This window comes from Lissotriton helveticus, chromosome 6 (assembly GCF_964261635.1).
Source record: "Lissotriton helveticus chromosome 6, aLisHel1.1, whole genome shotgun sequence".
NCBI lineage: Eukaryota > Metazoa > Chordata > Amphibia > Caudata > Salamandridae > Lissotriton > Lissotriton helveticus.
The window spans coordinates 72,341,830-72,413,918 of NC_136067.1; positions in this window are offsets into that span (position 1 = coordinate 72,341,830).

Below are 72,089 nucleotides of genomic sequence, written 5' to 3' on the forward strand. Positions count from 1 at the left end.
GTTGGAGGCGAGGCGCAGGCCCAGCTGGGGTCCCCATTGATCTAATGAAAAATATAGTTATCTTCTGGCCACTTCCTCTCACCAACGTCTTTAACAATCTCGTCAACTCTCATCTCCCCGACACATGGGGCACATCTATCATAGTGCCGATCTTTAAAAACGTAGACCGTTCACTGCCAGTTATCGTCGATACCACAGCAAAAATTCTGGGCAAAGTTATTTATAACAGTATCAAGGATTAGGTGTGAGAGGAGACAGTGTTACGTCAATGCCAACATGGGCTTAGGCATAAAGTAGGAACTAGCAAGCAGTGCCTCAACTTAAATTTGATCTTAGAAAAATACACAGTGACCAATCATTCCCCCTTTACTTAGCGTTCATGGACCTATCGTCAGCGTTTGACTGTGTGAATTGGGCTAAACTGTGGCCCCTGCTTATTGCTTGGGCATTGCTATATCGCTAGTCCATTTTCCTGCCTACCTACACAGTGGCATGAGGGCCCAGGTATTCTTTAGCTCACAGGGGGAGGTATCAGCAGACATAGGCATCTATCGGGGAGTGAGGGAGGGGTGGGTGTGTGCTGGCCCGCTTCTTATTTATTCTTTATATTAATGATCTTTATTCCTTCCTAGTATGCGGTACTCCCTACATATTCATTATTAAAAGAAAGCCACTCCCCACACTCCTCTTTGCGGATGACGCAGGGCTCATGGCATGCACACGCAGGGTACCACACCATCTAGTTTACGATTTTGTTGATTTTATGGCCTCTCTCGGTTTACAGACACATTTTGCTAAATCCCACATTTTGTCTTGTGGATCTCAGTACAGACCCCTTTCGAATATGACAACTGGTACCCATTGTCTGAGCAGTATCAACAATTTCTCACATCTCTGTGCCATTTTTTCAGCTCACAAGTCTTAGTCTCCTAATACTGTGCACCGTTCTACAACAATTTCCATGGCCAATGGATCACTAAGTAGTCTCTCACAACCGAAGGGGGTGGCTCTCCCGCAGCTCTATTACAAAGGTACAAATCTCAATGCTTGCCGATTGCCATGTATGTGGTGGCCTGGGGAAGACCAAACCATGTACTAAAATAGAGGGTTACGAACCCCGACTCAAGTCAAGACTGGACCCAGAAGATGTAGAAGTGCTGGGGACCCAAGGAATCACCCACGTTAAGTACCGAGGAACCACATGCAGGCCTTGTGCAGTATGGAAACAGGACCGCATGCTCAGTTCAAGTCAATAGGTTAGTTGCGGCTGCGGTTGTAAAGAAGAAGAATCCTTCCCAGTGGACCCTGTCGAAAACCCAGTGGAAGACAGAGGGTCAAGGATCCACCCCACCTGTGTATAACCCACGATACTGCAGATGACAGAGTACTCACAATTCCAACCGACCATGTCTGTGCGCGTCAGTTTAAAGCGTCGACAGGCTCGTAGTCAGTACCTTTTTGATGCATCCATTCCCATTGGTACGAGTCGGTCTGGGCAACCATTGCGGTTGCGTTATGAAATGAAACGATGCATTGACGTGGTACAAAGGAGTTCTGTTGGAGTGGCTCCAACAAGGGATACGGGCCTCAAACTTGGTGAGAGGACAGTTCAGGCCTTGAGGGAGTGGTAGAACCACCACCTGTGTTGCTGAGCCTTTCGGAGTCCAGAGGACCCCAGGATCGGCAGACCTGTCAGATACATTACAGTGCCTGCAGATGCAGGGGTGTGACTCTTTCACTTCAAGGAGATTCCTTCAGGTGTCTTTGATGTCCACAGGCCTTGTGATGAGTCTGTATGGAGCACAGGCCCAGACGATGCAGTCGACTAACAGGACGGTAAGAGCAGGAGCAGCCAGAATCTACCCAGTGGCAGTCTTGGGGCCCATAATGAAGTCCAGCGAGGTCCAGAGTACCCAGACGGTCGAAGTTGAAGTCATGTCTGATCTGAATCTTTTCCCACAACGATTCTAGGGACCCACCCACAGGTAAGCCCTTAAGTACCCTAAGGTGAGGGTTGGAACGATTCAGGGTACCCTCCCAGAAGAGGGGTCAGACAGTGGGGAGGATACACCCATGTCCTTTGTCCAGTTTTACGCCAGAGCGGGAGCCAATGGCTCCCTTAGCTGGTTTGAACTGTAGTATGCAAGGAGGGCACCAAATGTGCCCTTAAAGCAGTCTCAGTGGTGGTGCTGGCAAACGCCCCCACCCTGTCCCAATACATTAAACCCTGCCTTGGAGGTGGTCACACCTCCCTGTGACAGGATATCTAGTGTTCTGCCTACCCCTGCTTGAGCTTAGCTGAGAAGCAGGAGAGCAGAAACAGGTGTCTAGTCGGCAGCAGCACTAGCTTGCTTTCAGGTACTGGAAGACTGGTACCGGGAGCCCTGAGGGCCTCTCTGAGGAGCTTTACATTGCATGGAATCATACCCCCACACCGTTTACGGTGTGAGTGTATGATTCCAAAATGTCTGATATCAAACATGACAGAGTTCGTTACAGGCAGTTCAGAGATGGTCATTGCGTTAAGACGCATGGCCACTCTATGGATCAAAATGGCTGATGTACTTACAACCCTGGAGAATGGACTCCGAAGGTTTGTAGTGGTGCCCTGCTCATGCAGGGGCACCCTCACACTTAGAGCCGAGCACCCTGCCTTCAGGATTGAAAGGCCTGCCTTAGGTGTGACTTATAGGTTTTAAGTGCAGTGACCTCAGATAAAAGGAAATATGGCAGCTCCGTAGTCATAATTTGAGTGGTCTCTCATGGGCTGAATATTGCATGCTTCAGTCCATGGTAGACCCTTGGTGTGTCTATGCCCTGCGTACCTCAGTACCATATAGCAGGGACTTAGCAGAGTACACCAGTAGCCAATCTGGGGAGAAAACACAGAGGCTATGGTCCTGGTTAGCAGGATCCCAACCAGACTAACCAGAAAATGCTTAACACCAGGCAAAAAGTGGGGGTGACCGTAAAACCAGATTGTGCTTTCCTACACCCCCCTACTTTACTGACCTGACCAGGTTCTGGCCAGTTCTACTGTGGCTCTCAATTTGGAGAAACCCCGAGACTGCTCTAGCAAGAAACATTATAAGCGACTGTCTGTCTCTAGATCTGACTATTAATTCTATGGATACTGTATCTGAAGGCATAAAGTCAGAAAATCGGGATGCATTCCATTTTTTCAGACCCACTATCATGTGGTAATGTGAATAAGAAAACTGCAGTTGATGCATTTTTTAACAAGAAGGTAAGGAAGTTGGCAAGGAATCCCAATATGATTAGATACCTCAACCTGACTGAAACTGAGTGCACCAATGATCATATCTGGTGTGCTCGCAGGCGATGGGAACGCTCTCTGCCGTCTCGTCTGATACTGTGATATATCTGCTTTGCTTCTCACTGGGCTTTGTTCATAATCTTGAAGCCATGTCCTCTCCCTGCGATGATGTATCTGGCCAATGAATGCTTCATTTTATGTTTTTCTGTAAATTGTATGCTAGGTACACCAGACACTTTTTAACCCCATTTATTTAAAAAAAACTGTTCCTTTATTGGCCAATGTAGACCCACAGCATCCTCATTAGCTAATGAGGAAGCTGTTTTGCACATTGGGTCCTTCTAAAAATCTGCTGTACGTGCACGTAGGTCTATGCTGTCTTAAATCCTGTTACTATTTTATATTCTCACTCTGTTCTTATTGTATTTGTATGCATTTATTTTGTTCCTATGCTGTGAATTATATTTTCTATGCCTGTTTTGCATTGTTCGATGCTTTTATGGATGCTCAATGCCTCTGAATACAGTTAATTGAATTGAATTGGTAGCCACTTATCTTTGTTTTGTGCAGAATCACACAGCTCTTCTTTGCCTGCTGTCCGAAACTTCAGCGCAGGATTTCCCGCAGCTTGTAGCTGAGATGAATTATTTGCTGAGCAATGGCTGCTGTGTTTCCTGCTCTGTCTAAGGTCCCTTGAGTGGCAACTGGTAATCACAATTCCATGCAGCCAATGGGCCACTACGTGTTGGGCAGGGCATCGGGTTGCAGGGAATGGGGTTGGGAAAGTTAAACTACACTTAATGCTAAATCTCATACATTTGTTACATCTGTTTCAGCATCTTGACTTGGCTAGGAAACCATAGCAACATCCAATTTGCAAAATATATAATATCTGTAGATGGGAAGCACTTATGTTCCTTATTAAGACTGACAACAATGAAACATATGATATGGGAGAGAAGACCTCAATAATCTTCAAAAAAGCTGGTAATCACATGCAAAACTGTGCTATAATCAGGACCACTGGAATTATGGGATTTTCCATTTTCCGACCATCAATGGTTTTTTTTTGCATGTGTCGCCCTAAGTGGGAAGGGGATGCCCAGACGTGGCTCCCATGCTCACTACACCACTGGATTCAAGCTAGCTTGGCTGACGAAGGCTGATGCCCTGAAACCACTCCCAAGATGCTTGTTTCCAGTCCAGGGAGGACCTGGCTTGGCAGTGCGGGCTGGACTGTTCCCATTAGGAACAGGGTCAAGACTGATTTGCATATGGCTGGGTCCAAATTGGGGTGGTGTGGTGAGCAAAATAATAATGGATTAAACCCAGATCAATGTGACTGGGGGTGAATGTTTGCATTGTCCAGCATTCCGTCCATCAATTGTTTCTTTTGTATTACACAGTGCAGCACAATTTTCTTGCTAGCACTAGGCACATATTTCAAAAGGTGCACCCGGCGCTAACAAGGAGAGTGCGCCATATTCAATTGGATGCGCTGCCCCCAGGGCAGCGGCAGAACTTGTGCTGCGCATTGAATTAAGGAGTAGCTTTGAAGGAGCAGCTCCGTGTTTCACTGTGCAAGCAGCAAACTGCCTTCCCTTTTAGGAGGTGTGAGAGATGCCCTTGCATACGGGTGCAGTGAGGGACTGCACCCGCCTACAAGGGGATTTCTACGGGTTCCATAGAACCTCTTCATCCTCTCCAGAGGGCTGCCATCAGGGAGCACAATGACAGATTCTTTACCTTTCCAACCGTATCCATAACACGGCACAGAGGCAAAGAGATTCCCTCATTTGCATCGGGGTAACGCCCCCATGAAAATGAGGGAACACCCTCTGATATTAGTGCTGGCGCTATATGTCCAACGCTATCTGTATTACAGAAGAGGCTGCACAAGCATTTGCGGCCCCATCCCTAATGCCGTAGTGCCCTACAGGCATGCAAAGTTGGCACAAACGGCCATTGCACCCCTTGGGCACTTTGGTAAAGGGCGGGGCAGGATGGTAATTACAGCGCTATGCACCACTATGAGAGACTGTGGACCAAGCAGGTGAGACAAGTCCGTCTCACCTACGTCCTGGATGCCATGATGATACAGGTTCACAATCACAGGTGCTTCCTGTGGATGGAAAAACCCAGAATGATCAGGAGGGTGGCTAGTCAATGAGGTGGCTACCCACATGTAGTGTGTGATACTGACTAGTCCTGAGCAATTTCCTCCCTCCAAATTTTAGGTTATTAGATTTTGCGTATTTGAGTTAATATCTGATTTTTGCTTTTCTTTTTTTGTAATTTTACCTCACAGTAGACTTGGTTCAAGTAGAAAATTGCTTGCGGCAACTGAGAAACTGCTTGTGCAGTTTCCACTGCGTGACTTTATGTACGCAAGAGCATACCTCACAAGTTTCACACAGATGATTCACTGTACGTGATTTGCATACAACCCAAGAACTTCAATATATTTTCACATAATACGCATTGGAAAAAGTTTGACTAGACTTAATATTGATTGTACTCATGCGGCGCTCTTACTATCAAAAGAATGTGAGCAAGTGAACCACTACAAGAAACGTTTCCAAGGTGTGGGTGCTGATCAGTGCTTCAATGTCCATGCGAGGTGTAAATGCAGATCAGTGCTTCAATGTCCATGTGAGGTGTGGATGCCGATCATTGCTTCAATGTCCGTGCGAGGTGTGGCTGTCAATCAGTGCTTCGATGTCCGTGCAAGGTGTGGATGCCGATCATTGCTTCAATGTCCGTGCGAGGTGTGGCTGTCAATCAGTGCTTCGATGTCCGTGCAAGGTGTGGATGCCGATCAGTGCTCCAATGTCCGTGCAAGGTGTGGATGCCGATCAGTGCTTCAATGTCCATGCAAGCTGTGGATGCCGATCAGTGCTTCTATGTCCATGCAGGGTGTGTATGCCGATCAGTGCTTCATTGTCAATGCAGGGCATGGATGCTGACCAGTGCTTCAATTTCCATGCTAGGTGTGGAAGCCAATCAGTGCTTCTTTTTTTTATTTTTATTTGTTTTATTCAACAACTCTAATTGATACAAGTAGAAAAGATGAAGATATACATCAGTATCAAATATACAAAAAAGAAAGAATTTCATGATCAATACAAAATAGCTAGGATATACAGTGCCTTTCATTACATTCATTATATTCAAACACTACAATAATATACATATTATAATGGGAACATTTGATCTTATATGGTTCTTATAGTCGTACTCCAGGCTGCTATTGGGGACCAGATTTTACTACCACGTATTCTAGAGTGTCTTCCCCTAGTATCATAAATGGCTTTTTCCTGGTTATACACCCCCCAAGAAGCGAGTTAGCCACATTTGAAAGCTCGGTGGATCTACGTCTTTCCAGCGTGCTGCAAGTATTATTCTATACACTGCTGTACCAACAAAAAGACATGATTCCTCTTCTATGCTTAATTCAAGAGTGCTATCATAGCCAAGAATATGAAGGGTGGGCGATTCCGCCACTTTATGCCCAAACACCTCCTCCCAGAATTCTGATAGCATTTTCTTAAGTAGTGTTAATTTATCACATTCATTACACATATGTGTTAGGGTAGCTGGACCTATTCCACATCTAGGACATTCGTCATTTATCCTTTTACCCCATGCGTGCAGCTTAGCAGGGGTGTAGTACAAATTATAGATGGTTTTATATAGCTGGGCCTTTACGTTAGACGATAAGAGCAAGCGTGATGTTAGTAGCAGACTCATGTCAATATCAACATTGGGATTAGCCAGTTTACCAGACCATAATACTTCTGTATGTTCCAGGTCATCTTGCAGTTTTTCGAGAAGCATACCATATAGTATACCAATTCTGGTCGTATGTTTACTTATAGTCTCTAAAAATTGAATCTTTTCCAATGTAATACTAGGAGTTTTTAGACTCAAAATAGTATTAGCTTGAATAAATTTGAAATAATCATTATTAGAGACCTCAAAGTTTCTCTGTAAATTCAAAAATCTAGCGTTTAAATCATCTACCAGAAATTCCCATGCTGTAATAATCGCCATGCTTTCCCATTTTTTAGCAATGTCATCATTAGCCTGCACAGGCAATAGCGAGGAATTTATTTATTTATTTATTTAGTGTATTTTGTATAGCACACGGCTACCCCAACGGGGTGTCCCGGCGCTTCTGAGCGTGTAAATAAATCTAACTCCTGAGGGATCTAGCAAAAGAGGAATGTCACAAGGGAGTATATCTATTGAATTTAGGGAATAGCATGAATTTAGAAATTTTACACCATACTTTCTATGCACTACTGATGACTTTAAATTTAATTTTTTTTAAATAACTTGGCTCTAGTTGTCTCAGCAAGAGCCCTCGGGCTTTCTTTCCAATTGCTAGTTCATAACGATAAATATTTCAGTGACCGCCTGACTTTTCTATATTGCCATACAAAATTAGACATTTGTGATTGGAGAGATTTGATAATATTATCCTCAATAATTAAAGGGATGGCGTGAAACAAATATAATACCCTAGGAAGTACATTCATTTTTAGAAAGTTCCCCCTACCGATGATTGACAAGTGTAAGCCATTAACTCGAGCTAGATCTTTTCTTATGGTGTTCATTAGTGGTTCATAATTAAGTTTACAAATATTTTGGACATTTGCACTTATACATACCCCAAGATACACAGCTGTTTCTGCTCTTCTGGAATCGACATAGTCAATATTATCGGTGCATAATATGATTGTTTTGTCCTTATTGAGGGAGTATCCAGACTAGTGACCATATGCCTGTGTGATACCCTCTATTTCTGTAATTGCTTCAGACGGGTTTGGTGTTAATACTGCCACGTCGTCAGCGTAAGCTAATATTTTTGTTTCATATATACCAACAGTAATGGGTTTTATTACTTGGCTCTGTAGAAGTTTCAAAATCAAGGGATTAATGTACAAAGCAAACAATATCGGGGAGCAGGGGCAACCTTGCCTTGTTCCTCTCGATATCCTATTTGCGCCGGATTCAATACCCATTGCTTGGAGCTTAGCTGTTGGTTCTTGATACATTGCTCTAATTGACTTAACAAGGCTAGGCCCAAGATTGTTAAACTCCAATACGCCCCACAGGAACTCCCACGACACCCGGTCGAAGGCTTTCTCAGCATCTAAAAGGATCATCGACATGATGTCGAAGAGTGAAATAACTCTTCGAGTATGGTCCGTAGTACCCTTGCCGGTAATAAAGCCATGCTGCCAGGGGGAGACCAGATATTCGATGACCCTCCCGAGCCGATTAGCCAAGATCTTAGCATATAGCTTTGAATCAGAATTAATCAATCAGATTGGGCGGTATGATGATGGAAGATCAGTGGGTTTACCTTTTTTAGGAAATATAATTATATTAGTTTCTTTCCCCTATTCAGGCGGAATGCCACTCCATTGTATCCCAACAAACAAATCCAATAGGAAAGGCAGTATCAGTTCTCCTAGAATTGTGTATAGCTCTAAAGGTATTTTATCGGGGCCTGCTGCTTTCCCTGAAGCTAGGCCGGATAGAGCAATTTGTAGTTCTGTAATAGTAATTTCTTTCTCCAGATCTTTTCTCGTTATAGTATCTATGGCCCTACTCCATCCTGTATTAGTTGTAAATTCCCTTAATTTTTTTTTTTATTTCATCCACACCAGCTATACTATCCCTTTGATAAAGTTTTTGGTAATAAAGTTGAAACACTTCAACTATATCCTCTGGTTTTGTATGTTCGTGGCCTTCTGTTTTAATAGATGTAATCACATTGTAAGAAACTTTCTGTCGAGTACGCAGAGCAAGTTGTTTTCCAACCCTCTCTCCATTCTCATAAATATTACTTTGGTGTACTCAATAGGTTTCTGAAGCTTTCTGGGTCAGCCCACTGTTTAGATCTGTCTTTAATAGTAGCATTCGGCGCATTGTATGTTTCCCGTCCTCCCCTGAGCTATTAATGCAACATGTTCTTCCTCTGCTCTGGCTAGCTCTAGCATCCGTAGGCGGTTTTCACTGTCATGTTGCTTTTTTATTCTGGCCACATAACTAATTGTCTCCCCCTAAGGGTAGCTTTAAAACAGTCCCATACCACCCCCCTAGAAGCACTGAATCGATTTATGTCGAAATATCCTTGAGCCCACGTAGTTATGAAGTTTATATAATCTTTATTAACCAAGAGTTTCCTATCGAATGTCCAGTTCGAACGTTGTCTGGTAAAACTAATTTAATCAATTGTGAGAATTAAGGCATTGTGATCAGAAATGATTTTCGGACATTTTAAAACTTTTGCTTGATTAGACAGGTCCCTTGTTTCTAATATATAATCAATTCTAATGTATTTATTGTGGGGATGTTAAAAATATGTGTACCCCGGGTCGGGTTGATTTTTAACATCCTAAATGTCCACAAGGTCATAGCTATCTCTAAGCTGACTGATAGCACTAAATACTCTTGGTTTGCGGCCTGAATACCTTTGTTGGCTCTGTTTTCTGAACGCGGACCCCAATGAAATATTAAGGTCGCCGCAAAATACAAGCAATCCTGACCAGGAGGCAAGTTCCAGTTCTAGATTTTCAAAAATAAGAGGGTCATCCTGGTTTGAACCGTAACCTGAGCAAATAGTTATGCCCAGAGCCAGCTCTATAATAACCCACCTCCCTTGAGTGTCCGCTGCCTTACGTGTGGCTTGTCCTAAGGAGATTTTGGCTAAGATCGCTACGCCACGGATATTCAACTTTTGGGTGGTGCAGGCCAACAGATTATAACCACTAATTTTTGGTAGATCTTTCTTATCCCAGGGCAAGTGAGTCTCTTGGAGACAGATTGTTTAGTTATTTTGCTCAGACGGGCGCGCTTATTCCTATCATTAAGCCCTGCCACATTCCACGAACATATCGTTATCTTCCCCATTATAATTTGTTAATTAATTTCTTGAGAGCCTGTATTCCCAGCATTCTGACAGTTTTTTCCGAACATCTTGATATTTTGGTGTATTTTTATTAATATTGCACAATTAATTATATCACTAATTATTTCCGTTTTCAAACTGAAGTTGTTTTTTATGTGCTTTTACCCCTGCCCTCCTGCCACCATTCCCCCACCCTTCCCCCCCTCCCACCCCACACCCATTGTGAGGCGTACAGACTCTATGAGAGTCTGGTTGTGATGAGCATGCAACACATGATCAGAGCCCGATCTAAAAATTTCACTTATATACATACAAATACTGAATTATTCATCTATACTACTATTATAAAGAGAGAACACAAACCTTTGAGCCAGGTAAACTCGGGAACCACAGCGCCAATCCACACACCCGATACATCGTTGTAATCCTCAGGGTGTGCAGATGGACATAGGCTATATAAAGTAAAAATAAATACGTTAGTAAAAAATATAAGTTAAAAAAAAGTAGTCCCTTCTGAAGTAGCGCCGACCGCGACGTGCGTGCTGACATCAGGAGCGGCTTACACGCGAGGAGCGGCGTACAGGAGCGGTGGAGATCAGCGCGGGGAGGAGCGGCGGAGATCAGCGCGGGGAGGAGCAGTGACGAGGAGCGGCGGAGTTCAGGGGAGCAGCGGACTTGACCAACGGACAGGCGGAGAGGATCGGCGGGCAGACAGTGAGGAGCGGCGGCGGGGAGGAGCGGTCAGCGGCGGATGAAGTAGGGCGCCAAGTTACCAGTCAGCAACGTGAGGGAGGAGCGGTGAGCGAGCCACAGGTAAAGGAGGAAAAACAAACGTGTGCAGGAAAAAGTAACGTGGGCAGGTTAGCAGGAGGAAAAAGAAACGCGAGGAGCGGTGAGCGAGCCACAGGTACCGGAGGAAAAACAAACGCGTGCAGGAAAAAGTAACGTGGGCAGGTTAACAGGAGGAAAAATAAACATGTGCAGGTGACAAAAGCGTACAAAGTGGAGCGGGGAGCAAACGGGCCATTACAGGACGAAAAAGTGAAACGAGGCATTACAGGAGGAAAAAGTGACGTGGGCAGTGACGTGGGCAGGTTAACAGGAGGAAAAACAAACGTGTGCAGGGTACAAAAGCATACAAAGTGGAGCGGGTAGCAAACGGGGCATAACAGGATGAAAAAGTGACGTGGCAAGTGACGTGGGCAGGTACCAAACGGGGCATTACAGCAGGAAAAAGTGACGTGACCAGTGAGGTGGGCAGGTTACACAACGTCAGGGCGGGCGGGGGCCCTGAGCCATAATTGCTCCCGGACAACGTCGGGACGGGCTGCTAGTATCATATATACTAATACCGGGCTACAATATTTTTCTGTACGAACACAAACACCATAATATTTTAAGTACTATTCATTTAATTCTTATTCTCTTCATATTGCGCATATTTCAGCAAAGCTAGCTTAATTCAGCCCATCGAGGTACTCTTTAGCTTTTATTTCAGGAAAAATGTAGTTTGGCCCCCGTAAATTACTTTAAGCCATGCAGGATTGTTAAGATAGGCCTGTGCCTTTTTGTCTTGAAATGGCTTAATTATTGGCGTAGCCTCCACCCTCTTTCGACGGTATAATGGCAAAAACCGGGGCGCACAAAATAGGAGACCCGTTTCTAGTGCGCTTCGCCTCAGGCCTGGTCTTCTCAAAAATCGTCTGGCGGAGCAGAAAATTGCCAAAAAATACAAGGATAGCACGGGGTAGGCCCCTGGTATCGTCGCCAATTTCAAAGTAAATGGCATACGGTGGGCATGCTGAACCTCTACATCCCAATTCCAACCCGAAAGCTCTGGCAGAGAGTCACGAAGAAGATTAACCACAAATAAGCGTATATCTTCCCCCTCCACTGCCTCAGGGACCCCTAAGATGCGTAAGTTATTTCTACGCTGGCGGTTTTCGAACTCCTCAGTTTCCATCTGACATCTGCCAGCTCAGCTTCATGGGATTCAACCCGTTCTTAGTGGGCTCTGATTTATTAGATACCATCCTAGATTCCAACTCAGTCAATTGGTCCCCAAAAGTACTGCAAGTTTTAGTTAGCTTTCGCACCACACCTTGTACCTTACGTAGGGCTGCCTGTGCCTTATGCCCATCCTGCGAAGTCTCTTCGCGATGTGATGCAATAGCTTAAAGAACAGTGTCAAGGGTTGGAGCCAGTGGATCTAAGAGTGCTGGCTGATATGATTGTTGTGTCAGATTTGCTAGGCAAGAGGGACTAGTGAGCTGATTAGTCAGGGTATAGTCCCAGGCTAGATCTGTCCTCCCGTGCCATTTCTTTTTTCGCTTCAAAGCCGTTTTGGGTCCGACACTAAGAGCTTCTACATTCTCACCGCTAACACTCTCATCCGTCAAACATGACGTGGTATCGTCATACCACTCTGCTTCATTGGAAAAAGAGAAGAAATTACTAGGGTTCTTCTCAAAGTCTGCATTAACATCAATGTTATTCATGTTCGTTTTGTTCAGATCAGCCACTTTAGTACTGCTAGTACTTATAACTGTATTAAGGCCCGCCACCACAGATTGGGGTATTTGGGGTATTTGAGGATCGAAAGCCGGCTTTTGTAAAATCTGCGCCTGATCAGTACTATCAGCCATGTTAGTCACACCCCCATCATCTCCTATGCCAGTGTCACTATCTACGATCATTAGAGAAGGAGGAGAGTGCATACCTTCGTTTACCCTAATGTCCGCCTCGTGAGGAACACTCGCGCAGAGAGCGGGGGTTGATAGCACTCTATTGTGCTTTTTGGATGTCGCTGAAGTCAGCGCCTCAGGAGTGCCAGAGGCAGCGACTCCATCTGGCTGCGTTTCCCCCACACCGGTAGCTTCGTTCAGTGCCAGCCCAGCTACAGTAGCAGTCAGCTCTGTGGTCCTCTGCTCATCAGGGGTTTCAGCCTGACGCTTCCCTTCCCGATCCGGAAGCAGCCCCGGAGCCCTACGCAGCAAATCCGCCACCGATGGGCCGGTCGCGCTTCCCTTCCAGGTCGCAGCCCCTCCACTCTTCGACGTCCCAGCAGCCAAAACAGCCTTCTCCGCATTTCCTCCGTTGCTCCCACCAGTCCACTCAATGATCTCCCGCTGTGTCAATCTTGCAGCTCTCCCCCGAGCCGCAGCTGTCGCCGACGCTGTAGCGATCTATGACTAGACTTAATATTGATTGTACTCATGTGGCGCTCTTACTACCAAAAGAATGTGAGCAAGTGAACCACTACAAGAAACATTTCCAAGGTGTGTGTGCCCATCAGTGCTTCAATTTCCATGCAAGCTGTGGATGCCGATCAGTGCTTCTATGTCCATGCAGGGTGTGTATGCCGATCCGTGCTTCATTGTCAATGCGGGCATGGATGCTGACCAGTGCCTCAATTTCCATGCTAGGTGTGGAAGCTGATCAGTGCTTCAATGTCCATGCGAGGTGTGGATGCTGATTGATGCTTCAGTGTCCATGCAGGGTGTGAATGCTGATCAGTGCTTTAATGCCTACGCAAGGTGTGGATGCAAATCAGTGCTTCAATGTCCAAGCAGAGTGCTATACTGTCTTTGCAAGGTGTGGATGCCGATCAGTGCTTCAGTGTCCATGCAGAGTGTGTCAGTGTTTCAATGTCCATGCAGAGTGTGTCAGTGCTTCAATGTCCATGCAGAGTGTGTCAGTGCTTCAATGTCGATGCAGTGTGTGGATGCTGATCAGTGATGCAATGTCCATGCAAGCTGTGGATTCCGATCAGTGCTTCAATGCACATGCTGGCTGTGGATGCTGTTCAGTACTTCAATGTCCATGCAAGCTGGGGATACCGATCAGTGCTTTAATGCACATGCAGGGTGTGGATGCTGATCAGTGCTTCAATGTCCATCCAAGTTGTGTATGCCGATCAGTGCTTCAATGTCCCATCAAGTTGTGGATGCTGATCTGTCCTTCAATGTCCCATCAAGTTGTGAATGCCGATCGGTGCTTCAATGTCCCATCAAGTTGTGGATGCCGATCGGTGCTTCAATGTCCCATCAAGTTGTGGATGCCAATCAGCGCTTCAATGTCCATCCAAGTTGTGTATGCCGATCAGTACTTCAATGTCCCATCAAGTTGTGGATGCTGATCAGTCCTTCAATGTCCCATCAAGTTGTGGATGCCGATCAGTGCTTCAAAGTCCATGCAGTGTGTGGATGTCAACCAGTGTGTATGTTTTTAGGAATCTTTCAAAGTCCACTGACAGCAAGGCTGTCTGAAGGTCAAGCTCACCCTAGCAAGCAATGCCAACCAGGAGTCACCAAAGCAGTATGTACTTCTAGAGGCCATTAAACCATTTTAGCCACTTAGTACTAAGGTAGTCATCACCTTGGGGAGTCTGGTGGCTAGGACTTTTGCTAGTATTTTAGTCTCTATGCTTGTTAGTGATATGGGGTGCCAAGAGGAAGCACTGTGTGGTGAGTCCAACCAACTTCAGGATCACCGTTATAAGGGTGCCAGTTAGATCCCATAGAATATCATCTGCGGTCAATGCCTTATCGAAAAGCAATTGCCGCTGTAGGATTGAGAGTGAGATGTATTTCTTAAAGAGTTTCAAAGGGAATCCATTGGGCCCACGAGCTTTGCCAGAAGGCATGTCCATTATGGCACGTTAGAAATTGTCTGCTGTGACTGGTTTGTGCTGGTCTGCCACGGTCAGCACTTTCATGGGGAGATTGTGAATTATGGGCCATGAATTATGGGGCAGTTCAGGCTGGACTGTTTCTATTGGAGCAGGGTCTATACTGATTTGCATTTGCCAGTGTCCAAACCGAGGTGGCATGGTGGGAAATCAATGAAGGGTTGGAATGACGTCCCAAGCGATTACCAGTTACACTTATTGCAAGCATTCTTCCAGTCACCTCATGTGTGTTTGAAGTACCACCCCAAGTGGCAAGGGTAGTCCCATACACAGGTCCCATGCTTGCTGTGCCACTGGAACCAACCTATGCCTGTCTGACCAGCCCCAATCATGAAAAAACTGGTCCCAGGATGCTTGTTTCCGGTTTAGGAAGGATCTGAACTGACATCTTGGGTTAGACGGTTCCCATTGGAGCAGGGTCAAGACTGTTTTTATATGGCTGACTGCAAACTGAGGTGGCATGGTGGGCAAAAGAACAATGGGTTGGACTGCTGCACTGAGCGACTGCCAGGGGTTAGACAAATTGCATATATTCCTCCCATCACCTTTTGAACACTTTGGTTTCTTCTGAATGCCATCTACTAATCTTCTTGAGCTCATCAATGCACCTGCTTGTTCCCTTGGTAAGAAATGTAGTCATGTCCTCAATACTAAAATTGTGCATGTCCAAGGGTATATATTTAAGGTTCGCCTTGTATCAGGTGCTCAATTTCTGGTGTATGGGGTATCCCATTTTCGATCATCTCTGTGATTCACAAACTATTAATCGCATTAGCTTTCTAGTCACAAGTTAAATTTCCAGTTGTATGACCCACGCCCGAATTCTACAAATTGGTCTCGCACTAAGGTCAGCAGCCTAAATTCTTCTTAACATCCTTCTCTTTTATGGCCAGAGGCTCTGTGCTTGCCACCACAATGTTGAAACAAACTACTGGAGTTGCTGTGATATTGCCACACTTTGACATTCCGGGTATGCCTTAGCAACATACCTTTCTTTGCATTTAGCAGCCCTGGTATGTTTGAGCAGTTGCACTGGCACACTGAGCAGCCCAGGCATTTTGCTGCTGCACCCATGGGAACATATCACATAAAGGACCACATTATTAAGAGCATCATGACTTGTGAGCCACACCTTTGGAGTAATTGTAAAACTATATATAATTTCTAGAAAAAAAGCTGCCTGAATAACAGCTAATGATTCAGAAAAGGGGGTGGTGATGAACAGAGTGCCTGAATTAAGCAGACCACTCTTACCCAGTCCAAAAATCAGGGCTTGATCCATCACCGTTTTTTAGCTCACTGCACCATCCCAGCTCAGAACTTGGCTATATGCAAATTAGTCTGTTCCTGTCCCAGTGCATGATGGGAACAGGGCAAACCAAACTACCAAGCCAATTCTTGTACTGGGAAGGAAACAAGCTTCCGGGGACCAGTTTCTGCCATATCAGGAGTCGTCGGCCCGGCTTGCTTGAATCCTGATGGTGCAATGAGCAAGAGACTCACATCTGAGTATACCCTTCCACGCTTATGGTGGACAAAATGATTCAGAAAAGGGGGTGGTGATGAACAGAGTGCCTGAATTAAGCAGACCACTCTTACCCAGTCCAAAAATCAGGGCTTGATCCATCACCGTTTTTTAGCTCACTGCACCATCCCAGCTCAGAACTTGGCTATATGCAAATTAGTCTGTTCCTGTCCCAGTGCATGATGGGAACAGGGCAAACCAAACTACCAAGCCAATTCTTGTATTGGGAAGGAAACAAGCTTCCGGGGACCGGTTTTTGCTATTTCAGGCGTCGTCGGCCCGGCTTGCTTGAATCCTGATGGTGCAATGAGCAAGGGACTCAAATCGGAGTATACCCTTCCACGCTTATGGTGGACAAAATGATTCAGAAAAGGGGGTGGTGATGAACAGAGTGCCTGAATTAAGCAGACCACTCTTACCCAGTCCAAAAATCAGGGCTTGATCCATCACCGTTTTTTAGCTCACTGCACCATCCCAGCTCAGAACTTGGCTATATGCAAATTAGTCTGTTCCTGTCCCAGTGCATGATGGGAACAGGGCAAACCAAACTACCAAGCCAATTCTTGTACTGGGAAGGAAACAAGCTTCCGGGGACCGGTTTCTGCCATTTCAGGCGTCGTCGGCCCGGCTTGCTTGAATCCTGATGGTGCAATGAGCAAGGGACTCACATCTGAGTATACCCTTCCACGCTTATGGTGGACAAAATGATTCAGAAAAGGGGGTGGTGATGAACAGAGTGCCTGAATTAAGCAGACCACTCTTACCCAGTCCAAAAATCAGGGCATGATCAGCATGGGCGTAAAATCCGTTCCGCTCGCGGATTTTGCGGATTTTCGGTAAATTCGCAATCCGCGAACTCTCGCGAACTTGCCGAAAATCGCGGGAGTAAACACTTGCGAACACGTAGATGCGGCGGGCAGCGACAATCTCGCAATTGCGAGATTGCAAAATTTGCAATTTCGCACAAGAAATCCACAAGCAGGCAGCATAAACCTTGAAAATTATGATTTTTATCAGAATAACTCCTCAGGTTGACATTTGCCTGCACTTTTTCTTTGCAAGGAGTCCATTTTGGGGGGTGGGGGTGGGAGGAAGGAAGTGCCCCACAGTCTCCAACTTCCTGTTCCTGTCCACCAGGCTCCTCCCAGTGCTTTCTTCATGTGCTGGTCACTTTGATTTGGATCTTGACCTGGAAGGATTTCTTTTTGTGGATGCTGCTGGATATTTGGATTTTTGCAACACTGAAAGCACTCAGCAGGTGCAAAAGTTCAATCTTATCATTAGTAACCATTCCCTGTAGTGCTTCCTGAGGGGCCCCTTCAGAGTTCATTTGCCTACTTGCAACTATTCTATGACCCTGCTCTGACCCTCACAGCAGGCTCAGAGAATAGCTACAAGTATACAACAAAGGTCCTGTTAAAAAAATTACACTGCAACAGAAAGCAATTACAGACAAAACTGAAAGCACTCAGCAGGTGCAAAAGTTCAATCTTATCATTAGTAACCATTCCCTGTAGTGCTTCCTGAGGGGCCCCTTCAGAGTTCAGTTGCCTACTTCCAACTATAGGCCACAAAGGTCCTGTGAAAAAAAAGTGCACTGCAACAGAAAGCAAATTACAGATAAGGAAGCAGGTGCCAGCCAGACTGGAAGTTTAAATTCAGTGACACATTAATCAACCCCAAATTAATTCATGTCAGTTGAAGCAGGGCAGGTGTGCTTGCTTTTTTTCACCCCCATAATCTACAGTGAAAACCAACCAGAGGGTGGCAGTGATGTACCAGAGGGTGGCATGGGTGTACCAGAGGGTGGCAGTGGTGAAACAGAGGGTGCTGTGAACCTGTGATGATGAACCAGATGTAGAAACAACATAGTCGCGGCCGTTGCAAGCCGACAAGTAAGTTCGCAATTGCGAACTGGTACAGAACCCTCGCGAACTGGCAGAAATCCTTGCGAACACAAAAAAAAAAAAATCCGCAAATTCGCGAGAGTTCGCGGATTTTGCGGATTGCGAATCCGTAAATACGCAAGTTCGCGGATTGCCAATTCGCAAAATCCGCCCATGCTTAATAACAGCAATGAATGGGTGGGCTTTGCTGCTTTGCTGGTGCTTTGCTCCTGAACTTTCACCTCTTATTCACAAAAGCATATTCTATGAATCATTATAAGTAAAGTCTTATCTAAGCTTCAGGTGTAGTTTCTAATTTTTGGAAATATGATGTCGCCATTCTTGGACAGAAAGGGGCATATTTACAAGCCCCTTGCGACACTTTTGCGCCACCGTGGCATCACTTTTGTGACGCAGCAGCAGCGTAAAAAATGCGGCCAATGTACAACGTGACGTATCTAGGGAGATCCTAACGTTGTAAAGCCCTGCGTCACATTATACCTGCGTATGGTATAATGTATGCAGGGTGAGCGTTCTCACGCAGAAAAGCCTCATAAAAAAGACGCAGTGAAATCTACAAGACGCAGTGAATCTATAGGATTTCACTGCGTCACTTCTAGGACCCCACTGCGTCAAAACCTTACGCCTGCTTGAAGCAGGCCTGAGGAGTGACGCAGTGTAGTGGGAATAGGCCTCAAAATGCATTGCTGGAGTTGCGCCTTGCTTGCGACACGACTCCAGCAATGCGTGCCCTTTGCCCCAACAGATGCGTCAGAAATTCTGACGCATCTGTCAATTCTTGTGCCATGGTGTGCAGTATTGTAAATACGGCACATCCATGGTGGCGCAAGGGTTTCTCAGGGTGGTGCAGGGAAAAGTGAGTCATCTCGACGCATCTGTCAATTCTTGTGCCATGGTGTGCAGTATTGTAAATACGGCACATCCATGGTGGCGCAAGGGTTTCTCAGGGTGGTGCAGGGAAAAGTGACTCATCTCTACAGATGCATCACTTTCTTGTACCTCTGCCCCAAAGAGTTTTTAGCAAGTTATTCCTGGAAATTAACGAGTAAATCAAACCTAAACCTGGATTAGGGCACAAAGGCTCACATAAGATGCTTTGGAAATCAGGTGCTTTGTCTTTTGGCGTACTTTAAAAAAGAATGAAGTTAATTGTCCTGATATTAGCTTTATGATGGGCACTTTACAGCAATTAATTATTGTATCAGATAAGCAATGCTTCCCCTGTGGGACAACTATGAGTTGGAATTCAACATTCAGCTACTGCATAGTGCTAATGACATGGATTTACATTTAAAACTATCCGTAAAACATTTGCTCCTTTCTTATAAATGTTTTTTTTTCTCAGGACATATGATTCCACCCACCTCCAGCCCATCTCCCCTGGATAGATTTATGCTCACTGGCTCTGCTCACTTGGTGCACATGGTACAGGCATTAAAACATTCCCAGTACTGTTTTGGGCCCCTAATGATGCCCTGAATCCTGTGAGCTGCTGGTGGACGCTTGGAGTGACCTAGCTATCTGCTGGGTTGGGTGAATGATGGTGGTTGTTTAAGTAAGAGTTGTGTGGGGAAACTCTGTGCAGGGGCGCCCTTAGGCATGTGCAAGTTGCCGCCACGCCAATATATATCCTTAATATAATAATCCTCTGAGGATGAATACATATTTGCGTGGCGGCCCCTGGCAGGGATTTGGCGGCCTCCTGCTCTGTTCCACTTCCAAACACCCTGACCCCCCCCCCCCTCTTCACTGGCCTCCGCGCTCCCCCCCGCCCGGACCCCCTCTTCCGGGGCCCCCTACCTATGCTCCCTGCCCAGGGCCGCCATGAGCCTAGAGCCGCCCCTACTCTGTGGCATGATATGTGAGGGCACATCTTCCGGTTAAACCCATTCTGGCAATCCCCAGGTGCTTTGAATAAACTGTACCAGTAGTTGGAGAACATTTCTTCTCTAGCACAACAGACATTGGAGTATATGGGACAGGGATAGTTTCCTTACAGAAGTATTTGAACATAAAATATTCCTTACGCCTGAAGCCTTACTTAGACCTGTTTGTACAGATCTTTCACCGTTCACTCATATGCCTACACCTGGGTACCTGGGCCTCAGGACCTGAGGAGAGCAAGGTGAAAGATGGCAGACGGTGCATGCCTTTGCAATGGTGTGTTGAAGAAATATATTGATTACGCTTTGTGCAGGCTTGTTGTATCCTTCTCCACTTCATAACTGGCTAAGAGTGCTGCTTTTGGATAAGAAATGTGCAAATCGCGAGGAGTCATGGAATTGCAGGCCTGTCATGTCGCGTATACACCGTACCAACATTTCTGGTGCCATGGTTTACAAATCTTGAAGTGAGGAATTTCTAATGGGCAAAGATTACATTTGAAAATAGTGCAGCGATTTTAGAACACTTATAGTCCTGAGTAATGATTGTTCAAGGATCTGTGATTAGTGTGAATGCATGGGGAGGACTGAGTAGGCCTTATGGTACCACCAACACCCAAGACTTTATCATAGCTCTGTATTGTTCATTTATGGGGTTCTTCATAGCTGTGTGGCCCCATTACTTTGCATACTGCTGTAAGAACTTTAGGGGCCAAACCTGCATGTTTACTTTCAAGGACTTATTTGATAGTTTCTGCATTTTTTAATTCATAGAAGAAAAATAATGATCTTACAGTGGGTAGTTACTAGGCGTTACTAGAGGTCTGATTAGAAAAGTGCTCTGATGTTGCTTGGGATAATTATCGCACCCAATAAAATATAATTGTGATCCCTGCACAGACAGGTGTTTGCAATGTAAGGTGACGTTTGCAATGTAAGGTGACGATTGCAAGTAGGCCCTACGCTAGAGAAGCCTCATTCTTGACGTGAGCCGCGGCTGAGCTCATACAAAGTTTAATATTTTATTACCAAGGTATTATGGACCTACCCTGGCTAGCTTTGCACAAGTAGCTGTCAGCCGAGAAACTACATGTGTTGGATTTACTCTCTGGATTAAAAAAGGCACAAAGCTCTGTTATATAGGTCGAGACATTTCAGCAGGAGAACAACAACTGTCCATATATCATTCAGGCAATACACATCTCAGGGGCAGAATTACAAGCCCCTTGCGCCTCCTTGTGCCGCAATTGCGTCACTTTTTTGACGCAACGGCTGCGCAAACAATGCAGCCTATTTACAACGTGACGCATCTAGGGAGATGCATCACGTTGTAAAGCCATGTGTCACATTATACCTGGGTATGGTATAATGTATGCAGGGTGGACGTTCCCACACCGGAAGGTCTTGTAAAAGTGACGCAGTGAAACCTACAAGATTTCACTGCGCCACTTTTAGGATCTTACACCTGCTTGAAGCAGGCATAAGGATTGGCGCAGTACAGTAAGTATAGGCCTCAACATGCATTGCTGGAGTTGCGTCGTGCTTGCGACACAACTCCAGCAATGCTTGACTTTTGGGCCAAATGATGTGTCAGAATTTCTGATGCATCTGTTAATCCTTGCGCCATGGAGCACTGTACTGTAAATACAGCGCATCGATGGTGGCGCAAGGACATTTGATGCTGGCGTCAGTTCCTTGTAAATCTGCCCCTCAGAGTTTTACCCCGAATGTGCCCCCCTATTAGTAGTTGCTGCATTTTAGTTGATGCTGTTACTGGACCTCGCCAAAGAAGACACTACGGAGCCTTTGCGCTGGTCAAAGGAAGTAGATATTGTCTTTGTTTTTGTTTTTAAAGAATGTTTTGCACCATAGAGTTTGTAACTCATTAAAGTGTTTTTTAAAGTTGTCTTAATGATGTTCTGGTTTGAATGAAACCGAGGATGAAAGTGATATCTAAGTTGGAACCCTGATCCTTCCATCTGGTTTATACTTGTTCTGCTTATTGTTGCTATTGAATGAAGCCTATTTAATATCTAGTCCTTTGTATTTTGCATTAGAATGAATATAGTCACTTTATGTACTTTTATGTGCAATATGTTGTCGCATACTGTGAAACTGCTTAATATGTATATTCAATCTTGGATTCTTTTAACGTGATTTCCAGGTTTAATGCTGTGGTGGTTTTAATGTACTTTTGGGGACAAAGCTGCACATTCTGTCTATTTTATTTGCATTTTTGTGAATATATGTTTTGGAAATTTTTAGGTGGACCTCTTCGGATCCGTAAAATGAATAAAAATAAACTTGAAAACTTGTCTTGAGCGCCTCTTTTAGGTCTGCCTGATTATTTGAAACCTTTTAGATTTCATTACAATGAAAAAGAGGGTTTTGGATTTGGGGTACTACCTGATAACAACAGTGATCAAAAAAAGTAGCTATTATTTCTCTGCTTCGTTGCTCTGTGGCCGCTGGATTAGACCCGTCTTTTTGTGTGTTTACAGCTGCTGTCCACTTGGTTAAAATGTCTGAAAATATGTTGCTGGCGTCTTCACTTACACTTTCAGGGGCAGATTTACAATAACTGGCGCATTCCTGCATATCAGCAGGGATGCGCCAGTTATTGTGCGCCATGCCTCCGCCACCATGGATGCGCCGCATTTACAATGCAGCGCACCATGGGGCAAAAACGGCACAGATGCGTGCCACATCTGTGCCATAAAGGCGGCTCATTGCTGGAGTTGCGTCGCAAGTGAGTAATTTGTACAATGCTGCCTCAATCCTTACGCCTGCTTCAAGCAGGCGCAGGGTTTTGACGCAGCATGGGCCCAAAAGTGACTGAGTGAAATCTTGTAGATTTCACTCAGCCACTTTTACAAAGCGTTCCTGCGCAGGAACGCCTCCTTCTGGTGCAGGGCTTTACATCGTGACGCATCTCCCAGATGCGTCACATTGTAAGTACCCCGCACCATGGCACATCTTTTGCACCGCTGCTATGTCACAAAAGTGATGCAAAAGCGGCGTAAAAGGGGCACAAGGGGCTTGTAAATCTGCCGCGCAGTTCCTAGTTCTATTCTGGTATTCTTGGCCACTGCTAAAAAGCAACACCTACAAACTCAGTGCCAAGGCATACATTTTTGCAAGTAACTGCTTCGTGGTTCACTTTTGTAAGATGCTCTGTGTTGCATCCTGCTTTATTGCACACTACCTCTCAAGATGGACAACCCCATGACTGTTTGATGGCCACCTCACACCTCGCCAAGCCCCAGATTGATCTCAAAGATTCGTCAATAACACATTGTATTCTATGTTGATGGGTCCTGTCTGAAACAATGTTGAAACGTTAGTGGCATCCTTCACCACTGGTTCGCAACTTGAACTGTCAGTGTTCAACGTTTACAACCATGGAGAAGAAATCTGAACAGCAGGGCCAGATAGAGTGGTAATTTTGAGATAACACGAGGAAGTGTCTCGAGGGAGACACTAAACAAATGAAGGACTGATGTCACAACACCACAGGCATGTTATGCTGAGTGCAAGCAAACTTCAGGAAGAAGAAGGTGTCGTACCCAGGTGTATTTTGCTCAAGTGGTCGCGCTTATTGTCCTTATTAAAGCCTGTGTATTAGGGGGAACCAGAGTATCACCATTTTAACCAATTCAGAGATTCATTCATAATATATCTTTGGGGGACGCAAAGGCTGCAAAGAGTTTTGCAGCTTCAAAGGAAAGTAACTGTGGTAAAAGTTGTTGTCCATCAGTCACTGCGGCATGAACGGACAGATGTAGGACCATTTCCTTTTGCGACCCGCAAATTTTATCGGCTGACAATTGGCGAGTCCCAAAAGGAAATGCACTAATGTGTCTCAGACACATTTTGCGATTCCCATTGGGGTTGAAAATGACCTGCCTCATCTATATTCATGAGGCAAGTTGCAATCTGCGACCCATTGAGAATGGACAATAACACAGGGATGGTGGGCTGATGGGGACAGCAGACCTCCATGTCTGTGCTTGCTTTTTAAATAAAACAACTTTTTTTTTTTTTTTTTAATGGAGCCTGTTTTCCTTAAAGGAAAATGGGATGCGTTTCAAAAACAAAAAAGAAACGTTTCAGTTTTATTTTTTTCAGAGGGACTGCTCTTATAAAAGATTTTGCTGCCAATCCAAAAGGGGAAGGAGTCCCTGAGGGACTCCTTCCTGTTTACGAGTGGCTTACCACCTACTTGAAGTAGAGGTAAACTGCTATTGTTTTGCAACCACATTCCGGCTGCAAAACAATTGCACATCCCCGTGCGACCTGCTATTAGGAAGGGGTGCCCTTGGCACACCCCTTTCTAATAGCGACTCCGTGACCCTATTTTGCGAGTTGGTAACTGGCTACGACCCACAAAATAGGGTTTATATATAATACAACCCTTTTTAGCAGTCACAAATGGCCCGAATCTGCGTTTGGGACCACTAAAAACAGTTGTACATCTGGCCGTAAGTTTCTTATGTCTTATGGAAATACTTCTGATAATGCAGTTACTAAGAATGCTCCTGCCCCTAAATGGCACAGGCAAACAATGCTAGCGCCACTTCCAGTGAGAGCGGTGCTTCAGTAAGGTAGGCTCACTATCTAGGAATCAGAAGAAATTGACAGTGGATGACCCGAGACACAGGGTCACGAAATCACTGGGAAAAGGCAAGTGTAGACCTGGAGACTACACCAGGTCTGTGAGTAGAGAAGATGGACAAGGCCAAAACTGAATAGTGCCAGAGGTCCTCACTGTAGGAATGAGCAACTCCACAAATGGAACAAAGTTGTAGAGAAAACACACATCTTTGGTTCTGGAACTCTTTCATTAAATCTTCAGCCACAGAAATATTATCAGCAGCTCATCCCTCCTGTCAGGACTCAATGGAATATAGACATCTGAGATAAGTAGAGGTGAGGGGTAGGAAGAAACCAATCTGCATCGAAGGAAGGGGAGGAGCAGAAGAAGAGCGGAACAGGGTGGTATGTTCCAAGGTTTTGGATTACGTAGGGTTCATTACAGCAGAAGTCTCTGTACAAACTTGTAACTTTATTCAGGTACAGAAGAGCCTGCGGTGGTCGCAGTCCATCTGCACACAGACATCCAATGGCTCACCACCATCACGCGAGCCGTGTTTTTCAAGCATAAACATAAGGAGATTCTCCACCTGGAAAATAAGGCTCACTGGCGCAGGAAAAATACAATACAAACTAAGCATGCAAAGGAATGTGAACAAAACTGGTGTGTCAATAAGACACTTGAAACATAGGTTACCATTTGATTCAGTCCTGGACAGCCGCCACTACCACTCTGTCTCTAAGCTGCGTTCTTCAGAATACATTCTTAACTGAACACAACACATTTCTTCCATTCTATAAACATTTACAATGTATAACATTCCGATTTTTTTTATTTTTTAAATTGGATTTGTTCACTCACTGGAGACTGAACCTCTCCAGAATCTCAAAGAAGATCACTCATTCCATATCAGGAACTCATGTCTGAAGAGAATATGTACCCGGGGCAGTTTTTATTACACCGGGCGCCTATAGCCTAGCTGGCATCTAAGTTGGGCAATCTCGCCCAGGAACCACCCACACATCATACGATACAGTACCTGCATGCGATGGGAAATGGGGGGATTGACCTGACCCCCCTGAAGCAACACTTGGAGGAGGCTTTGGGGAGGGCATTCACAGACATGGAATGGGTTGCCACCCGGGGAGGTCCGACGCATATCCCACACAATCAGCGTTTTAAACAAATTCAATGTTTTATATTACATTGGGCATACCTCGCCCCAGTCCAAATCAATAAGTACTTCCTCAGATCGGATGCAGTCTACCTTAGATGCTGCCTATTAGACACAGACATACTTCACATGCTATGGCATTGCCCAGCCGTAAGTGAATATTGGGCCAATGTGACGACTACGCTGGCCGCCTGTACAACTCGTGACATCCCCTTTCACTGGGAGGTACACATACTGCACCTATTCAGTAGGAATATGAAAAACAGGGCAACCACCCGATTTCTCGATCTAGGGCTAATTGCAGCAAAACGTCTAATCACCAAAAGATGGAAATCCCCAATGGCTCCTCACTCAATATCCTGACGCCGTTCCCTACTCACCTTGGGCTAGGGTGGAGGGGGTGGTGCTGTGCCGAGAGGACCTGCTTAGGATCCGTAAGTTTCCTCTGGTGAATCACTGGGACACTATGGTATCGAACTTGCAGGGCATGGACACTACCACAGAGGAGCCCCAGGAAGGGGAACAAGTCCAGTAACCCAGCATTTAGTGCCTGGCAGTACACATACGCAGAGCGGGCCCCACTCACATAACATATGATCCTACACTACGGGCTGCTACCATTAGGCTCTGAAAGGCCTGTCCCTTTCTAGCACACGCAACAACTGGTCTCAGGTGAATACCCTATCCCTCCTTTGGTTACTTTGTCCTCATTTTGTTGTACCCCACGTCCACAGTTTGATTATGTATTTCACCATGTCTAGAATGGCTAATAAGTGACATACCATAATGTCGAATTAGCATTGCCACAGTCATTGTAATGATACTATTCCAGTAACTATTACAAGTGATTTGGTCGCTAGCTAACGTGTTAATACTGTGGTTTTGTTTTCCGAAATGCATTGCTTCGACGTTGCCAAAACATGGTGTCAATACACTGTTCATGTTGTATGAAAATAAGAAAATGCCAATAAAAAAAAAAAGATTAAAAAAAAATCTCAAAAGAGATTTTAAGGAACAGTGTTGCATATTTAGAATAAAATGGTGCAGAGCTGCAAGCAAATCCGCGGCAGTGAGCTGAGTTATTTAAAAAACCCAAAGATGCGTCATATTAACAAGGATACGTGCATCCCTGTGCTCACCACTGCGCCATTGCAAAAAAAGCTGCCTAGTGCCAACGCAGGCACTTTTCACCATGATGCAAGGATGCCTGCGGTGTCGGGATGATTGTTTATGTGCAGGAAAGGGCAACTTCCTGCACATAAACAATCATAAATGGCAATTTGCTCCTTATATGTGTGCCCCGTTTATCCTCCCTGCTTTTTGATGCGCATCATCCCACCTTTTTCCAATTACATTACTCTAGCTCCCGATCTCTTATAACATTTTCTGTACCTTCTTTGTTCCTTTTCAGTGATACTTCTAATCACATCTGCTGATCAATTCATTTGTTTAGATTGCTACATTCAACTCTGTGTATCCCTATTAAATGTAATCCTCCCACTCATGATGGTGAAAGGACTGTGATGGTGGAAGATGTGAAATACATCCAAATCATTTTTTTATCTCCATCATCAATTCCCTCTTCATATTTGTTGCTATTTGTAAAATAACTTCAATTACTCAATTACATTTTTCTGCTTTTTCTTTTCTTCTGGATGACATACAAAGGTACACATGCGCTCCAAAAATAATCCATGTCTACAAAAATGCTACTGCTATCACCATCTTCATCACATACAAGTCCCTTTATATCCACCCCAATAGTCTCCTATGCCATTCTTAGTCTTTTTATAGGGCACAAAGGTGTGTTTAACATAACTTGGAACTTTTCTGCATTCTCATATTCTGGACATTCACTCACAATTTGCTGCACACCTATATCCACACAAGGCCGCCAATATCCTTCCTTCACTTTCTTCTTGGTTTTCATGATACCTAAATGCTCCACATGGTACAACTCCATTTTTTTTACTTTACGTCTTTCAGTGGCACTACGCTTGTTCCTGTTAACCGTTTTCCTAGAAACTACAACAATCCATTCTTAAAAAATGTTTCTCTGGTGTACCCTTTGTTACAACGAACTTCACCTATTCCAAGCACCTCATCCTTAGCAAGAGCTTTATTCAATTCATTCACAATTACAGCTTTCTTTCTGTCTGCTCTGGCCAAACCTACACTCAACGCTTCACAATTATTTGCTGTACCTCATTCTAAGGCAGAGACAAACGGCCCAAACATTCTACCTTTGTTTTTATGCCTGGAGCATATTGTATTTTTTATTTATAATCCATACGTCTCATGGATAAACATGCAATTCTGAGGGCTGCAGATAATAATTTTGTGAGAGGCTTGTGATCACACATAATCAAAATGTAAAATCCCCCAACAAAGTTTCTGAAATGCTCAAGACCTCATACGACAGCTAATGTTTCCCTCTCTACTACAGAATACAGGGGAATATTACCAACAACTAGCGATAATTATCGCTAAGTTGGCTTAGCGGGAATATATCGATCGCCGCCCTTCACCTGTTTTTATCGCTAAGATACCTTGCTATTAGCAAGGTTTATCTCAGGAGCGATAAAAAAACAGGCGAAATGTGTGAATATCGCTGTCAATACAGCGATATTCAGGCATTACCGTGACAATGCTCTTAGCCATGTTATCCACCTCTCATTGGATAACATGGCTCAGAACTGGTCAGGGCAGGCGTTAGCTTTTGGAGATATTCGCGCTTAGCGCGAATATTTTCAAAACTACGCCTGTGTTGATCATAGGCAATGTTATGTTATGTTATGTTAAGGCCGTACTTTTAGAGCGCACGGCTGCCCAAGAGGGCGTCCCGGCGCTTTGGCAAAGAGACCTGAAACCTAAAAACGCAAAGGGAAACAGCACTACTGTCACAATGATTACACAGAAAAGAGCAGAGTCTTCAGCTCTTTCCTGAAAGCCAGGAGGTTCGTAGCTTTACGTAGGGGGAGAGGGAGCTCATTCCAACATCGAGCTGCCACAAATTGAAAGGATCGTTCTCCCATCCGAACACGCTTAGCCGGGGGCACCTCCAGTTTAGCCAAATCGGCGGATCGTAACACCCTCCGCGGCACATAGAAGGCAATCCGCTTCCTAATATAATTAGGACCGATGCAATGAAGGGCTTTGAAGGCCAGCGTAAGAATTTTAAATCTGATTCTTTTAGAAATAGGCAGCCAATGCAGCCTATTCAAAAGCAGTTGAGCGCTGGCTCTTCTTGGCAGGCCGAAGATGGCTCTGGCTGCCGAATTTTGGACAATTTGCAGTCTGGCCAGAAGATACTTGGGCAGACCTGCAAAGAGCGCGTTAGCGTATTCTAACCTAGATCCCACTAACGCCTGGACTACTGTCTTCCGGTATTGTAGGGACAGCAGAGGAAGAAACTTCCTCAGCATCTTGAGGATGCCAAAACATTTCCCGGATATCCCCATGATATGGGGGCGAAAGGAGAGATCATCATCAAGCACCACTCCCAGATTTTTCACTTGGGAAGATGATTTCTCAGGGGGGAACATATCCTGGGGCCACCAGGACTTCCAGCCCGGGTCAGGGGCACAGCCGAAGAAAAGCAACTCAGACTTATCCGAGTTGCACTTCAGGCTGTGTCGCTGAAACCACGCAAAAACTGCGCTCAAACAGCTCTTAATCCTGTCGCCGTCAAAAGCCTCGCCTTTGCTGCAGGTGAACAAAAGCTGGGTGTCATCAGCGTATGAGATGACCCGGGCCCCATAAGCCTCCGCTACAAGCGCCAGAGGGGCCATATAGATATTAAATATGGTGGGGCTCAGAATGGACCCTTGAGGAACCCCAACCTCTAGCGCTTGCATTTCGGCGGAGAACGGAGGAGCCCAGATCACCTGCCGGCGGTCTGATAGGAAAGAATGGAACCAGTCCAACACCGTCCCCCGCAAGCCGATCTCCCGGAGTCTTAAAAGGAGGCCAGCATGAGGGACGGTGTCAAAGGCCGCCGACAAGTCCAAAAGGACTAACATAGCCTTACCCCCAAGATCGAGCGTCTCCCTGATGGCGTCGGTCACCTCCAAGAGGGCCGTCTCCGTGCTGTAATTCGCACGGAAACCAGATTGAGAATCATGCAGAATGTTATTCTTCTCAATAAAGGTGGTAAGTGTGAGTTGAACATGCTTCTCAACTACCTTCGCCAGAGCAGGGAGGAGGGAGATCGGTCTATAGTTAGCCAGCTGCAACGGATCTAACTGAGGCTTTTTGATAAGCAGCAGAATAAGTGCATGTTTCCACTCCCGCGGCACCACTCCGGAACTCAAGGATAAATTGAGCAGGGGGTTCAGCAAGTTGTTAAGTACCGGAGCCACCCTGCCCAAACACCTCGCTGGACATACGTCCAGAGGCGAGCCAGACTGAAGCCGGGTCAGTAGCTCCAAGGAAGTTGCGCAAGTCAGTTGCGGAAAGACCGATAGTATGGGCTCACTTTCGGCTTCTGAAGATGGTACCTGTCCGTTCTGGGCGAAAGCATCAGCTGCCCCGGATAAGTCCACAGGGGGAAACGAATCCTGAATGGTTTTGATCTTTGTGACAAAAAAGTCTGCAAGCTGTCTGATCCACCCTTCCGTATGAGAGTGTGGAGGAGCTCCTACAGCAGGATCTACAAACTCCTTAACAATTCTGAAGAGTTCCCTACTCGTATTGTCTGCTCGATCAATCCTACGCTCAAGGTATTCCTTTTTGGCTTCAGCAATATTTTTATGGTAGCTTTTTATGGCATCACGATATTTAGATTTCTCCATTGGATCATATTTACGACGCCAAAGACGTTCCGCCTTTTTACAGTCTTGGCGCATAGAACGTAATGTGGCCGTAAACCAAGGAGCAGAGTCGTGGCAAGGAATAGTTCTCGCTAGCTTCACAGGAGCCAGCTCCACGAATCTCGTTCGCAGCCATTCCTGAACCAAAATCAGATCAGTATCTAAGATCCCTGTCAAATTACAGGGATGTTGGCATAGAGCAGCGGATAGCATATCCGCTGTCACTAGGTGAAAAGCTCTGGATTGACGAGACACCTCCTTTTGTGTTCTTTGCCTGGGCCTAATCTCATAAGACATAACAAATTTTATTAAAAAATGGTCAAACCAAAGGGCTGGAAGCGGCGGGGATACAACTATCGGCGCCGTAGAAAAAAGTACATCTAACATATGTCCTTTGACATGAGTGGGGCTATCAGTAAAAGCTTTAAGCCCCAGGGTTGTAGTTATTTCCCGTAGTTTTGACGCATTAGCGTCGGATGATGAGTCCATATGTAGATTTAAGTCACCCAACAGCATACAATGCGCAGAACGCAGACAGGGTATGGAAAGAGCTGCCTGCAGGTCCTCAATAAAAGTACCAATCGGGCCAGGAGGTCTATATACAAGAATCCCTGTGCACGTCTGGGAGGACGAGAGGTTGAGTGTGAAGCCTAAAGCTTCACAACCTGCGATGTTCTCCACAGGAAAAGAGGAACAACCCAAGGCCTTATCCACTATCAAGGCCACTCCTCCTCCTCTGCCCCCGATCCTGTCTTTCCTCAAGATGGTGTAGTTAGACGGCAGAGCACAAGCAACATCTGGTTCGGAGCCTACCCCTAGCCATGTCTCAGTTAAAAATAGACATGATATATTGGAATTAGCAAGCAAACTCCAGATATCCGACGCATGACACGCCAGGGACCTTGTGTTCAAAAGAGCACAATGATGGTTCTGGGTGAGGGGAGGACGAGCAATAGCGATTGCAGTGACTGTTTTCAGTCGCTGACATTTTGGCACGCCCACTTTGCATGTCATTAGCGATAATTATCGCTGACATGCAAAGCGGGCCCAAAAATGCCCGCTATCGCCTACAAGCTGTCGCTAACTGTTGTTAGCGACAGCTTAGTAATAGGGCGATAACATTATCGCCGCTTTAGCGGGAAAAAGTCCCGCTAAAGTGGCGATAATGGCCCTTGGTAATATGCCCCACAATTCTTCTGCAGGTAATAAGGCTTTGAGATATAACCGCACTAATACCTATGCAACTTGCCTTGGTGGTTATGATGCCTTTATTTGCGGGGTCAAAACAATGCGAAGTGTTCTCTGAACAAACATCCTGTTTAACAAATTCAAAGTCTGACTGCTTCTGAAATGTAACCATGCTTTTTAATAGTTGTATCAAAATTGTATGTTTTGTCTGAGAAATTGAGTAAGAACTTGGCTTAAAATTCTACTAGTGCTAAGAAGAATTGCAAGTCTTTACTAGACGGCTCTGGTGCATCTCAAGTCACACTCAGACATTCTTTTTCTGGTTTAATTCACTCTTTGCTGACTTCATGCATTAGATAATTAAAAGATCAAACTCAAAATGTACATTTTGGAAATCCTGCAAGCAAACAATGCTTTTGTAAGTTTGTAAGACCTTTCGCAGGCAAAGTTCATGTTGCTCTTTGTTCTTCCCCATCACCAAAATGCCATCCTGAAAATAGCTCAGCTGCTAAAGTTAAAGGGCATTCGTATGTATCTGTAATAGATAGTTGGCAAGAACACTTGCATATGTTCCTTCCCATACTCCTTAACCTGCAGTTTTATATAGGGAACCTGAATATGCTACCATCAAACAAACTGTGAACTCCACCCAGCTTGATGTCACAAACAGGTTTACTTCTGCATTTCTCTGTGACTCTACCTACTATATCTGGGGGTTTGGTAACACTAGTAACTATTCTTAGAACAGAAACATTCAGAAACCTATAATTTCCTTCATCTAATGTGGTAGATTCAGAACGAGGAACGGGAATGACCTTAACCATATTGATTCTTTTCCCACAACTTGTTGTCCTGCCAACCTTGGCAAAGTGTCCCTTCGTGCAGCAAGCTGTGCACTTTTGATGGATAGCAGGAACTTTTTTATTGAATACAATGTGATAGCGACTGCCGTATCTATGACATTTTGTACTACTTTCCCTGTATATGTGCCCACAAATTTGCTCTTTGTCGGATCATTAACTGCATGTTTTTCCTCAGGATTATGTGCTGTATGTTTTTAAACTTTGTTTTGTCTTTATCCTTCCCACTACTCACTTTGACCCAACTACAGTGTTCTCAATTGCTGCTTTAGCACCTTTTTTGAAATTTCTGCTTTCCTCACAACCGCAGTCACTTCACCCAATTGAGAAATATCATGAACTTACAATCTTTCTTAGACATACTTGTTGTTCACATTCGTTATATATTGATCCCTCAGAAATCCATTGTGTCGTTACCCAATCATACAATTATGCACCAAATTCTTTAAAGAAAAAACCTTTTCATCCGTAGATTCTTATTTTCTTTGCTTCCTGATAAAAACTTTAATTTATCTTTAGCAATACATACGGGTGGTGAATAGTAGTAATAAGTCTGACAAAACATCTAAACAAATTCTCTCTCTGATTTTGGTCTAAATTGTTTTTCTTTTTTTAAAATATTTTTTTATAAACATTGAATCCCTGGGGACATAATGAATGCAGTAGTATCTTTTTTTTTCTTGTGCCACTTTTTCGTCTTCAGTAGTGTCACTTTAATTTAGGAAATACTTCTTCTAATCCAACCATTATAATAGAGGGTCTCCTGGGTTAACCAGAAAAGGCTGTGGAGATGTTCTAGAAAATGTTTGCAAAGCAAATGGATGATAAGATGGTTACTCTCACATATTTAAAGGTTCTATCCAAAATAGAAACCATGTTTCAATGGTGTTAATGCATCTCAAACAGTTTAGCCTAGACTCCCAATCGGGGATGTCACAATTATATGATGTAATTTTCTAAAAGGTTACATCAGGAGAGGCTGAAAGAGAGGGAATTATGAAGAAGAGGTGGGGGAAAATGGGGAGACAAAAATATGATAGGCAGAAAGAGAGATCAGAGGTGAAGAAGAGGAAGATGGGAATAGATAAAAAGATGGCCAGGAAGTGGAAAGATACCGAGTGGCCGGACAGAGGGATGTGATGGGAGAAGGGGCAAAGGGAGAGGGTGAGATGGAGATATTGGAAGAATTGAGCGAGAAAAAATATTTTAGTTCATGACTGGGAACAAGGGCATAGCTGTCGATAGTGCAGCAGGGGCAGTGACACCTAACTGAGAGATAAATACTTTATTGTGTGGTTACTCAAAACCATTACATTAAAAACCAAAATACAAATTTGCAAAAGTTAAAACCAAGAGAGTGTCGGCAAGCAATTCTGTGTACTGGGCGCTGGTGGGTACAGTGAGAAGGGTTCATAGTAGTGCAGCCCAGTGTGTGTCTGCAAGGTCTCTATTCATGTGTGCCCTGGGTGGCCATCAGCTTGGACCGTGTCTGATGAATATATTTTCCGAAAGAGGCCATCTGTTTTACCATCGTTAGTGTGTATAGTTTGTAAATTGCCTCCTTTGCGTTGCGTGACCCCACTTGTATTAGGATAGGCCTGAGGTAGAGACTGCGAGACGTACGCAGCGCCGGGTAACAAAATAGGAGGTGGGCCAGTGACTCTCATTTGTACCCGCAGAGCCTGCATTCCCGTGCAGCTAGTCCAGCCAGTTCAGAGGCGTATAGTTCTTTTAGGGGCAGGGGGTGTAGTCTGTAGGCTAAAATCTTATGAAGGGCTGCACGGCCCACAGCCTGTGTAAGGTGGGGTTTAGGGTTGTGCACAGTGTGTGGCAGGCATAGGGACTCGTGCAAGTTTCTATTAGCCAATGACTCCAGGTCCAGTTCCCGCGAACGCGTACGTACTTGTTTTTTTATCGCGTTTTTGATGGCAGTATAACTGACGTGTTCGGGGTTCCAGGACTCTGTGGCTAGATGGAGAAGATCCTTTGCCGCATTGAGAGTGGCTGACCAGGGATTCCCAGGTTCCATGAAGATATGTTTCAATACTGCCTTGAGTGTGTTCCCGTGTGCCACTGTTGTAAGGAAGTAATATTTACTTAAGGCAGCCATCTCTTCCAGATTTTGCTGGTTGAGCGAGAACTCTAAACGGACAAGCGTATTTCTGGTGCACCTTGGTAAGTGGAACAGTCTCTTATAAGCTCTGCAGTGTATTTTTTCTAGGTCCTTGTTGAGTTTACCCGGGAACGCTTGTTGAGCATAATTGAGGGCCGGCATTAGCTTAGCTTTGAGTACTCTTTGAATAGCCGTTGTAGAGGGGCTATATAACGAGGCTTGTAACTTGCAGAGTGCATAGGTCGTGGACCAGGGTCAGCGGACTCGATAATTCTCGCCTCGGTGCCTACTCTAACCAGGGATCACACTTGGCAACTCTGGGCATTAGCTTGCCTCATCTCTACAACGGCCCCCCACATTCGCCAGGGATGCCTGGTTTCACCTTGGAGATACCCAGTAGGGACCATCTCACAGGGATAGCCAGGACGGGTTCCCCAGCGAGCTACAGCGCCACGACGCCTCAGGGCAGCAGTGTGTTTTACAAGACACATACATTCATTCATTCATAGGTGATGGTTTACCTTTTCCTTGAATTTTCTTTAAGTGGACGCTTGGGAGCCCCGACTCTTGGTAGCAAATGCCCAGGTAGGTGTATCGCTGTGTGGTTTCCAAGGAGAGATGACCAAGCCTCCATCTTACTGATTTTTTCTTTGGGTAGTGTCCGAAGATGATTACTTTTGATTTGGAGGGATTTGCTACCAGCCTGTTTTTCTTGTTGCATGCTGCAAGTGCCATCAGCGCCTTCTGTAACCCAATTTTAGTGTGGTCCAGAAGTACCAAATCATCAGCATATTGCATAAATTGAATTTTGGTCCCTCCGATCTTTGGGGTTGCTAAGGCTGCCCCGGACAAGGCCCTCTCCATGTCCGCTGTATATAGATTGAACAACAGTGGGGCCAAGACGCACCCTTGTTTTAGGCCTCGATCTGTGTCAATCTTGCCGATTGCGTAGTCCCTCGAGAGTTTGATTCTAACCCACGTTTTTTGGTACAACGACTGGATCGCTCTTAGCAGGGAAGAGTTGATGTTCCATTGAGCCAGCTTTCTCCACAGCATGGCGCGGTCTACCCCATCAAACGCTGCAGAGTAATCAATGAAGCACGCGAATAGGGGGAGACTTTTGCGCGACCGCCCTTGATGGACCAGAAAAGAAAGTGCGGTGATGTTATCTACAGTGGCGGACCTAGATCTAAATCCGGTTAGGCAGAATGGGAGGAGGCCTTCTTCGCTCATCCAGTCTGCGAGGTCCCTCAGGATGGCACTATCGTAAGCTTTTCCCTCGATGTCCAGGAGGGCGATCATACGGTAGTTTGATGGATCTGATTTGGGGCCTTTCTTGTGGATTGGATGTAAGAGCGAGCCTCTCCATGAGTCTGGCACGTCCCCCAAGAGCCAGCATTCAGCATACAGGTGGGTCAGATTTTCGGACCAAAATTCGATGTTCGCTTTGAATAGGTGGCCCGGAAGGCCATTAGGGCCCGGAGCGCCGTTTTGCCTGATGTTTTTTAGTATTTTGGACACTAACATTTTTCCGGGCGGGGCCTTCTTTTCGGTAACAGTGTCTGGCTCATCACCTGCTATGGGTGCGTCATTTTGCTGGTTAACTGATCCCTCTTCGTTATAAAGGGCTTTTACATGGACGGCCCAAATGGATGCCTCAAGGGAGCTTTCTCTATGGTTTGTACCTCGTTCAAGATTGCTTAGGTAGCTCCAGAACTCTTGCGATTTCCCAGGGCTCAGCAGGTCGAAGATGTTTAGCCATTGTGCTTCGCAGTGGTCACGTTTTGCATCCCAAACCTTCTTGGAGTGGCTTTTTGTGGCTTCTTGTATTTGTATTTTGTTTGAGTTTGAGCTGATTTTACGAAAGGCTTTTCGTTTCGTGTTCAGTTGTTTAGCGCTTGTTTTAATTATTTCATTGTTATGCCGTTCCATGTAGCACCCTTCTTCTGTTCACTTGGTGGCCAGCCTATCCACGAGTTTGCCCAGTTGTTAAATGAGGTAATTACAATCGGCCACCATTTAATTCTTCTGGGTAACTTTATCTGTCCTTCGCCGTCGGCTGCTCCAATACATTGTAGCCTGTGGCGTGTGTTCACTGTAAAGTTCAGCGTGATGGTTAGGGCGGCATGATCGCTGTCACTATGCGGATGAACTGAGAAATTTGACATCAGGGGTTGCAGTTTGTCACTTAAGATGATGTAGTCGATCGTCGTTTGGTTGTTGTACGTATGACCGACAATAGCTCCTGGGCTGTTCTTTAAATGAACTGAATGCGCTGTCGCCAATTTGTAAGATTTTAGTAGGTCATTCAGTGCAGTAGTAGTCCCAGACTGGTGACTTTGTGTGGTTTGCACCCCTATGTTATGGGTATTGAGGTCACCGAGGATAATGCATTCTAATGATGGGAGTTGGAGCAGTAAGGACTCTAAATAGTTTGTAAGCATCAGTGGGTTGGCTGTAGGCTCGTGTGGATTATAGTAAATATTAATAAGTAAGATTGAAAAATTCCCGTTTGTCGAGTGGCGGCCTTTCAGGATGCCCGCATGAAGGGAGTCTGGAAGGTTGCTTATTTCCGCGAATTCCAATTTGAACGAATGCTTTATGTAGACGCATGTCCCCCCCCGAAGGTCTTCCAAAGATGTTGATCTTTTTTGCTGCTTTACCATATTCTGCATATCCTCTTAATGAAAGGGGGTTGATCAACCAGGATTCTTGTATACAGATTATGTCCGCCTCCTCCATGAATTTCACCGTAGTTTGATTTTGGAGCAGCCTTTTGAGCCCAGCGACGTTCCAGGCCATGATTTTCAAGGTATTAGAGGTCCGGTTTTTATTTAAGGGTTTCAGTTGCGCGTTGGTCGTGCATTGATATGGTTGGCCGGATCTTCAGGGCAATGGCTGTTAGGAGCTGGGATTTAGTATTTGCGGCAGCCTAGACCAGTCTTTGCTCACACACCCCTTTGTTACGCATAAGCGTTTGCCTTGGCTCAGGTTGGTTGTTATCTTGATTGGGGTGCCGTTGATTAAACCTGTGTTAATGCTGCCTTTGGACCCCTGAAGAATGGACATCGCGTTTAGGGTGTGAATAGAGGAGGCGTTCAAGCGTAGTCGCCCTCCAGCTAGCTGTTCCGGGCTTTCCTGCTGGAAATGCGAGAAATGAGTTTTTAAGATTAGGGGGTATTTTTGCGCGGGCTTTGACTTTATTTTTATACCCCAGCTTTCCAGTAGCTTTTTTCAGTGCCTCAGCCATGTTCGAAGTGGTAAAAATGAATTCCGTGGTTTAATATTCTCCTCCGGGTCTGGCGGCAGGAAAGAGATGGTCTCAATATCTGTAGTTTTTATCCCTTCCAGCCCGGGGTTGTTTGCGCAAAGTGTTAGGAGGTTGCTTGAGGTTCTGTGAATTCTGAACCCATGCGTTCCATTTTGTGTATGGCAGCCATTTTGTGGTTGCCCTCACATAGGCCATGATTGTGGATGAAACTAGTCTTTTAAGGACATGTAGACCTTAGCTTGAGTTCATGTACCTGAAAATAGCCTAGGTAAATAGCGAAAAAAATAGAAAAAAGCACTTTAGTGCATTTTTTTCAGTTGCATGTTATACACACACATGTCCTTTGGACATGTGTGTGTGCAACACCTGTGTAAATTTGCATTTCAGGGGTGCTACCCCTGGCACCCATCCTTATTTGCGATTAGCAAATTGCTAATCGCAATTAAGGAATAACTCCCCATTCATTCCTATGGGCCTGTAGGCCCATAGGAATGAATGGGAAGTTATTCATTATTTGCGATTAGCAATTTGCTAATCGCAAATAAGGAATGTGTAGGAGTCGCAATTTATTTAGCGATTCCTACATGAATCCCGTTTTGCAAGTCCTTAATAGCGATTCCTTATGAATCGCTATTAAAGACTCGCAAAACGGGTCTTTGATGAATCTACCTGCAAGTTCTTTAATTTTGTGGAGAAACCAGAAACCCTTCCTTTTAGAGGCCTGTTTAGCAAGGTCATTCTGCATTTCACAGAGACAAGTCCCTAATTTAAAAGGTTACAAATGTCAACATGACAGCCCCCACCCTCTGCTCATTCTGAAGCTGACAAAGGCAAAAAGCCTTCCTAATTCCTCCTAACCTGCAATAATTCACTCTATTTTGAAAAATACTGTCTCATTTTTATGCACTAAAAAATGATCTCTGTTTCCAGATTATTAAACAACATTTACTGTGAATTATTCACATAACCTAATAACACACATACCAGTTTTAGAACAAGTGTTTGTTGCAATGGTACTTATTTCATCAACATTAAATGAATCTCACTGGGCCATTTAAAATCAAACCCCAAATGAGGACAGCCTGCAAATTTGTATTATACCTAAATGTATGCATTCACTGAAGCCTAAAAGCACTTTAAAGCTATTATAAATGGCAAATATACCCAAAATCGACTTTGATATTTGGGGCACTTAAAAATAAATATCCTATAAGTATGTTACATATTAATCATCCTCAGAATGTTCTTTACATATTACAGATATTAGACATTTGACATATCTCATGTAAATCCTTAGAAAAATGAGTTTTTTACGCCTGCGCTAAGTGGGATGTCATATGCTAATGTCCTCATTATGCAGTGCAACACAACTCAAATTAAATTATAATGCTAGGAGGTCACAGTATGAGCATTAAGCTTCATGAATAGTAAAAAACGAATTTTGTAGCACTTATTTTTTATAATTATTTTTCATAATTTAATAATTATTTTTAATAAATCCAATCATTTTTGCTAATTTCACATATAAAAGCAAGCTGCATCCCTTATTTCAGACATAAACAGAAAGGGGTGAAACACTCAGGACACACAATACGGCGCGCTTTAGCCATGCATTTCATAAATAGCGCCAACGCTATTCACTTACAGAAATTGCATTAATGGGAAAACCACATAGACATTTAAACACAAATTTAACCCACAAATCAATATTTAGGACAGAAACCAAGGACAGCCCACAGACTGTACTTAAACCAAACCATTTGCAAATACTAGTTGTAAGTCATATTTACAAGAAACGCTTCTCAATAGTGTTTCAAAAGACTTCAAAAACAGCCCAACAGACTGATGTATGCCCAAGAAGCGAAAATACACTCAATTCACTAGCTTTGGCTAGCAGAACACCAAAAAATCGCTCTGCATATCTTCCTTCATAACATTGCGCAGAACAAAGGATCCTTATATGTATTATGTCATATTTTAATTCCCTGGGGATTACAGAATCACCAAGGAAGAAATATGTTTGTATACTTAAACCTATTTAAGTATTCCTTCTAGGAGAGCCGGCTAATTAATTTCACATCACACTATGGTACCTTCCAAATAAAGCCACACATTCTTATGTGAGCTTTTAAACAGGCATGTCAAAAATATTGCAAAATATACAATATTATAATCAATGTAGTGCTTAATGTACTTTTCGTACGTGCACCGTTCAACTAAACCAAATAGAGAAAATTCTCCTCATTACCTGTTCTACACAAATTGCAATTCGCATATACAAACCTATACAAATCCAAAGTTGGCCAACACAAATTCCAAAGTTCCAAAGTTACAGTCCTAAATTTGCTAAGACCAGGCATTTTATAGCTCACTAATCTAGCTTCAAACTTCAAGGGGTTATCAAAAAAACGATATACTCGCAAATATACGAGACCCTCGGCTTTGGTAATTGCAGTAACCAAATCAAAACCAAGAAACCAAACAAAGTCGTGGGAGCGACCCACTTGTACTTCTTATTTTTACTAATCAAAAGGTTATCCAAATTCTAACTGTCAAGTTCTACATGACCTAACGGTCTTTTTTAGAATACTCACGCCAAAAAGGTTCTCAGTCAGGAGTGACATCATGTGGAGGATCAAAATCAGGAAGAGCAGAAATATACTGGGCTGCAGAAACAGAGACTCTCCAGAATTCATGTGCACAGAGTAGTAGAGTCCCGTCCTGTCCTCCTCAGTAGATTTCAGTCTTCTGATAAGATCACTCCCACAGAAAGTCACTTCTCTGATGAAGCCCACGTTGGCCGCGCCATTTGAAGAACTGAAATCTTCATTCTCAGGGAATACTTACTAATAAAAAAGAACTTGGCACAGAAGCTGAAAATATGAAAAGACATCTTTATTAAATTTAATAAGTGAGGCCACGTCACACAGAAGCCGTAGCAACTGAATGAGGTAGTCTGAAGAATACAGAAAACAGAGGCCTTTTATATGCAAACTTCAGCATACAAGTAAGGGGCAGTCCTAGCTTTTGCAAGCATGCAAAATGCCTAACATTCCTTCTTACACAAGCCGGACAAACCCATAATAAAAGGAACACAACCCATATCATAAACAGACCATAAAAGAAGGAACAGAAAACAGATAAGAAGCAGTATAAGGGGTGTGTGTGTGCATACCAAACTCTACAATGTCCTGTGCTTTGATCCTCAATCTTGATCAGCTAAAGGGCAGGAACTGGTTTAACAAGGTCAGCTTCAGGCAACAGGGTCAGTTTACCTAGGCTTGCATGCACTTTAGGTGTCTAGTCTAATTGCGGCGCACTCTGTCTCACTGGAGGGTGCTGTATAGTCACAGGTCCTGATCCCACCACTCGCCACCAATGTAGGAACTGGGGTCACTAGTTCCCCGGGGGGGGGTAGCCTGGCTCGAGCAGGTAGGCACCCGAAAGCTTAGGTGTAAACTGACCATACAGCTAAGCATGGGCGAAATCTGCGAAATCGCGGCCCGCGAAATCGTGCGAAAGCGAATTCGCGATCCGCATAATTCGCGAATTTGTGCGAAATTGCGAATTTTTGTTTTTTTGCGTGTTCGCGGGGCTTTTTGCGTGTTCGCGGGGCTTTTTGCGTGTTCGCGGGCCGCTTGCACGGCGAAGTTACCCATGCGGTCGTGTATGGGCACAGCACCCTCTGGTTCATCACTGCCACCCTCTGGATCATCACTGCCAACCTCTGGTTCATCACAGCACCCTCTGGTTCACCACTGCCACCCTCTGGTTCACCACTACCACCCTCTGGTTCACCACTACCACCCTCTGGTTCATCACTGTCCCCCTCTGGTTCATCACTGCCACCCTCTGGTTCATCACAGCACCCTCTGGTTCACCAGTGCCACCCTCTGGTTCATCACTGCCACCTTCTGGTTCACCACTGCCACCCTCTTGTTCATCACTGCCACCCTCTGGTTCATCACAGAACCCTCTGGTTCACCACTGCCACCCTCTGGTTCACCACTGACACCCTCTGGTTCACCACTGACACCCTCTGGTTCACCCCTGCCACCCTCAGGTTCAGCACTCACCACTGCCACTCTCTGGTTCATCACAGCACCCTCTGGTTCACCCCTGCTGCCACCCTCTGGTTCAGCACTCACCACTGCCACCCTCTGGTTCATCACAGCACCCTCTGGTTCACCACTGTCACCCTCTGGTTCACCACTACCACCCTCTGGTTCATCACTGTCCCCCTCTGGTTCATCACTGCCACCCTCTGGTTCATCACAGCACCCTCTGGTTCACCAGTGCCACCCTCTGGTTCATCACTGCCACCCTCTGGTTCACCACTGCCACCCACTGGTTCATCACTGTCACCCTCTGGTTCATCACTGCCACCCTCTGGTTCATCACTGCCACCCTCTGGTTCATCACAGCACCCTCTGGTTCACCACTGCCACCCTCTGGCTCACCACTGACACCCTCTGGTTCACCCCTGCCACCCTCAGGTTCAGCACTCACCACTGCCACCCTCTGGTTCATCACAGCACCCTCTGGTTCACCCCTGCTGCCACCCTCTGGTTCAGCACTCACCACTGCCACCCTCTGGTTCATCACAGCACCCTCTGGTTCACCACTGTCACCCTCTGGTTCATCACTACCACCCTCTTGTTCACCACTGCCACCCTCTGGTTCATCACTGCCACCCTCTGGTTCATTACTGCCACCCTCTGCTTCGCCACTGCCACCCTCAGGATCATCACTGCCACCCTCTGGGTCATCACTGCCACCCTCTGGTTTGCCACGGCCACCCTCTGGATCATCACTGTCCCCCTCTGGTTCATCACTGCCACCCTCTGGTTCATTACTGCCACCCTCTCGTTAGCCACAGCCACCCTCAGGATTATCACTGCCACCCTCTGGTTCATCACTGCCACCCTCTGGTTCATTACTGCCACCCTCTGGTTTGCCACTGCCACCATCTGGATCATCACTGCCCCCCTCTGGTTCATCACTGCCACCCTCTGGTTCATCACAGCACCCTCTGGTTCACCAGTGCCACCCTTTGGTTCATCACTGCCACCCTCTGGTTCACCACTACCACCCTCTTGTTCACCACTGCCACCCTCTGGTTCATCACTGCCACCCTCTGGTTCATTACTGCCACCCTCTGGTTCGTCACTGCCACCCTCAGGATCATCACTGCCACCCTCTAGTTCATCACTGCCACCCTCTGGTTTGCCACTGCAACCCTCTGGATCATCACTGTCCCCCTCTGGTTCATCAATGCCACCCTCTGGTTCATTACTGCCACCCTCTGGTTCGCCACAGCCACCCTCAGGATCATCACTGCCACCCTCTGGTTCATCACTGCCACTCTCTGGTTTGCCACTGCCACTATCCGGATCATCACTGTCCCCCTCTAGTTCATCACTGCCAACCTCTGGTTCATCACAGCACCCTCTGGTTCATCACTGTCACCCTCTGGTTCATCACTACCACCCTCTGGTTCATCACAGCACCCTCTGGTTCATCACAGCACCCTCTGGTTCACCACTGCCACCCTCTGGTTCATCACTGTCACCCTTTGGTTCATCACTGCCACCCTCTGGTTCATCACAGCACCCTCTGGTTCACCACTGCCACCCTCTGGTTCACCACTGACACCCTCTGGTTCACCCTTGCCACCCTCAGGTTCAGCACTCACCACTACCACCCTCTGGTTCATCACAGCACCCTCTGGTTCACCCCTGCTGCCACCCTCTGGTTCAGCACTCACCACTGCCACCCTCTGGTCAATCACAGCACCCTCTGGTTCACCACTGTCACCCTCTGGTTCACCACCACCACCCTCTTGTTCACCACTGCCACCCTCTGGTTCATCACTGCCACCCTCTGGTTCATTACTGCCAGCCTCTTGTTCGCCACTGCCACCCTCAGGATCATCACTGCCACCCTCTGGTTCATCACTGCCACCCTCTGGTTTGCCACTGCCACCCTCTGGATCATCACTGTCCCCCTCTGGTTCATCACTGCCACCCTCTGGTTCATTACTGCCACCCTCTGGCTCACCACAGCCACCCTCGGGATCATCACTGCCACCCTCTGGTTCATCACTGCCACCCTCTGGTTTGCCACTGCCACCATCTGGATCCTCACTGTCCCGCTCTGGTTCATCACTGCCACCCTCTGGTTCATCACAGCACCCTCTGGTTCATCACTGCCACCCTCTGGTTCATCACTGCCACCCTCTGGTTCACCACTGCCACCCTCTGGTTCATCACTGCCACCCTCTGGTTCATCACAGCACCCTCTAGTTCACCACTGACACCCTCTGGTTCAGCCCTGCCACCCTCAGGTTCAGCACTCACAACTGCCACCCTCTGGTTCACCAGTGTCACGCTCTGGTTCACCACTGACACCCTCTGGTTCACCCCTGCCACCCTCAGGTTCAGCACTCACCACTGCCACCCTCTGGTTCATCACTGCCACCCTCTGGTTCACCACTGCCACCCTCTGTTTCATCACTGCCACCCTCTGGTTCACCACTGTCACCCTCTGGTTCACCACTGACACCCTCTGGTTCACCCCTGCCACCCTCAGGTTCAGCACTCACCACTGCCACCCTCTGGTTCACCACTGTCACCCTCTGGTTCACCACTACCACCCTCTTGTTCACCACTGTAGATTATGGGGGAAAGCACACCTGCCCAGCCTCAACTGAGATGAATTAATTTGGGGCTGGTTAATGTGTCACTGAATTTGTGCTTCAAGTCTGGCACCTGCTTCCTTAGCTGTAAGTGCTTCCTGTTGCAGTTATTTTTTTTACAGGAGCATTGTGCCATACTTGTAACTATTCTCTGACCCTGCTTTGAGGGTCAGAGCAGGGTCAGAGAATAGTTGCAAGTAGGCAACTGAACTCTGGAGGGGCCCCTCAGGAAGCACTACAGGGAATGGTTACAAATTAGCTTGAACTTTTGCACCTGCTAAGTGCTTTCAGTTTTCCAAAAATCGTTTTTCTGCCATTTCGCGAGATTCGCGGGGCGCGAATTCATGCTAAATCGAACTTGCAATCCGCAAATTTGTGCGAATTTCTTTTTTTTTGCGTGTTCGCGCGGTTTTTTGCTTATTCGCGGACCGCTTGCAGCGCACCAACCCATGCGGTCGTGTATGGGTGTGGCCATCTTGTTTGCGTGACTTGTTTCCATTTCCGGGCGCTAGTTGCATGCTCGCGTCGTATGCAGCGCGCGATTACGTGTTCGCGGGCGTTGTCGCGTGCTCGCGGGGAAATATCGCGCAAACTTACCCACACGGTCCTCTATGGGCGCGGCCATCTTGTTTTTCATTCACTGCTATGGTTTTGGGCATGCTACCTTTCTATCCATCGTACATCTTTGTAATCCTATGTTTTTTTAAACTTTTTTTTGCTTTTTTTTGCTTATTATCTCTCTCTTCAATTTCCTACATCTATATTTTGTGTTTTTTTAAACTTTTTGTTACTTTATTACCTACTTTATTTCTTTCGCGCTCTCTCTCTTATTTTTTTCACACCTGTTCTTCTTTCCTTCTTCTTGTGCCCAGGACCATGGCTAATGGAGGTGACAAGGGCAAGGGGAAGGGCCCAGCACCCCGTACCCGGCTCCCCTGCGGGCGTTTGAGGGGGGAGGAAGCCCAGGCCAGGGAGATCTTCTCTGCGGTGCAGGTAGCCGCCTTGATGGTTTTTGTCCAAGTCCACCTCCCTAAGACCGTGGCAGCAGGTGGGCAGATTGCTTCCGGTTACGGCCTCCGGGAGCGTCGCCAGCTGTGGGAGAAGGTATGCCGGCGCATGTATAAGGAGTCTGGGGTCCGGCACACCTACCAGCAAGTGACGCACCGGTGGAGTGACATCCTGGACCGGGAGCATGACATGCTCGACCTGCTAGGATTGGAGATCCCTGGCCTTGGTAAGTAGCTTTTTAATAACTACTTTTTTTCCTTCTGCTCTGTTATATTGCTAATCTATTTTTTTCAATTATGAGTCGGTCTGTGTAGGTAGCTAAGCTTGCCAATTCGGCAAACGCTGTGAAACAAAACTCTGTTACAGCAATAGCTCTAGGCACTGAGTGCAGTCCTCTGGGTTGCCCTTGCTGTCTATTCCAGTCTTCTTAATGTAAGTGCTTTGACAATTTCCAACAACAAAATGTCATTGTTTACACCAAGTAAAAGTTAGCAGTTGCCTTTTTGATTTGAGAGGAACACATCCCATACCGCTAGTGTTTCAGGGACTATTTTGCACACAAAGAAGTATGGGCAAGATAAATAGGACATTGTTGATGATAGGTGCAGTTCGACTTTCGACATACCTCAGTCCGAACAGAAGTTGAACCCCCAATCCCCTGACCGACTATCTAGAATGTCTGACCAATGATTTTACGACCCAGAAAAACAGAAGAAGACTACCTCCGAGTCCCGGCCTATCTGAGTCACTGAAACATGACTGCCAAGTGCAGTAGTTCAAACCTTTCCGCTCACTCACTCGTAAACAAAAACCACACAGTGTTTGTTAGTTTTAAAGTTTTATTTTCAATTAAGAAATGAAAACATTATTTCTTTATTTTTAATAGCGTAGTATTCTGATGGATGAAGATCACGTTAAAGTTTAAACAACATTCCCATGAATGAAATTAGTATGACTCAAACTTAATAATAGTTTACAGACACATGAAATTATTAGAATAACTGTGCGGGAGTCCCCACCTTCTTTAATGTATTCAAAGTACTGCTGGTGATGACTTAGTAGTAGTGGTTGGTAATCGTCTGGTAGAAGGGCAATGGAATCTTCTATCTGTAATGAGAAAAATGGTGCACGTTAAGCAAGCATTTATCAGTTGTCATAAGAAGAAGTGTAGCATTTAATGGAATAAGCATATAAAAGGTTAACACCCTCCCCAAAACCGTTACTTTTTTTCAATCCCAGTAATAAAAAATGTGTTATGTAACATTTTCTTCCATTACGAGACAACATAGGGGGTTGTGTATGGCATCTGAAAATATGACATGTTTTTCCTAGACGTCACAACATCTGATGCGGCACAGATGACCACCAGTGCCGGGGCCAGCAGTGCGGAGGGGTCCACTCTGGATGCGGCGGCGCCAACAGGAGGAGCTGGGGGGGAAGACTCAGCGGCGGCGGACGGTGGTAAGTTATTATACTCCTTACTTATTGAATTTTTTTGAGTAGGCTCGCAAAGGAGTGTATGATGTACTGTACAGTAGTACACAGTGCACTAGTATAAGTACACTGTACTGTCAAGAACATTTACTAATTTAGAACTACTTTTTGGGCTATCATGGAGAAGACAGTCAACCTTGACTTTTAATAGCATTAGCGGCGGTACTTCTCTGGTAACCAATGGCCCCCTCTATTTCACTTCAACTCAGCTGGAAATTTTTTATTGTGAAGCCAAGTCATATCAGATGTAGTTTAGGGATGTGAAGAACAAAAAGTTAAAGAAGGGTGAAACGAAGGACGAGCGAGTCTTAATATTTTTGACTGTAAAGAATGGTTTTGTTGAATGCAATTTGGACGGCGGTTTCCAAAATATAATGAAAAGGGTGTTAGTTGGTTGTTGACAAAAAGACATTTTGGTACATTTGAGACATTAAGAAGAATCATAGACGTACTTTGGAAGCCTGGGTGTTATCTTCTTTATCCTCCTCGTCGATAGCAGAGGTGTATGATGTAGTAGAGCAGACGCTGAGTGGATGAAGTATGGCCAGTGGCAGTGCCACCCCTATAGAAAAGTAAGACATTCCTATCCCCACCTGCATGTACTGCTTAAAGTACTGTGAGTCTGCATCATCATGGCCTGTGTCTGTATTTCTTTGGTGGAAGCTGAGTGAGCTGCCATTATGGCGGCTACCACAAGTTCACGTACCAGTAATTTCTTTTGCAAAACAAGAGAAAAAAAGTAAAAAATTCCTTTTTTTAGTACTCTCTGACTATGTATGTAGTAGTGAGTCCACCTACAGTGCTGCTAGTGGAATTCCTGAAACTCACAGTGTCACAGGCTTACAAAGACGGCAGAAAGATACATGCCAAAATGTTATACTGTGTTTGCTACTTGCTGGTGTTACTGAGTGTCAACCTTCCATTAAATTATTTTGACTTTATGTTAAAGACTATTGGCTACAGTATATTTCTTTCTTTCTTCATAGATGCTACTCCCAAAAAGCTCACCCGTAAGGAGATGGCTGTCTGGGCCAGGGCCCGTAAGCTGGAGGCTATTTGTGCTGAGTATCGGCGGTTGTGGGCTCGGGAGCATGAGGAGACATCAACATCTACATCCTCCTCCACTGCCCCCGGGTCCACCAGCCAGAAGCCTCCAGCCAAACGGAGCCGTGGCCCGACAGCCTCCCGCCGCCGCCGCACAGCAGCAACAAAATCAGCGGCCCCCCAGATCCTGGATGGTTTGTGTGCACCAGCTACGTAGAAGAGTGGACTACCTGGAGCGGTTGGCCGAAAAACATCAGCGCCAGCTCCGGGACCTCCGCAAAGAGCAGCGGGACATGCAGCAACAGCTTGCCAAACTACGCCACCAGAGGAAGTGACTGTCCCTTGCCCCTTTTTTAAAGTCTGTTGGGGGGGTGGGAATTGGGTATTTGGGAAAGGGGACTTTTGGACTTTTTGACATTGGTTGGGTTAGGGAGGGGGGTGAGTTCGGGTAATTTATTTTATTGTTGTGCTGAAAACAACTCGAATATATATTTCTTAATAATTATTTTTCTTAAAAAAACACAGTATACGCGTTCATATATTATTTTGTGTGGGGGTTGGCGGTGGTTACTGGACGTTTGTTTTCTTCAAACAAACCAGCATGAATGAAACATCTAGTCCTGAAATGTACCACAATGCAAGTAACCGAGTAAGTAAATTTAGTAGCCCTACTACTGTACTTTACTAGTAGTACTGTCAGTCTCTGCTCTCCTCCCAACTTAGTCCTCCTAGCCCATTATTCTACTACCTCTCCAATATGCCTATCTTACCTGTGATTTGTGTTTGAGAATCGGAGTAGCCCCAGGGCTGGCTGCATTGCAAATGGTGATTAAGGTTGGTTGTTGACTTGAATCCTCGATGGATGCAATATCATTGTTGTGCTGGTAGCAGTAGTGGTACACACTGGCAGTATCACCATATGAAAAAAAGAGGAAATTAAACATTGAGTGGCCGAGCGTAGCATTAGAAACAGTACAATAGATAGTACGGTACAGAACAGTGCCCTAAATTGTAGTGTAGGAGGAGGATGTTCTTATCAATCCACGATGACGCACATGAACTTCTGGGTGCTTTGACCTTATCCTCCCCAGCAAGTGTGTGGAATTTATTGTTGTTGTCAGTCACACCTCAATGAAATACCACACAGCCCGGGGGAAGAGGGTTAGGGTTTGAAAATTGGATGGGAAGGATGGTTTTTGGGAAAGTTTGGTAGAGAGGAAAAAAACACAGCATGGACAGTCAAACAACAAATGAAAAGAAACAAATCTTTGGATTTGAAGATATTGATAAATCTTTAAAGGGACATAAAGGAAGTGCACTACTGCATGCCAGAAGTTGTTTACTAAATGGATGGTTAGGTTACTGAAAAGTAGTACTACTACTTACTGCAACTTACTAGTAACTACGAAGAAACAAGTTGACAGTACAGGGCTGCAGTCATTACGCAATTTCACTTGCCTCTCTGCCCTCAGAGAGAATAAACACTTAGAACATTAAATTAGTGTCAATCATAGCAAAGACGTATCAAATAGCTGGAGGGATGAATTTGAAGCGGAGATCAAACAAATGCACAGAGTCACACTCGTAGAAGTAAGTTCAAGTTCACAAGAATATCATTTAAAAGATAAGGAGAATTTTGGATACTGTTACTGTTTTTTGTAGTTGTCCTGTTGAATTTGTGAAGTTGATGCATCCAGCCATTCCTCTTATTCGCGGTACTCCTTCATTTCATCGGATGCTCCGTCGATCAATCTTGGTGACCAGACACACTGTCCACTGCCTGCCTGATGCAGATTTGCGGATCGCTAATTGTAAGCCTAAGTAGTACATCGATGGCACAGGGTAAAAGCCTGCCTGTAATTGATGATGGAAAAACACAACAGTAAGTGATAAATACACCTCGGAGAAAAAATATATAAGGCACGCTGTATAGGGCAAAAATTATACTTTCACTTTCAGAGATGACAATCCCCAAAATCTAGAACACCCCACATTACCCTCCCAAAAACGTGCAGAATACTGCTGCTACCTCGCAGAGGCCTAATTTCAAAACGTGCCAAAACGCACTCAGAAAGTATGCCCCAAACCCCCCTTTCCCACCATGGATTTTCTTCAAACCACTTGCATTCAAAATTAGACATTCCAACAAGTGTTCCAAGACCCCACCCAGTCGTAAAAATCTAGAACACCCCCAAACACATGCAATACAATACTGCTAACCCTAACGAGCCCTAAGTTAAGAATAGTGCCAAACACTTTCTTTAACTAGGCCAAATCCCCCCTTTCCCACCATGGATTTTCTTCAAACCACTTGCAACCAGAAGTACACATTCCCACGAGTGCTCTAAGACCCCAGAACCCAGTTGCAAAAATCTTGAACACCCCCAAACACATGCAATACTGCTGCTAACCCTAACGAGCCCTAAGTTAAAAAAAGTGCCAAAACGCTTTTCAGCATGGATTTTCTCCAAACCACTTTTATCCGGTATTAGACCTTCCCAGCAATGCCCCCAGACCCGTCAACCCAGGCGAAAACAAGTAGAAGACCCCCAAACAGCCAAAAAGCAAAAATACAAAAATGGGGACTTAGAAATTTTTTGGCACATTTCCAAAATCACTCCATGCGCGCTCTGCATCTAGGCCCTAACTCCCCTTTGCCACCATGGATTTTCTTAAAACCATTTGCAATCAAAACTATCCATACCCAGCGTTGCTCCAAGCCCCCCAACCCTCCCCAAACACCAGGAACCCCCCCAAGCAGGCCCCCAAAGACAAGCATGTGAGCAAAAACGCAAAAACTTTTTCACCTCCGATTTTCTCCAAACCACTTTTATCCAGTATTAGACCTTCCCAGCAATGCCCCCAGACCCGTCAACCCAGGGGAAAACAAGTAGAAGACCCCCAAACAGCCAAAAAGCAAAAATACAAAAATGGGGACGTAGAAATTTTTAGGCACATTTCCAAAATCACTCCGTGCGCGCTCTGCAGCTAGGCCCTAACTCCCCTTTGCCACCATGGATTTGCTTCAAACCTCTTGCAATCAAAAGTATCCATACCCAGCGTAGCTCCAAGACCCCAAAACCCACCCCCAAACACCAGGAACCCCCCAAGCAGGCCCCTAAAGACAAGCAAGTGAGCAAAAATGCAAAATCTTTTTCACCTCCGATTTTCTCCAAAACACTTTTATCCGGTATTAGACCTTCCGAGCTATGCCCCCAGACGCCTGCAGCCACCTGCCAAAAAGCAGAACACCCCCAAACAGGCAAAAAGCAAATATGGGCCTACCTTCAATTCAGTCAAAATACGCTCTGCAGTTAGGCCCTAACTCCCCTTTTCCACCATGGATTTCCTGAAAAAGAAGTGCAATCTACATTAGACTGTGCCAGCAGTGCTGCCAGGCCCCAAAACCCACCCACAGAAAACCTAGAAGCCCCCCAAACAGCCCCCCAAAAACATGCAATACTGGTATATTCAAAACATGGCAAATTGCGCTGTTCACAAAACATTGCTGTTTTCAGCACTTCCACTACTTCGATCCTCTTGAAACTCACCTGGATAGTCACTTGTTCCAGCGATTCACAAGAATCTCAGCAAGGCAGAACAAAATCGAACCACTGCGCTCTTTGAAGAAGAAGAAGAAGAAGGTCTACGACTAGTTTTCACTTAGTTTTCACCCAAACACACATGCCCACAAAACACCCAAAAAGGCCACAATTCTGCCAATTCTGGACCAAAGAACACCAAAACCCCCTAAAACATTGCCAACATCATTATGAACGAGCCTGCATCGGGCCCGAGCCCTAGAATCAGCGTGAACCATACCAACTTAATCCCAAAAACCCTAGTAAATCGCACTGACTGAACCCTAAACCGTAGATATGCTTTGTCTGTCTGTGTCAAAGAGCCTAGGTATGCTACATCAGGAGGATGCTTCACTCAGTGGTGCCTGCCTTGACCGTCTGCATGGCCCTGCCGCAAGCATGTCCCAAAAATCCGTTCCGCTCAAGAATTTGCGATTTTTCGATACTTTCGCGAGATTTGCGAAATACCGAAAAACAACAAATTTTGCAAACATAACAGATGTTTGGCCCAAGCTTGAGGTAGTGCCATGCAGAGGGTCAAGGCAGGCACCACTGAGTGAAGCAACCCGATGTAGCATACCTAGGCTCTTTGTCAGACAGACAAAGCATATCTAATTGTATGCAGCAAGCCACATAGCCCCAATTTTACATGAACTGCTGTCTGGAGTGGAGTGGACTCTGCCTGGAATAACAACAACAGTACACTGCCTCGCCCTCGACCAATACATACCACGAATAGACAGACATGTAGTCCTGCTGTAGTAGTTGTTGTAGACTGGTTTACCTGTTTGCCACTCAAGAATTGGCCATTGTTCGTCCGTAAATCGAGGCTGATGATCCATCCATCCCAGTGAGTGACTGTAAAGAAAAAAGATATGTTATTTAATCAATCATCATGGTATATTGGCAAGTGAGTCCGCTCCAAGGTCATTTTACATATGTTGTGAAATGCAATATAGTGGCCCCTGAATTTGAAGTACAATTTTAATCAAACAAGGTAAAAAAAACAGAGTTGTTGACATGAGGTACAATTATTGTGTGAAAGATTAAATAATAACTAAGACAAGACATATGAATCATCATTTCATGCACAAGAAACAAACAGCAATTGGTTTCATCAGAGCCAGACAGCCATTGCTGTCCACTGCATGCTATCTTCTCAATTATTCATTACATGTTCTACTTTTTGTCCGCATCTTCTCGGAAAGTGAGGGCCCACAGGGCAGCCTCTCCTGTCAATATCAGAAGTAACTCTGTCAGCAATCAGCAAGCATGATAGTCAGTCAGTAATTTCAGTCCCACTTGAGGGGACTCGTCGTAATCTATCCATCTGTCTTGAAGGAAATGGATAGGTGGAGTCTGGAAGAGGAGTATAAAGGAGCATGATTGAGTTGTGAACTTGTGCACCTCAGGAATGCAGACTGAGGCACCTTCAAATCAATAAGGAATATAAGATGAAGACAGTGCTGCTGATGGACTTGTTGTGATTAGGTGATTAGAGTTTTGTTGTGGTAAAAGTTGCAAAACAAAGAAAGACACACAGGAATTAAAGTGAATAAGGACAAAAAAAAGGAAGTCATTTTCAGGGCTCGGTGTCAGGGAAGTAGAGCTCGTCCTCAAACTCCATGAATTGGGACAGGAGTAGGTCAGGTAACAGAGAAGAACTTCCGTCACCTAAGTCGGTGTCCTCTTGTTCCTGCGTGCATTCACGTACTTTGTAATCTGTTGGTATCAAGTGCTGATTCATCTTGATCAGTGTTAACCTCTCCACATTTTTGGCCGAGAGGCGGGTCCTTTTTGAAGTTACAATGGCACCAGCAGCACTGAAAATACATTCAGAAGACACGCTTGCGAGTGGGCAAGACAAATAATTTATAGCCAGGTTGGCGATCAGTGGCCATAGATCCATTTTCCTGTACCAATACAGCAATGGGTTCGTATTAGCAAAGACCTGTGTTGGCTCATCCAGATAGGCCTGCACCATCAACACAAGGTTCTCCACGGTTGCTCCACTTTGCGTACCATCTGTGGCCTTCTCAGCACTGGAACAAAGAAACCCTTTACGAGTTAGCTAATCAGCTTCCAACAATATTATGGCTGGGCCTGGTGCAGGTGAGGATGATGATACGGTTGCTGCTGGTGTCGTTAACGGCTGTGAGGGAAAGTGACTCCCTTCGCCCACAGATTCAGAAGTGGAACTTGACGCTGGATGGCCTGCTGATTCAGTTGGACTTCTGACGGCTCCTTGAATTTTCTGCCGATCTTTTTCGAACCGACTGGCTGACACAGCTAGCCAATGTTTGTACTTTGAAACATCTGCTTCATCAAAAGGAATGAATGCTTTGTTGGCCACTGCCTTTTTGTGACGTGGATCCAGAATAGTGGCACAAATGTAATGTTGTTCTGTATGTATGTTTTGAAGCCTTTCATTGGCAACTAGGCAGCTTAATAAGTTCTCCGCCAACCGATATGCATCTTGCTTTCCAACATCATCTCTGAACGTTGAAGACACGTCTTTCAGTTGGTGCTCTAGCATGACCAACAATGGGATAGCTTTGCTCAAAGAACAGTCCTCCCTGCTGACTTTACGCGTGAAAATCTCAAAAGGACGAATCATGTCTGTCAGGCTTTTAACTAGCTTCCATTCCTCCAACTCTAGCCTCTTGTCTTTATGATCAGAACCTAGTTTAAAGACATAGTCATTGATTACCATGCACTGCTCAGACAGACGCTCAAGCATGAAAAATGTTGAGTTCCAACGTGTTGCCACCTCCTGGATGAGTCCTTTGACTGGCACTTTACGTTCATGTTGAATGCTCCTCAGCTCCTTCCGGGCCTTAAAAGAATGGCTGAAATGTGTGCAGATTTTTCGGCAGGTGGTCAGTAACTTTTTGACTGTGTTTTCAGTTTTCAAGATATCTTGCACAACCAGGTTTATACAGTGCGCCAAACACGGCACTCTGAAATATTGACCCTCCTGCATGGCCTTAACTATATTACTGCCATTATCCGTGGAAACATAACCAACTATGCGATTTCTTGGTTGCAGCCATTCAGAGACCTTACTGTTAAACTCCTCCAAAATGTTTTTTGCAGTATGAGTTTTCTCCATGGCAAACATGGCTAATGTTGCATGTTTCCGAGTAGCTTGAAAAACTGTGTCCAGGTCAACAACTGCACTTGACTTGTCTCTAACCCCTGCCAAAGACCCTGCAAAAGAGACCCAGTGTGCAGTGACGCACATGTAATCAAGGACTTGGCAACTGGTCCACACGTCTGTTGTCAAGTGGATAGTGTGAACAGCACTCTTCTGCAAAGCTGCCCCAATCAGCTCCAGCACATCTTGATGTAGTGCTGGAACCGCAACTCTGGCATAATAGGACCGGCTAGGAACCTTCCATTTAGGGCAGACTGTTGCCACTAATTCTAGAACCCCCACCCCTTCCACGAAAGAAAAAGGGAGAAGGTCCAGTGCTAGCATTTTAGCCAGCTTTGCGTTACACAGACGTACCGTTGGGTGGTTGCGTTCAAATGGCGCCTCCGACCACAACATTTGGCGAATGGTGGGCTGGATCATTTTACGTGATGATGATGATGATGACGTCTTCAAACCAGTTAGGCCCATTGATGTAGTTTTTCGCATAGGTGTCTCACCCACACTCTTAGTGTGCCTCATAGATGTTGCAGGGGTAGAGAGTGTGGGCGATACCACTGCAGTGCTGCTGCCAGCAGAACTGGGTGTACCAGAAAAAATGTCTGTCGCTTCTTTACTTCCCCCCTGCACATGAATCAGCCCCTCGTCAGCATCAGATGCAATGTGAATGGATACATTTGGATCAGTTCTACTTTAGCCTTCCCGGATTTTCCTTAGGTGCCCATCCCACTGGATAGTGTGGTGTTTTGGAGATAACCTCTCTGTCCTCCGGTACCATAGTTGGTACCAAGCTTACCCCGACTAACTAATACTTTACAAATCGAACAAACAACCATGTTTTCCGCCCTTTGGCTAACAGTAAAGAAGTCCCAAACTGGGGACTGGTGATGTCTGCTGAAGGTGGAGGTGCTACTTTGACTTTCCATACCAGATGAAGTGGAGGATGGGCGTGGCTGAATTTGTTTCTGTTTGTGTTACAGCACCACTACTTGAGGTCGAGCTGGATGGAGGTCCATGCCGGCCCTTCTGACTAAAAAAGATGGGAGCTGTAGGTCGTGTTGGTGTTGTAGTTAACGGTGGTGGTACCAGTGCCACGCCGCCCATATCGCACTCAGAAGCCATTCGGGCTAGGGTGAAAATGTCTGTCTGCTGCATGCCTGCTGGGGCTGGAGTGATGACTGTGATGACTGGGTCATCATCAGACTGTTCATCAGCAGCAGAAGACACCACTTCTTGTTCGTCGTCATCACCCATAAGTGGAAGCTTTGCGGGAGCCTTCCTTTTAGGCTTAGCTACATTTGTCGGCTCATGGCGTGACTCACTCTCAGACTGCATGGCTGGGTTCCAATCATGATCAAGGTCATCAGAAGGAAGGGAGCTTGAAGAAGAACTTGTAGTAGTAGTAGTATCCCTCCTTGACCTTTTTCTTGCTGGGGATCTGGAAGACAATGGATAATCATCATCAGGAGGAGTGGCTTCCTCGGATGATACCTCCTCTTGAATATCAATTTCCTGATGTGCCCCTACTTCTGGAGGAACAAGCGTTGTAGGCAGTTGTGCCGTTCCATGAACCTCTAGTTGCACCTCTCCATGCACCTGTCCATGCGCCTCTCCTTGCGGGTCTACTTCCCCCTCTCCTTGCGGCTCTACTTGCGCCTCTTCTTGCGGCTCTACTTGCGCCTCTCCTTGCGGCTCTACTTGGGCCTCTCCTTGCGCCTCTCCTTGCCCAGTACTTGCGCTTGTACTAGTTGCACTTGTGGTTGTCGCTGCGGCTGTGGTTGTTGAACACTCGTCAGCTGAGTTACACCCGGCGTTGATTGGATAATACTTTCTTGTGATGAGCCAACATCACTGGTCGATGGTGATTGAACAACCAAAGTGGCTGCCACAGCAGCACTCATGGTCTTGGACCTAAGTTTGCGTGGTGGCACTGAGCCCAATGAAGCGGAGGTGCTGCTTCCAGCTTTGTGCCCGGCGAACACCGCTGCTGCTGCAGGCTTATTTTTTTTTTTCCAAAAAAGGTGTCGGTGGGCACACCAGTCTCCTTGGTAGGTGGTGCCACTTGCTTCTTCTGCTCCTTCTTACCGGCAGTGGCACTGGAAACTTTTTCGCTGAGGCGCTACGGCCAACTTTCTTTGGGGCCATCTTCTTGAGATGTCAGAACAGCAGGCCACAGTTGCATGAGTTGCAGAGTTGTCTTGTCTGTGACCACACGTGACGTAACGTGACGTTGTGCTGCACACACCGCTGCAGGACTTCTTCCGGGCACTGGTGGTTCTCTTGTGCACCTAAAAGCAATGGAAGCCAGAGGAACATCAGTTATACACCCCAAAAAGTCGAAAAACACATAAAAATCACCACAATCCCATGCCATCCATGCCCTCAATGATGTTTAAATTCAAGACACCCCACAGAAAGACTAGGCCCATGCACCACTGAGTAACCCTGGGCATAATGGTTGAAAGCAAGGCAAACTGGGTGCAGGCCTGAGCACACTGCCTGCCTTCAAAATGGCCCCTTGACCCCCACATCATGGCCAGGCCCTGCCTGTACCAGCCCTCAAAACGGCCCCCACCCACATGTCCATGCCCCAACAACACCCCAAAAAATCGAAAAACACATAAAAATCACCACAATCCAATGCCATCCATGTCCTCAATGATGTTTACATTCAAGGCACCCCACAGAAAGACTTGGCCCATGCACCACTGAGTAACCCTGGGCATAATGGTTGAAAGCAAGGCAAACTGGGTGCAGGCCTGAGCACACTGCCTGCCTTCAAAATGGCCCCTTGACCCCCACCACATGGCCAGGCCCTGCCTGTACCAGCCCTCAAAATCACCCCCACCCACATGGCCATGCCACAACAACACCCCAAAAAATCGAAAAACACATAAAAATCACCAGAATCCAATGCCATCCATGCCCTCAATGATGTTTAAATTCAAGACACCCCACAGAAAGACTCAGCCCATGCACCACTGAGTAACCCTGGGCATAATGGTCGAAAGCAAGGCAAACTGGGTGCAGGCCTGAGCACACTGCCTGCCTTCAAAATGGCCCCTTGACCCCCACCACATGGCCAGGCCCTGCCTGTACCATACCTCAAAATGGCCCTCACCCACATGGCCATGCCCCAACAACACCCCAAAAAATCGAAAAACACATAAAAATCACCACAATCCAATGCCATCCATGCCCTCAATGATGTTTACATTCAAGACACCCAAGAGAAAGACTTGGTCCATGCACCACTGAGTAACCCTGGGCATAATGGATGAAAGCAAGGCAAAATGGGTGTAGGCCTAAGCACACTGCCTGCCTTCAAAATGGCCCCTTGATCCCCACCACATGGCCAGGCCCTGCCTGTACCAGCCCTCAAAATGGCCCCCACCCACATGGCCATGTCCCAACAACACCCCAAAAATTCGAAAAACACATGAAAATCACCACAATCCAATTCCATTCAAGCCCTCAATGACGTTTACATTCAAGACACCCCACAGAAAGACTTGGTCCATGCACCACTGAGTAACCCTGGGCATAATGGATGAGAGCAAGGCAAAATGGGTGCAGGCCTGAGCACACTGCCTGCCTTCAAAATGGCCCCTTGACCCTCACCACATGGCCAGGCCCTGCCTGTACCAGCCCTCAAAATGGCCCCCACCCACATGGCCATGCCCCAACAACACCCCAAAAAATCAAAAACACATAAAAATCACCAAAATCCAATGCCATCCATGCCCTCAATGATGTTTACATTCAAGACACCCCACAGAAAGACTTGGTCCATGCACCACTCACTACCCCTGGGCCTACTGGCTAGTGAGGCTTTACAGGCACCCCAAAATTAAAGAAAAAAAACAACATATAACAGTGAGCTAAAATTCCATGACATAAATGAGAATTAAGTTAGAAAAAATCACAGAAACAATTGTATCATGCACCCATGACTAACCCTGGGCCTACTGGATACTGTGGCTACCCACCACAATATATATTTTATTAAAGTTGTGAAAAAAGTTTTAGAACTGGAGTTGCCTCAACTGCAATGCCCCAAACAAACAACACCAACTTACTTGTAAAATCTCAAGTCCAAAAGTGATTCAAACTCCAAAGTCCAAAAAGTCCTCAAATACAAATATCCAGCAGCAGCCACAAAAAGTAATCCTTCCAGCTCCGCAGCCAAATGAAAAGTGAATAGGACATGGACAAAGCACTGGGAGGAGCCTGTTGGACAGGAACAGGAAGTTGGAGACGCTGGGGCACTTCCTTCCTCCCACCCCACCCCAAAAAATGGACTCCTGCACCAAAATGTGCAGCCAAAAGTCAATCTGAGGAGTTATTCTGATCAAAATCATCATTTCCACAAGGTTTATGCTTCGTGCGGTGGATTTCTTGTGCAGAATTGCAATTTTTGCAATTTCGGGAACGCGAGCTGTTCAAACCTCCCGCCGGAAGTCAGCTGCGCGCCGTCGCGGGCCTTTATGACGTACTCGCGTTGTCAAACTCTCGCCGTGTAAGATGGCAAGCCGCGATAACGTAATTGCGTTCGAAAAACTCTCGCGCTATCACGCAGCAAGATCAAAAATGGCGCAGCACACGCAAAACTGGGAGAAAAACAACTCGGCAGGCTCAGAGTCAACGCCGCGCGCGCGATATTGTATTTTTCAAGCGCGACCAAGCAAAATAATTCGTAGCTTGTGGATTATTGGGCAATTTCGCGCGATTCGCGGATCGCGAAATCGTCAAAAATCCGCAAATTCGCCCGCGAAATGGATTTTACGCCCACGCCCACTGAGACAATGAAACGCACACAATGACTGAGACCACACCAGTAAGTTTGCATAAAAATCAATACATTTTATCTAGATCAAGGTCATGTCTGGTAATTCATTTAGAGCAATCAATAATCACAGTAACCATAACTCTTTAAGATATCTCATCAGGGGAGCAAAGGGAGCAGTTCATTAATCCATGTAGCATGTTTCAATAGCTATCTTCTTAAAGGAGCATGGCAAGGGTTATCTGTGGGCCTAACTTCAACTTTGCGTTAGGCAGAGACTGACATCTCCTCAGGCAAAAGCAACCATTTCATTAATCAAGGATAAAACATTTAATTGAACATATGCAGAGCATTTCATTAAGGCAAAAATAAACAGTGCCTAAGGTAAAATGAGCATTTCATTGAGCATAGATAAACAATGCATCAGGCAAAAGCACTTCATTAATCAAAAATAAACCAGGCATCAGGGCCTACATTAACTGCCATTTAACTTTACCCCATGCAGGGGTTAACTCGACCATTCACCGGTCCCGGGGCTTATCTGATGTCCTGGCCCAGTTCATAGTACTCTTATGGGCCTACTGGGGCCAACAACAGTTTCCCGCGGGGAGGGGCGATCTTGGGCCTCCCCTGGGGGTTTACCTTTTTCTTCAGCCCACTCGGGGCCCTTGCAGAGGTTCCAGCGCTCTGGCAGGGAGGAGGGGGCTCACGCTGACTCCAGAGCCCCCTCGCCAGTATTCTCAGTTTGGGCGGTGTGCAGGCCAATCAGGGGAGGCCCGCGCGCTCTAGTTTGGGGGTCTGCTGGCTGAGGGGAGGGCTCCTCCACTCCTCGGAGCCCTCCGGCGGTGTCTCTTCCTTTTCCCGGGCCTGCGATGGCGTCAGAAGCCCGGGGACCAATCAGGAGGCTGGCGCGAGGTGGGCGCGGCCTACGCGGCCAATCGCAGGGCAGGCCAGGTGGGCGCATTGGGTGCAGCCAATGGCTGTGCGGCTGAGGGCGGGGGCGCGGCCAATGAAGCGGCCCGGCGCCCCCGTCACATGGGGTGAGTGACCGGCCTCCAAGGCCTAGTGCGGCCTGACTGGAATTTCGCGGCGGCCTTCTCACGGCCTCAGGGGCCTCCGCTGGGACTCTTCACGGTCGGGCTGGGCTGCGGCGGTGACGGGGCCCTCACCAGGTGCACCGGAGGGCAGCACCTCTCCTCAACTTTCTCCTGGGCCGGCGCGGCCCACAGCAGCATGGCGGCGGCCCTCTCCTGGTGTCGGGGGCCGCCGGGGGCAGATGACAGTCGGGGGGGGGGGGAGCTCCACAGGGCACACAGCGCTCGGTCTTCGCAGCACCTCGCGGGGAAGAGGAACGCTTGGAAGTTCCTCACAAGTTCGTCAATACCAGCGCTTCACAGGACCCAGCAGGTGAGCGCTTGAGGCAAAATTACAGCGCTTCACAGGTGGCACACAAGGGAGCGCTTGAGGGACAATTAGGCAGGACAGGCCACAGGACAGTGGCAGATCAAAGTGCCAGCGCTAAGTAGGCAGCGCTAAGTAGGCAGCGCTTAGAAGGTAGCTCAGTACAGTCAAAACAGGTCAGGGCCACACCGGGGCACAGGTTGAGCAGGGTAGCGCAGAGTGGATACAGCGCTGGTACCTGGTTGATCCCCCGTGGTCCTGGTGACACAGAAAAGTGGGCTTCTCGGCGCTTGGTGGATCTTGCGCCCTTAGTAGATAGTTGCTTGGTTTCTTAAGGGGGGGGGTTGAGTTGAAGGCTGCTGTCAGGATTCCTCAGCAGGTCACTGCAGGTGGTCCCTGGGTTCCCCTCCGCCGGGCCAGATCAGTGGGCTAGTTCAGTGTTCCTCACACAGATTGGTGGGCAGCGCCTAAACCCTGTCACCCCCAGTGGCATAGGTTCCTGACTAGGCCCTACCGCCTAAGTCTCCTGCGTGGGTTCCCCCAGGTCAGTGATGCCCCAAATGACTGAAAACTTTCCCTCCTTTTCTTATATGTGCCCAGGTCAGGTGACCACTCTCTGAGGCGGCAAAAGCAGACCCTGCCCCTATTCTAGAAGGTTCCAGGAGCTTCCCTACTCTAACTATGGACAGGAAAGGCAGGCTGGAATGGCAACAATGTTTAGGGGTTCCAGCCTGCTCCTGGCAACTAGGGTGCTACACAAAAAGAGAAAGCTGCAGTAGCAGGGACCTATGGCAGCCATGTTTAAAGTAGAGAGCACCTGCACCTTAGCATTGGTTAGCAATGGGAAGGTGCACGGAGACCTAAGGCCAACCAAAAAAGAAGGTGGGAAAAATGAGGCAAGGGCGAAAAAAAAATAGGGAAAGACCACCCTAGGGCTGACAGGTCTAACACACCCTGTCCAAGTACGGACCACAATCCTAGCCAGGGAAAGCCACAACACAATCCTAAATTAGCCTGAGCTCACCCTCTGGTAGCTTGGCACAGAGCAGGCAGGCTTACCTTAGAAGGCAATGTGTCAAGCATTTGTGCATTAACTTGTACAACAACACAGTAAATACTCCACAAAAATTCTTCGCAACCATTTAGAAAAAAGAGAATATTTATCTGAACAAAACCAAAACGAATAAACACCATGAAGTAGAAGACGAGATATTGAATGTGGAAGAAATAAATGCAAATAAAGTGCTTAGAAGCAGTTAGCACAAAAAGTTTACTTCAGGTTGCCAGGGACCTTTGCAAATCCAAAGTTCAAGCAGTCCGCGATGGAGCACGGGCCAGCTTCAAGGATCCACTTAGGCCTGCTGAACACAGTACCTTGGATCCTGGGGCACAGTCTGCGCGGAGAGGCTTTGCGCTTTCCAGCATCAGTTCCGAGAGCTGTCAGCTGTGCGACACGGCTATGCAGGACTTCAATCTGCTTCACGTCAGATTTGGCCGAAGCTCACCTGCACAACCCACTTCTGAGGCCAAGAACTTGGAGGGGGCACCTCAGGCAAAGGTAGGACTCACAGACAACAACTCAGATGGTGATTGAGGCGGGGAAGGGGGTGAAGAAGATGGAAATGGGACAAAACATTGAAACGGTAGACGCCACTGTGGGTAGGTGCCCGTTTGAAGGAATTCAGGAAATTAACTGGTTTTAGCCAATGGGACATGATTGGGATTTCTAAACTAGGAGACCTCATAGAAGAGAGTACACTGTTTACCTTCCATTCCCTGCAGTATCACTATCAGCTACATAATACCCAATACGTTTGATACCTACAGGTGCAACACGCCTGCCAGGCTGAGAGGATAACAGCGGAGGACCTCCCAGAGTATGCACTCTTGGAGGGATGACACTTTCAGGGAGAGATAAACCAAAAAGCGGTCTCCTGGGCATATAAGACTGTTCCGGACACCCTGGGGACACTCAGAAGGAAATGGGAGAATGAAGTGGGAGAACGACATAGCACGAACTGAGAAGCAGCCTTGATGCATCATAGAGAGGTGGCAATCAAGTCCCGCCTACGCTTGATTCAGTTCAAGGTCCTCCACAGAGTGTACTATGACAGGGACCAGCTACATAAATTTGGCAGGGCAGAGTCACCTACCTTTGTGAGAAGTAGGGACGGAAATGGGACATTTGTACATACAATATGGTCTTGCTCTGTGAAGTACATACTGAGTAGATACTTTGATCGAGGAACTCAATAATATCCATGACGTTAGCCTACCCATTGAGCCTTAGTTTGTGCTGCTTGGGATACCCACAAATGTGGATATACTCAGAAGAAAACTCCTCTTTATCAACTTGGGGATCGTGGTAGCAAAACGTGATGTGGCTAGGCACCGGGGAGTCCCCGAGCCACCCACCCTGCAGGAATGGAAAAGGGGAATGGACCTCTACATGGTGGTCGAAAAGGTGACATATAAGGTTAGAGGCTAACCTAAGAATTACAATATGGGGATGGTGGAAGAGAGAGATGAACAGTCCCAATTATAATGTTACGGATGATGTATATATACGGACCTCTGGCCCAAAGTAGCACTTTTGTTAGAGGTGATACTCAATGTAATGTTATTTTCTACAGCAAAGTCATTAAAAATATTTAAAAAAATAAAAAGTTAGGACTCACAGAAGCCAGAATCCAGCAACACCAGCAAAACTGCACGAAGTCTTTTGTGTCCCTGAGACTTCAGAAACAGAAGGCAAGCTAACAAGCCCTTGGATATCACTTTTGAGTCCAGCTATCCTTCCAGCAGGTCAGGGAGCAGCAGGCAGAAGGTCAACAAGCAGGAAAACAGTATTTCCAGAAAAGCAGTCAAGTTTAGTCATTTGAGAAGCACAGCAGCCCACTAACAGTGGTTCAGTTCAAGATCCAGGAGTGTCTGATTTGATGGGGTTAGAGACCCAAATGTGCCTTTGATGTTAGGGAAATTTTAAAGAGTGGTTTTGAAGTGCACCAGTATCCCTTTCAACCCATCCCTTGCTCCAGATTACCAGTGGGGGATTATCAGTCCTTTCTGTGGGGTCAGACCACTACCCCTTGAAGTGTCAGAGTGAGCCCCTTCCTCCCATCTGCCCAGGAAGACCCATCGGAATGCAGATGAATGCAGGTTTGTGCTAAATCCCACCAAGACCTTCCTGTGTTCGTGGCTGTCTGGCACAAAGAGAACTGTCACCTAGCCCAGACATATATTGGAGACAAGCTGAAAGGCACACAGAGCAGTAAGAGCAGAGAAATATTCCCTCTCTAAAAGTAGTAGTAAGTAGCAATGTTAAACCCGACTATGCCAATAAAAAGGATTTATCATTACCATTCCAAAGATATTAAACATGAAAAAGCTACTCCTTTCTGAGCAGGAATTGCAGCTTAAATGTATTTTAAGGAATTCCTAATGCTAGCCTATGAGAAGAGTAGGCCTCTTAGCAGTGAAAAATGAATTTAGCAGTTTGTCACTACCAGGACAGGTAAAACATAAAAGTACATGTCTTTCTTTTTATTTTCATAGCACGCTGACCTTTAGGTTACCAACGGCCTACTCTGGGGGTGACCTATTTGTAATAAAATAGGAGTTCAAGGCTTGGCAAGTGGTTTTTAAATGTAAAGCCGAAGTAGCAATATACTGTACACACAGTTCCTGCAATGACGGCCTGAGACATGGTTAAGGGGCTACTTATGTGGGTGGCACAATCAGTGCTGCAGGCCCACTTATAGGCCCGAGGCACACGTAGTGCACTTTATTTGGGACTTATTAGCTAATTAAATATGCCAATTGGGTATAAGCCAATGCTATCATGTTTAGGGGAGAGGGCACAATCACTTTAGCACTGGTTTCCAGTGGTAAAGTGTGCAGAGTCCTAAAGCCAGGAAACAACAAGTACAGAAAAATAGAGGGAGGCAGGCAAAAAGCTGGGGGAAGACCACCCTAAGGTTGTCAGGTCTAACATGTGCCCGCCCAGCTGAAAGTGGGGAGAGCTACCCAACCCCTAGGGAGCTCTCTTCACTAAGGTGGAAGAATATGGAGAAATCAGCAGCAATGGTGTGGTCATTCCCTGGCAATGCTCCGCTGCGAAGTCCATTCCCTGTAGGGAGATGGACCACCTCAAGAGTTTTGCACTTTCACCCCTCATCTGAATGAGCCATCTGAGGGGCCAGTGTTCTGTCTGAACCTGGAAGTGAGTCCCAAACAGGTATTGTCTCAGCTTCTTCAGTGGCCAGACCACAGCAAGTTCTTCTCTTTTAATGGCACTCCACCTCTGTTCCAGTGGAAGTAAACTTATGCTAAGGAAGGCTACTGGTTGGTCAATGCCCACCTCATTCAGCTGTGCTAAGACTACCCCTATGCCTTGATTTGGTTGCACAATGAATTCCTTGGAGAAATCTGGGGTCCTGAACACAGGAGCTGTGCTCATGGCTCCCTTGAGAGAACTAAAGGCTTCTGACCAGCCTCGGTCCAGTTCACAAACATGGGCTGCTTCTTAGAAGTCAGCTCAGTTAAAGGGCAACAATGGTGCCATAGCCCATTAACAAATCGGCAGAAATAGCCAGTGAGGCCTAGGAAGGCTCTCGCCTCAGTTTGCATTTTAAGTGGTTCCCACGCCATGACAGTTTTAATCTTGGCCTGGTGGGGCTGCATCTTGCCTCCACCTACCAGGTGTTTCCTAAAGAAGATTTCTGAGCTTATTCTAGAGCTTAAGAGCTAGAAATCTAAAGAAGCTTCCACCTCGTCTTACTTTCTTAATCCTAGGAAATAGAAGAAAGTTTTGACCCTTGAAACATATGGTTCATTTGGGGACGCAAGGACAGATTAAAATGTTGGATTGGCAGGGGTCCTTTTCTGTGTACAGCTCAATGGACTAGGCAGAGGGACTTGACTTGTATTCTTTTTTGAACTGGGAGCCAGTGAAGAGCTGCCAGAGCGGGTTCTGCTGAGGTGTGTTTGGGGATTCTGAGAAGCGTGCGTGCTGCTGCATTCTGTATTATTTGCAGTCGGTTGATAACATGTTTAGGGCAGCCGGAGAAAAGGGAGTTTCCGTAGTTCAAGTGCGAGTTGATGAGGCCCTGAACTTCTATTCTACGCAGGCTGATAGGAAGCCAGCTCAAGAACTTTCTTAATGCGCGAAGAAGTCTGATGCAGCATGCTGCCAACTTTATAGCCTGGACTTCCATAGTGAGCCTTTCATCAATCCAGATACCTTAACTCTTCACTGATGGGGCAGGTGCAGAGAGTAACCCTAGCTCATTCGACCAGCTAAGTTCATTCCAATCGAGTGGTTTTTCCTATCACCAACACCTCTGCTTTGTCTCTATTCAGTTTTAGCTGACTGTCTGATATCCAGCTAGTAAAATGCTTGAGACAAGCATTTAGCTGCTGCTAGGAGTTCTTAAGGTCTGTAAAGAGTGAGACAATAATCTCAGTGTCACCTGCAAATGAGACAAACACAAACTCATATGTTTGCACGATTTCTGCCATAGGGCAAACATAAAGATTAAAAAGGGTGAGACTCAACGAGGATCCCTAGGGTACTCCACAGTTTAATCCAAAGGTTGTAGATAAAGAGGAGCCCACCTGGACTTGGAAGCTTCTCAGCTTTAGAATAACAGTAGCCATTTTAGGACATTTCCATTTATTCCTGCCTCCTTTATTTTCTGAATGAGTACTGGGTGGGATATTGTATTGAAGGCGGCACCCAGGTCCAGTAAGATCATTGCTGATGAGACGCCTCGATCCAGGATTGATCTTAGTTCTTCAGTTGCCACTAAAAGTGTTGATTCACTACTATTACCTGTTCTGAAACTCATCTGAGTAGGGTACACAATCGAATGAGTTTCCAGGTGAGTGGAGAGTAGTTTGTTCATATATTTTTCAAGAACCATGGGAGGAGTGATATGGGGCTGTAGTTTTCCATGCTTGAGGAACAATGGAGCTGTCTAGTGAGTAGTTGAGTACATTTGTCTGTTCAACTATTATGTTCCCTCCTTTTCTTAGGATGTCACGAGGAGCAGTATCCAGAGGAGATACTGATTTCATTGGGTTGAGGATCTCCTTAGTTGTCTTAGTGTGCAGTTTGGGGAAGGCTGTAAGTGTTTGGCTAGCTGAAGCACCCAAAGTGCTGATAGTATGTTGGTGGGTGTTATTGTTTGTAGGAAGGGCTTGCAGGATGGTATTCATCTTTCCTAAACAGAATTCAGCCAGTGTGTTACAACACTTGACTGAACGTGTTGGTCCATTTTGGGTTTTTGCTGGTTTCATAAAACTATTCACTAATTTAAACAGTTCCACTGAATATTTTCTATTTTATTGCTAAAGTATGTTATCCTTGCTTCTCTGATGGCGTACTGATAGTTTTTCTTCCTCCTTTGTTAAATGCCTTCCTTGACCCATCATACCTTTCTCTCCACGGTCTTTCAGCTTTTTTGCTTCTCTCTTTAATTTACTACGGTTTGTGAAGTACCAAGAGGAGAGGTTTGCTGGGTGGCCTGATCCTGTCCATTTGAAAGAGATCAGGGCATCCAGAGAGCATCTAGGCCAGCTCTCAAAGATTTTGTGTCTCTCATTCACTCTACCTACTCTAGTTACTGTTGAATCTGTAGTGCATTTTCTTGATTTAAGCATGTAATCTAGACCAAAATCACTTTAATTTTGCTGAATACAATTGTTTCCCTAGTGTTGTTAAGGGAGAAGGGTAGTAGCTTGTGATCTCCTCTTCCACACCCTCATCTGTCACAAGGAAGCATGCTCACTTCAGACTTCTCAAAGAGAGGCTTTAGCCTGTTGACATTCAGCACCCTCAGAGGGTTTCCAGGGGTGTGGAAGTCCACCAGGTAGGTGGCCTCCCCCTTCAGTTTCCCTGACTTCATATGGGCCAGTCCAGCAGTCCAGGACAGCTCTGGGGTCAACTGGCACCATTACCCATATTTTCTGGGCAGGATGAAACTCTACCATAGAGGCCTTCTGGTCATACCAGCATTTCATTTCTTCCTGGCTGGCCTCGAGATCGCTCTTGTCCTTCTTCCAGAAGCGGTGCATCTGGTTTTGGAGGGCCAGCATGTAGCTGACCACATCCTTGGGGGGTTCTTGAGAACTTTGTCTCACCCATCCCTGACAGTGCTTAGAGGTCCCATAACAGTGTGGCCTTGGAGGATTTTGAAGGGGCTGAACGCTACTACTTTCTGTGGGACCTCCCTGTAGGCGAAGAGAAGGCAAGGTAAGAGGACGTCTATGCCTCATTGCCTCAGGTACGCCTGCAATCTTGTTCTTCAAGGTCTGGTTGAACCTTTCAACTAGACTGTTAGTTTCGGGGTGAAAGGGTGTGGTGAACGTATAACCACACTCATCCCACATGGACTTCATGTACGCAGACATGAAGTTAGTGCCTTGGTCAGGCACTATCTATTTGGGGTACCCCACATGGGTAACAATCCCCATCTAAATTCTGGTTACCGGAGGTGCAGCCACTATCTGTAGAGGGATTGCCTCTAGGTAGCATGTGGCATGGTCCACCAAGACCAGGATAAACTGGTTGCCTTGGGCTGTCTTGGGTCTAAGGGACCAATGACATCGATGCCCAGCCTTTCAAAGGACACCAGTGACAGAAAGTGGGGCTTTATGCTTCTTCCATGACTTCCAACTTGCCTGGCATGTGGGACTAGTCCTGCAGAGTGTATCTGAGGCTGTCTTCATTCTGTCCCAATAGAAGTGGGAGGCAAGCCTGTTGAAGGTCTTATCTTACCCCAAATGTCCTTCCAGGGGTATGTCATGAGCCAACCCCAGTATGATAGGTTGGTAACACTGGGGGACCCCCAGCACATGGGCTGTCCCAGTACCCGGAGCCTTAGGCTCACTGTAGAGGAGACTATTCTCCCAATACATTAGGAGATCCCCAGAGGCTTCACCTGCTGCGTGGGCTGAGTCCTGCTACCTCAAGCCCTGAAGATTAGTACACTATTTCTGCACTTTGCAGAATTCCTTTCTACTGGGCCCACCCTCAATTTGCCAGCCAGCATGCTCAGGCAGGTCATCTAGAGTGGCAATGTCCTCCCCAGTTGGCTCAGGGGCCTCTTCCTCAGGGACCCCATCAGCTTCTGCAGCAGGAGCTTCAGGGGCCTGTTTCTTGCACCCCATGCCCCTCTCCTTGGCTGTTGTCTGGGCCATTGTTCCAGGCTCCAGACACCCTTAACCCCCTTTCCGGGCAGCCATGGACCATGCAATCCCATCATCTCCAAATGACACCTGAGCTCTGCCTCCCTCCAGGTTGTGTGCTCCAGGTTGTTGCCTAACAGACAATCTACTGGCATGGCAGGGTTGACAGCAACTTTCAGAGTACCTGAGACCCCACCTCACTCAAAGGGAACCTGAGCCACTAGTAGGTGGCTCTCCCAATTGTCGGCGACTATGACTTGGTGGAATCCATTCAGCAGGACCTGCTCTGCTGACACCAGCTGACACTTGACAGTTGTCATGCTGGCTCCTGTGTCACACAGAGATTACTGCCATTCCCCATTAATGGTGACACATTGCCTATACTTGGACGTATTGAAAGGCACATGACCTCTACGCACCATTTCTCTATCCCTAAGGAAACTATTGTGATCTCTATCCTTCCATCAAACTGATCGGGTCCATCTCCTCCCCAAGTTCTATACTCACCAACCTGATTGTCTGCCTACCAGTAGAAGGCTGTGCACTCTTGGAAAATTTGGAGTCACCATTTATTTACCCATATTTGTAGCACTCAGTACATTGGGGTACAAACCTCCCTGTCTTATGGTCAAAGAAACCCTTATTTTTCTTTGGATCAGACTGGGACTGATTCACACTATCCTATTTTGGGGGCCTTTTAAGAACTTATTTTTGGGCTTTTCTCCTCCCTCTTTCTCTGTTGGGAACCCTGACCTCCTTTGCGGGTGTCCCCTCCCCGATACCTTTTTGGACACTCTGGTGCTAGTGCAGAGGTCCGCCTCCTCAGCAAGCATTCTGGGATCAGTCGGCTTACTGTCAACTAGGTGCAGGTCATAATTCTGTAAAGCAAATTCTGAGCACGTGATCTCTCATGATCAAATTGTACAACACAACAAAATAATTTACTGTTTGCTTCTCACACAGCCATACAGTGCCTCACTGGAGTAATCCACAAAATCTACAAACAACTGGTTGGGGAGCTTCTGGCTGTCCTGAATCTTTGACTATACTATTCTGGAGTCAGCCCTAATTTGGCAAGTAAGGTGGCTTTCATGGGAGTGTACCGGGTTTGGTTCCCAACCTCTAAAGTTAGAAGTGTGTCCCTCCCAGTGTAGGCATGCATTTCCACAGACCCGCACCTCCAGTGCTCTTCAGGAGCCATGTGTACCATTAGTGCAATTGATTAAGCAGAAAACCACTTATCAATGTCATCTCTCAGCACATAACTGGGAACCATGTCCTAGGGTATATGAACATTATTCTCTACATCAGGTAAGGTACTTGTGCTGCCACCATCACTGCTGGAATCAGACTGCCTGGCTTGATATCCAGGTTCTTTAGACTCAGTTCATGAGTCAACAAAGGTTTCTTCTCTGCTAAGGCCCTTTCATCCTCTGCCTTTCTCTCCTCAACCTCTATCTTTAACTTCGCTATCTACAGCTTGAATTCCCTCTCCTCCTTACTCTCCCTCAGCTCCTCTGGGGATAAACCACAGAACGATACACTGCTTCCTGCTCTCTCAGGAGGCTGAAATCCAGGGTTTTCCTCCTCATCTACTGCAGGTAGCTTCTGAGAAGAGCCTGCCTCAGGCTCCTCCGATGCATCATTCTCTTGGGAGCTGAGCTCTGCCCAGGCCCTAAGGACAGTTTGGAACTCCACCTTCTTGGTGGCTCCTGGGGCAGATACCCCCATCTCCTCACAGAAGCATTTCAACTGAGCCACTGTATAACTTTTCAGCTTTATCAGTTCAAACTTTCTGGCTCTACTTGCAGAACCAGCCAGATACATAATGTAGAGGACCTTTCTGTGGGGTCAGGCCACTACCCTTTTACGTGTCAGGGTGAGCCCCTTCCTCCCATCTGCTCAAGAAGACCCATTGTAATGCAGATTCCGGTGTCTTTCTAGGAGGAATGCAAAAAGGGAACTGTCACCTAGCTCAGACGTGAATTGATGACAGGTTGGAAGGCAGATAGTGCAGTAAAAGCAGAGAAATATGGCATTTCTCATGTAATATTAAATATTACTTCACAAGTAAAGAGGATTTATCATTATCATTCCAAAGATATTTAACATGAAAAAGCTACTCCTTTCTGATAAGGAATTACAGCTTAAAGGTTTTTTAAGGAATTCCCAACGCTAGCCTCTGAGAGATGCCTCACAGCAGTGAAAAACTGATTTTGCTGTTTGGCACTACTAGAACAGGCTCTTTGTTTTACCAAGGGTCTTCCCTAGGGATGACGTATATGTAATGAAATTGGAGTTTAAGGCTTGGCAAGTAGTTTTTAATGCCAAGTTGAAGTGGCAGTAAACGGCACACACGGGGCATATTATCAAGAACGGGTGTTAATATTATTGCCGATTTAGCGGCAGTAAACTGCTGCTAAAGTGACAATAATGGGCTTGATAATATGCCCTTGTGATTTCCCATAGAAGCCCATGTTCTTGTGGGAACTTGGGCTTCTATGGAAATTCACAAGGGC